The sequence below is a fragment of the Salvelinus sp. IW2-2015 genome, linkage group LG11 (genome assembly GCF_002910315.2).
Source record: "Salvelinus sp. IW2-2015 linkage group LG11, ASM291031v2, whole genome shotgun sequence".
Taxonomy (NCBI): Eukaryota; Metazoa; Chordata; class Actinopteri; order Salmoniformes; family Salmonidae; genus Salvelinus; species Salvelinus sp. IW2-2015.
In genome coordinates this window covers 6,658,014-6,717,312 of record NC_036851.1, presented here as the reverse complement: position 1 = coordinate 6,717,312, position 59,299 = coordinate 6,658,014, and the positions used below count along the sequence as shown (strand labels likewise).

Below are 59,299 nucleotides of genomic sequence, written 5' to 3'. Positions count from 1 at the left end.
TGGCTATTTCATTCACACTTGTTGCTAACAGGTGTATAACATTGAGCACACAGCCATGCAATCTCCATAGACAAACATTGGCAGTAGAATGGCCCATACTGAAGAGCTCTGACATTCAACGTGGATGCCACCTTTTCAACAAGTCAGTTTGTTACATTTCTGCCCTGTTAAAGCTGCCCCGGTCAACTGAAAAGGGCTGTTATTGTGAAGTGGACTTCTAGGAGCAACAACGGCTCAGCAGCGAAGTGGTAGGTCACACAAGCTCACAGAACGGGACAGCCAGGTGCTGAAGTGCGTCTGTCCTCTGTTGCAACACTCGCTACTGAGTTCCAAGCTGGCTCTGTGAGCTTCATGAAATGGATTTCTATGGCCGAACAGTCACACACAAGCCTAAGTTCACCATGTGCAATGGCAATCATTGGCTGGAGGGGTGTAAAGCTCGCCGCCATTGGACTCTGGAGCAGTGGAAACGCATTCTCTGGAGAGATTAATCATGCTTCACCATCTGGGAGTCCGACAGACAAATCTGGGTTTGGTGGATGCCAGGAGAACGCTACCTGCCCGAATGCATAGTTCCAATTGTAAAGTTTGGTGGAAGAGGAATAATGGTCTGGGGTTGTTTTTCATGGTTCGTTCTTAGTCCCTTAGTTCCAGTGAAGGGAAATCTTAACGCTACAGCATACATTGACATTCTAGATGATTCTGTGCTTCCAACWTTCCTGTTTCAGCATGACAATGCCTCTGTGCACAAAGCAAGGTCCATACAGAAATAGTTTGTTGAGATCGGTGTGGAAGAACTTGACTGACCTGCACAGAGCCCTGACCTCAAACCCATCGAAAACCTTTTGGAATGAATTGGAACGCCAACTGCGAGCAAGGCCTAATCGCCCAACATCAGTGCCCAACCTCACCAATGTTGTTGTGGCTGAATGGAAGCAAGTCTCCGCAGCAATGTTCCAACATCTAGTAGAAAGCCTTCCCAGAAGAGTGGAAGCTGTTATATACAGCAAAGGGGGGACCAACTCCATATTAATGCCCATGATTTGGGAATGAGATGTTCGATGAGCAGGTGTCCACATCATATTGGTCATGTAGTGTATGTCATTAACCTCCGACAGTAGGCTATTTAGGCCAATATCAAAGAATGTTCAAGAATGTTTAACAAGGTATTCTCTCTGCTCTGGCAGGGATGCATAGCCACCTAATATTTACTGGTAGAATCTCAATTGAATATCCTTGATTCCTCGCCTTCCTTCTCAAAACCCATTGGATGAGAAGGTCTGAGGTCCATCCCCTCTAAACTCTCGTCCGATGGGTTTTGAGAAGGAGGCAAGAGGATGTGAGGAATCAAATAATGCAAAATGAGATTATCCCACTGTCACTGCGGAGACTATCTTTTTTGTTGTCGGTACCACATGAGACCATGGCGTAGACATAACACTTCAATCATCTAGGTTTGTGTAACGTGGTCCTCCTCCTCTTTCATCTGAATCCGAAGAAGGAGGAGCAGGGATTGAACCAAATGCAGCGGATTGTGAAGAAATAAGGAATTTATTAAAGAAAGACGGGAAAAACACAAAAACGAACTAACTTCAAAAGTGATACAAAATAACAAAACGAAAGTAGACAGACCTGAACGACGAAGCATACATAAACACGAGAACGCACGAACAGGGAAAAATAGCCTACATGAAATGAACAAACCGTAACAGTCCGCGTATGGTGCGACAAACACTGACACAGGAGACAACACCCACAAACAAACACTGGGAACAGCCTACCTAAATATGACTCTCAATTAGAGGAACGCCAAACACCTGCCTCCAATTGAGAGCCATACCAGGCAACCCTAAACCAACATAGAAACAGACAACATAGAATGCCCACCCAAACTCACGTCCTGACCAACTAACACACAAAACTAAACAGAAAACAGGGTCAGAACGTGAAGTTTGTTTTTCATTAACTTTATTTTATGCATAATGAACTTGGCTATTATGATATTCAGTGGGCTAAATAGACTACTTGTTGGAGTTTAATGACATATTTGTTTTGGTCACCAAGCTGAAATAATTATTCACTCTGAATCAGTAATACTGCACAGCAGGTTGCGATAAAAACTAGACTGCGGATATTGATCCGTTTATTTGCATTTGGGAGCAGAAATGTAATGAATATTGTTGATTCTGTGGATAAATAGATTAACGCTATTTATCTGAAAATGTCCAAACTGGAGCTGGAAAGACTGCAAACTAGCTGCACTTCATTTCGTTCTACCTGTTTTCTATTTATTTTTATATATCCATAAAAATACGCTGATTCATGATTTCGACTGGCTGAGAAAAGCTGCCTGCCTGTTAAATGCGTTTCTCACTGAGCGATTAGAACAGCAGCGGCTGTTAGGATATTTGGGTCAGGAAGAAATCTCCCCTTCGTCTACAGAGGCTTCTGTATATCGTCGTTAGTCTCATCAGCTATACACAGTACTATCTGCGAGCTGTTGGCTATTATACAGTGCCTTCAGAAAATATTCACACACCTTGACTTTTTCCACATTTTTTTCACATTTTTGTTGTCATAGCCTGAATTTAAAATTGATTACATTGAGATTTTTGATCATTGGCCAACAAGTGCAATTATGTTTTTGAAATTTTTGCAAATTCATAAAAAATGAAAAGCTGAAATGTCTTGAGTCAATAAGTATTCAACCCCTTTGTTATAGCAAGCCAAAATAAGTTCAAAAGTAAATCATTTGAATGGATGACTACCTCATCTCTGTATTCCGCACATACAATTATCTGTAAGGTCCCTCAGTTGAGCAGTGAATTTCAAACACAGATTGACGTAACATTGAATATCCCTTTGAGCATGATGAAGTTATTAATTACACTTTGGATGGTGTATCAATGCACCCAGTCACTACAACGATACAGGTGTCCTTGCTAACTCAGTTGCCGGAGAGGAAGGAAACCCCTCAAGGATTTCACCATAAGGCCAATGGTGACATTAAAACAGTTAATGAGTTTAATGGCTGTGGTAGGAGAAAACTGAGGATGGATCAACAACATTATATTTACTCCACAATACTAACATATTTGACAGAGTGAAAAGAAGAAAGCCTGTACAGAATAAAAATATTCCAAAACATGCATTCTGTTTGCAACAAGGCACTAAAGTAATACTGCAAAAAATGTGTGAAAGCAATTAACTTTTTGTCCTGAATACAAAGTGTTATGTTTGGGGCCAATCCAACACATTACTGAGTACCACTCTCCATATTTTCAAGCAGAGTGGTGGCTGCATCATGTTATGTGTATGCTTGGAATCGTTAAGGACTGGGGAGTTTTTCAGGATAAAAAAAATAAACATAATGGAGCTAAGCACAGGCAAAATCCTAGAGGAAAACCTGGTTCAGTGCGCATTCCACAAGAACCTGGGAGATGAATTGATCTTTCAGCAGGACAATAACCTTAAACAAAAGGACACATCTAGACTGCTTACCAAGTGTTGCTTACCAAGTGACCAGTGAATGTCCCTGAGTGGCCGAGTTACACTTTTGACTTAAATCTACTTGAAAATCTATGGCAAGACCTGAAAATGGTTGTTTAGCAATGATCAACAACTGATTTGACAGAGCTTGAAGAATTTTGAAATTAATAATGGGCAAATGTTGCACATTCCAGGTGTGGAAAGCACTTACACACTTACCAGAAACTAACAGCTGTAATCGCTGCCAAAGGTGCTTCTACAAAGTATTTACTCGGTGGTGTGAATACGTATGTAAATTAGATATTTGTGTATTTCATTTTCAATAAATTTGGGAAAATGTATAAAAACATTTTTTCACTTTGTCATTATAAAGTGTTGTGTATAGATGGGTGGGAAAAAATATATATTTAATCCATTTTGAATTTGGGCTGTAACACAAAATGTGGAATAAATCAAGGGGTATGAATACTTTCTGAAGGCATTGTATTTTGAATGCCTACATTCTACATTATACAGTTCTACATCGTTTTACGTCAGCCAAGCAACAACATTCTGTCTCGGCGACGTCTTGCCAATGTGCAAACGCTCTCCAAACAAAATATTCCCTATGCATTTTGATACGTCGGCCAGTATACCGGGTCAGTTTTCATTTGAATCATTCACTTGTTTGTAACAATTGCAAAGACATTGACAACTTTGTATTTAGTCAACTTCATTCTGAAGTTATCGGCGGTTACAGACAGATGAACATCTTGAGGCAAAAAAATCATCTAATGATGCACTTAGCTGTTCTATGACTGGGCTAAGGCAGTCGGTAAGAGAGTAAACGTAATTTATAATAGTTACATGGAGAAAATTTGACCTCTCTGAAATGAAAATAGATGTCCCTCCATTTAGCAAAACATGTTTTACCTAATACATGTTGAAAACAAAACAAGTGACCTTACCCTACACCCCGTGGGCAAAACCTGTTTGGTATGTATTTTTACTGACCAGAATATTATGTATTTTTCTGACCACCATATAACCAGTTGGTCATAATTCTGAGCACTGTATTATGTGTTATATTAGGTAGCCTACTGGTCATACTTAAGACCTCATCATAACCTAGTAATGACCATCTGGCTACAGCTTATTTCCTAATGTATAGCAGAGGAAAACGTTGGATATCGAAAACAATGTTCATTACATTTCTATTTGTTTCCATAGCCACCAATTGAAGTTTAAATCTGCAACAGATTTTTATTTAAAATAGATTATGCAATGGCAAAAACAAATCTACATCACAATTTTCTGCACATCTGCATACAGTAGTAATTGTTTCATAATTCACCCATGTCAATTACATGCAGAGAAAGACTGGGACACAGCTTAAATAAAGGCAGATTGTTTTATTTGATTAATTATTAATAAAAGTGATGTGATGTTTCAGATCTGCAGTGAAGAGAATCAGCGCATTACAACTTTGGCGATTTGAGATTTGAAAAGAACTAGAAAAGGACATTCCTAAAGAAACTTTGTGGACATTTCCATAGGACTAGTTGAAGAAGTTGGTGGCCGTTATATCTTAAATGTTTAAAAAAAGAGCAACTTGCTCATATATTGTACATACTTTGCGTCCTCCTCCACCACGGCTGTCGGCGGCATATTTTAGGATTTTCCAGAGGGCCCGTTGCGAGCAACCTAATGAGTTTTCTGGCGTTTCKTGACACTTACTGTAAGCAGAAAAAGTGAAGAAAATAAATGAACGATTGCCATAACGTGGATATGCAGGAGACGACAGAACTGTAACGCATAGTAAAATACCTTTAACAGTCTATGTCAAATGTCTCAACCGCTCACATTTACTTACATTACCAACTAAAATGGAGCACACACGAGTTGTAGCAAAGGCCTTCTTGCTCCTGTAGCAAAGGCATTCTGGCTCCTTGCTCCCTTCATATTGAAGTGGGACTTGAATTCATTGGTCATCAATCTGAAACATTTTAAGAGGATATCAAAATTAGACAGTAGTTGGATAATGACAATGTTTAAGTCTCTAATTAGTAAAGTTTTGCTTAATCCTAATACATGTTGTAATATTCAAACAACTTTTTGTAAACACACCGCTCCCTAATCCTGAGGACATTGTCCCGGACAGAAGTTCCTCCAAAAAAGGTAAATAAAAAAATTGAAGTACTGTATATGTAAAGAGGCATTAACCCTTTGATGCGTACCAACACCCAGGTGTGATCATTCTACAGTGGTCCCTGCAGCATATGCTCAAACCAGTGTGATTAGAATACTTAGTTAGAACGTCCAGTTTCGATTGACACAACAGTTAGCGTTTGAGCTGGCAACACTGTTATTTTCACAGAAACATTTTTCACAAACACAGTCCTTACAATGTTATGTCCTGAATGTGACCAGTTTATTTTTAGATGCAATGTTCAGACATTCACAGAAGTTCAGACATAACACAATCATCCAAACCGGAAAATGTAGGCTACATTAGTAGCGGTCATATTTAGCTAACTTTCGGTTGACAGAAACCATAATATGAATTAGCTAATAGAAATTACTATTTACAATTCTTCATATCACGGGTGAGCTCACCATTGATCAAAGTAATTGAGTAAAACACTTTCTAAAAATCTAAATTAATCTGATGATGTGTAGTTTGTGCGCGCCGCCATGTTTGTTTTTTCGGGTCACCCAAAGATATGAAGAGGAGACAAGATGAGTTCTGTCTGTTTGCGGTATGCATGTTGAAGGGGATGTGTCGTCTACCATCATTCAATTCTAGAAGTTTACTCGAAAGATGAGTGAACCATCCCTCACCTCATTTGTTATAATATCTTTGGTCTGACAGACATTTACGGACACCCAGAATACATTGTATAATGTCAACAAACATGGCGCCACACATAGCTGGCAAATAGCTTAGCATTAGCTCATCATAATCAGTACAACCTTCAAAAAAGTATTTTACACATATCATATGTGTCCATTACAATCTATGCAAGAATCAGAATGCATGATTTATCAGCAGCACTTGAAAACATGTGAACAAAACAGTAAATACATTATGCTCATACATACTTACAGTATGCTAAAGTAGAAACGAGAAAATGATATGCAGAAAATAAGGCACTTACTTTTATTGGAACACAAACACGCCCAACGTTATTATTTGTAAGGAAGACAACAATGAAGGCAATGCGAGTGCCAGCCAGAAAATGTGCTAGTGGGGAAAATCTTGTGCTAGACTGCGCAAATGACTGCATACTTGAGGAGAAAGACTGGGAAGGTGCTTGGGCTCTCATGGAAGAGAGAAGTTTTTCCGGTTCAGTAAAGCTTCAAACATAAATTGTCCACAATAGTAAAATGGGCTACTTCTATGTGAATTAATGAGGAGGCGGAACACAACTCAATTCAAAGTGTGGTTAGAAAATAACATTTCTTAGAAAATCATTTCAAATTGACAAGTTGAAATATAGCCTATAAATAATAAGCAGGCAACGTGTGTCTTAGTTTGAGGGCAGCGCAGGTTAACTGTCCTGTCCTATTGGTGTATTGCCACCACCTACTGTACAGGGTATTGAAATAAAACCAAAATAATATATTCCATTGCGGGGCGGGAGGGCCCAAGATAACACAAAATACACAAATAAATCAAACAACCATTCCACTCCTTCAGTCCCATTCACATCTCTACACAGGCTCAGGTCCCTGTGAGGACAGAGCATTCATCGACAGGATTCCTTGTAATGCCTCTGCAGAAAAGTTCCTGAGTCCCAAAAAATGCTCAGCCGCACTCACAACAATGCCTACTTTCTCAGATTTCCTCTCCGTTTGCGCTGTGCAGTTGTTAACCAAAGTAATAAATGCTACGAAGTCCACCTTCTTAACATGAAACATGTCAGGATCCCTCTGTTGACAAGGAACATCATCTTGTGCCTCWAKTCCTACTACCATTACTTCTTCAACTTCAAGCCTTTCTTCCATTCTTCTCAATGCCTCCAGATAGGAGACATTCTGGACATCCCTTATTCTTGCCACCTCCGTCTCTTTCACCCCGGACACATAACCAAATCATTTATATGTATCACACTGCATGGGTTTTGGGCATGATGGCTCTCACAGAGAATCTTCAATAAAAAACGATAGAATGGATGGAGTGGGCTTCCGCAATCTACCATGCGGGTCAGTTGTGCACCAACCACTTGATCCAATTCTTTGCGTATATCCTTTGCATTTACTTCTAGCACCACCCCAGAGATAACACCCTTGATAGGCGCCCTGCTTCGAAGATCTACACAAGACACATTCCAATCCGACATCTTCTTGAGACGCAAAGCATGCTCCTTCTGTTCCATAGAAACAAAAAAAAAGCWAAATCAGCCAATGTATTGTTTTTTTCATCGACGCCACCTCATCCAACGCATCTACAGGTAACAGGTAACAACATCAATCCAAAACCCTTATTCCTACCGTATTCCTACAAGATTCCACTACCACTTTACTTCTCTTATTTCCTTTCGCATTCGCCACTGTAATCCAGTTCTTCTCACTCTCATCTTCACTCGACAAGTCATCTGATTCAAACAGAACATTCGCTTCCGCTATTTTCCCCGAGACTAACTGTCCTGTTGCGTAACAATCACATTTTTTGGAATAGTGTGGGCATTCTGACATCACTCGCATAACAAAACAAAAAAACAAACATGATTTTACTCGCGCTGGGGTGACCMTTAGAGATATTTGGAACTCACAGGTGAAAAGGTTAGAGACAAAAAAATCATATAATAATATAAAAATATTATATTTTTCAAAGGTGATGCCTGTCATATCATTCCTGCAACGAACATTGTCAGAAATGGGTGTAATTGGCAAGTACTCTTCTCTGAATCTGCACGTGTGAGTTTGAGTGAGCGACAGGAAGAATGAGATTGAGAGAAATGGGAGAAACTTTACATAAGTCACAAGGTGTCTGTTGAATCAGGACACAAGGGTTTGGCACCAAATAAAAACTTGAGTTAAAATAGGATTTTATTTGCTTTACAAACATATTATTAGAAGCAGTGCTATTTCAATTGGATCTACTCGCACTACACTCTTAGAAGAAAGGGTTCCAAAATGCTTCTTAGGCTGTCCCCATAGYAGAACCCTTTTTGGTTCTGTAGAACCCTTTTGTGTTCCATGTAGAACCCTCTGTAGAAAGTGCTTTACATGGAACCCCAGATAGTTCTACCTGGAACCAAAAAAACGGCCTTTCAAAGGGTTCTTCTATGGGGACACCCGATTAACCTTTCTAGGTTCGAGATAGCACTTTATTTTTCTAAGATCAGGCAATCATGGGCAGTCTCACTGAGACCTGATGCAGAGAAAAAACTATTACGAGCATAGCTAGTACAAACCTAACTCTTACAAAGTGGGCTAGTAGGAATCAATACACATTGAAGATCAGAGTATTGTTAGGTTCTGACAATCGGAGTTAAAAACTCAAACGAACGTCTAGAAAAAGCTCAAACCAAGTGAATCCACCCACTGGCTCAAACAGCTGAAAAGACAAAGACATGTTTCCTCAAGTACATATATTTATACCCTCTACTGGGTGGAGTCAACTCCTTGCACATCTAGACAGCCAATACATCTCTGTTGCTAGGCAGGAACTTAAGTGGTTCCTCTCGTTGTTGTAGTCATGGCCCTGCCTCCCATATGTGTATGTCATAGGACTGTTCCTCCTCACTTCATCTGACCTGACCTCGGCCCACATACCTCACTCCTCCCTAACACACGGCTGTCCTTCCTTATCAGTGACTGAAACCAGACCATTGCCCTTCTCCGCCCTTCTCCTCTCCATAGGATACATGAGATTTAACCATAACATGTTCTGACAGAATGTAAACTTTCTGCACTCCACACCCAGTTCTAATATGTTAACATGAATAAGGATACTTCAAGTTATTTCAATTTAGAACCCAATAGTATCAAACAGAAAAAAATACAATGTTGCACACAAAACTTGACTATGGATTTAAGGAGTGGTGGTGCTGCTCTCTCCTTTCCCTGGGATGTGGCAGAATAGGTCACTGCTAACTGAGTGGGTGACCAAGCATTGCTATACAGGCCATGCATCAGGACATTTACATGTTTCAGGAACTGTGAAGACCAAGACTAATCATGATTAACCATTACCTAAGGTATTCACTAAGTTAGACTTAGTCTAGCAAGTACATTGACTATGTTARCCCTCAGCAATGTGGCAGTCAGGCGGACAGACGGAGAGAGATAGCGAGATGGACAGCAAAACATAGACTGTTTACATTTCTTAGTCAGRAGGCTGGATAACTAATCTCCTCCTTCCCTGTGTTCCCTCTTCCATCCTTCCTTCCAAGCTAGAAGATTACTGCAAAAAAAGAGAATCAAAAAAGAGAATCAAGAATAGAAATAGGCAGTTGAGAGTTGTATTGTTAGAATGAGTGTTGAGGGGGAGCAGGGATAGGCAAAATGTACTGTCAAATACAAAATACACAAAAATACCAGATGAATCAAGAAAAACTTCACTTGGGGGGTACATGTTTCAATAATTAGGCTAGCTTAAAATGTATTTCTCTCTCTCTCTTTCTCTCTCACACACACACACAATCAATGTTTCCCTTACAGTATGTGTATTCATCAACTCTCTCTCTCTCTCTCTCTCTCTCTCTCTCTCTCTCACACATACACACACACATGGCTAACATGACACAATGTTGACATGATGCCAATCTTTTCTATAAGTTATTGTGATCATCATCATCTCTCTCCCCCTCTCTCTCTCTCACACACAGAACACACTCATACACACACAGTTAATATGACAACGTTGACATGACAATGTTTTCTAAAGATGTTGTGATCATCAGCTCTCTGCCTCTCACACACACACATATATGCACGTGCGCACACACACACGCACGCACGCATTCAAAATACTTCACCAGAGAGCATGACTTAGCATCAGAGCATCATTAGCTTCTTTTATTGTTTCAAATCACAAGTGTAGGCCTATGCCTGTTTGGCAATATATCTGTATGTCACGTGGAAATATGTATATAGCTGATTGAGTTGCGGCTGTCAGTGAAAAGCATCTAAAATATGTGTGAAGATAATGTGTTTTGAGTATAATTCAAAATGTTGCAACAAGAAGAAGGGGAGAGGTGTGTGGCGAAGATATGGAGTGTCTCAGAATGCATGCACTCAGCTCTCCAGAATGTGCTCAGCTGTCTCTCGCCAATTCATTGTTTCATTCTGTGAATTGTTTGCCCTTTGATTGTTTATTTTGATCAATTCCCCATTACATATGTAACCAGCAGGCCTAGTAAATGTACCGTAAATCCCCCGTCATTTGGTTACATTAATTGCTCTTAATCCATGTATTATTATTTTTTTAATATTAAGGGGTAGATCATCTTTAATATTGCAGATAGAATGTGGCTTCCATCAACTGCCCCTGAACAAGGCAGTTAACTCACTGTTCCTAGGCCGTCATTGAAAATAAGAATTTGTTCTTAACTGGACTTTAAAAAAAGGTTTAAAAATAAAAATAAAAATATAATGTAATTGTCTGCATCATTCCAATCCCCCATATATATTTTTGTGGTAAATATACTGTATCTATATATATATATTATATATATATAACAGTTGAAGTCGGAAGTTACATACACTTAGGTTGGAGTCATTAAAACAGTAATTTTTCCAACAATTGTTTACAGACAGATTGTTCACTTATAATTCACTGTATCACAATCCCAGTGGGTCAGAAGTTAACATTCACTAAGATGACTGTGCCTTTAAACAGCTTGGGAAATTCCAGAAAATGTCATGCTTTAGAAGCTTCTGATAAATTATGTCAATTAGCCTGAGTCAATTGGAGGTGTACCTGTGGATGTATTTCGAGGCCTACCTTCAAACTCAGTGCCTCTTTGCTCAAAAGAAATCAGCCAAGACCTCAGGAAAGAAATTGTAGACCTCCACAAATCTGGTTCATCCTTGGGAGCAATTTCCAAATGCCTGAAGGTACCACGTTCATCTGTACAAACAATAGTACGCATGTATAAACACCATGGACCACGCAGACGTCATACCGCTCAGGAAGGAGACGCGTTCTGTCTCCAGAGATGACGTACTTTGTGTGAAAAGTGCAAATCAATCCCAGAACAACAGCAAAGGACCTTGTGAAGATGCTGGAGAAAACAGGTACAAAAGTATCGATATCCACAGTAAATCGAGTCCTATATTGACACAACCTGAAAGGCCGCTCCGCAAGGAAGAAGCCACTTCTCCAAAACCAGCATAAAAAAAGCCAGACTATGGTTTGCAACTGCACATGGGGAAAAATATCATACTTTTTGGAGAAATGTCCTCTGGTCTGACGAAACAAAATAGAACTGTTTGGCCATAATGACCATCGTTATGTTTGGAGGAAAAAGGGGGAGGCTTGCAAGCCGYAGAACACCATCTCAACCGTGAAGCACGGGGGTGGCAGCATCATGTTGTGGGGGTGCTTTGTTGCAGGAGGGACTGGTGCACTGAACAAAATAGATGGCATCACGAGGAAGGAAAATTATGTGGATATATTGAAGCAACATCTCAAGACATCAGTCAGGAAGTTAAAGCTTGATCGCAAATGGTTCTTCCAAATGGACAATGACCCCAAGCATACTTCCAATGTTGTGGCAAAATGGGTTAAGGACAACAAAGTCAAGGTATTTGAGTGGCCATCATCACAAAGCCCTGACCTCAATCCTATTTGTGGGCAGAACTGAAAAAGCGTGTGCGAGCAAGGAGGCCTACAATCCTGACTCAGTTACACCAGCTCTGTCAGTAGGAATTGGCCAAACTTCACCCAACTTATTGTGGGAAGCTTGTGGAAYGCTACCCGAAACATTTGACCCAAGTTAAACAATTTAAAGGCAATGCTACCAAATACTAATTGAGTGTATGTAAACTTCTGACCCACTGGGAATGTGATGAAAGAAATTAAAGCTGAAATAAATAATTGTCTCTACTATTATTCTGACATTTCACATTCTTAAAATAAAGTGGTGATCCTAACTGACCTAAGACAGGGWATTTTTATTAGGATTAAATGTCAGGACTTTATTTGGCCTAGGTGTATGTAAACTTCCGACTTCAACTATATATTTGTATATATTTGTATATATTTTCCTTCATTATTTTGCCCMAACCCTACCACCCCTCCCCTAATTGGTGTCAACTAATGGACAATAACACTTAGGCTTCTACTTCCAGTTTATACCTACTATATACATMTTACGGACACAGGYTATTATAAAATWGTTAACTTTTGTTTGTTTTTAGTCCCATCATTCAGCTCCCCTCAACCRCTCCCATTTATCTCTGAAGACAGCTAGTTTTCAWTTTTTCTCTCGCCACTCAGACCACTCCTAGATAGAATTAACAAAATTCTTGCTTGAGAAATAGTTAGCCAAAAAGGTATTTTTGCAAATATTTCTAGAAGTCTGTTACAGGTACCTGATTTTTACCCAGAAATTATTTGATATTGATAAAAAATGGCTGCATTGGACCTTTAAACTTTCACACTAATCTTCCATTTTGATAGATTGCAATGGACACCTTTGAGCCAACTTYGGTTTATTTTGTCCAAACACATAGCCTACAGATAAATGAAACGTACATAACAATAGGTTCTTAGAAAATGTTTACAATTTTGCTCATCAGAGTAGGGTACTGTTGTATGCAAATGTATTTTCTAGCCACAGGCATGATGCATATCACAGTAAATTGTTGATGTGGTTCTGGCAATTGATTTAATGAACTGCTTTTTAAATAGTTCAATGACTATATAATGTTTTAACTGGAAAACTATTGAAGACCCACCTTGTAAGAAGAATATACATTTGAGAAATTAAAAACACTAAATAAAATTTACAAAACCAGAATTCACATACAGTATTATTTTCACAAAAGCTCGCAATAAGACAAGTTCTTGAAAACACATCCTCTGCAGGTCTGAAACATCAGAATGTCACCAATTGCGTATCCAACAAAGATGAATTAATTACATAATAATATATACTGCATACCCTTTACAGTATGTACCGTTTAGGGTATGGATATTAAAATTAAACTTCTTTATCCAATATACCAGCATTTATAGTACTGACAAGGAACTAAATAAATAGTTTTTTGTGCTTTTATCAGTTTGAATTTCATTCAAGAGTACATCATTATTAGTTTATTTTTCACTTGCAATGCCAGATAAGTGGTTAATGTCCCAGGATTAGTGTCCTCCGAAGTTGTTTCCAAATCCACCAGATGATGCTGAGCCGCAAAGTATTGGATCTACCGGGCTTGGACAACCACTGCCTGAGCCCAGCAATGCCAGAGTGGACAACCATATCAAGTCCAGGCAACATGACCATGTCCTTCAGTATGGGAGGTTGCTTTATATCTAGAGTTGAGTCAGTCAATCAGTCAGTCTGCCAGCCACCAGGGGTCTCAGTCAGAGCCCCTGCACAGTCACTCTCTGACAACTACAGAAACGGTCTATACTCCTAGTGGTGGAGACTGAGGTGGATCCTGGGAAACAGAGTCCTACAGGCTGTTTTTCTCAGTGGCGGTGGAGCCGGTGGCATCSGTGCATTCTGCAGTCTCTGAGCTGCGAGGGAAGTAGACAGTAGTCTTGTGCTCTTCGTAGGTGTCGATGTGTTTGAGGTGCACCACCATGTGCAGAGCGTAGGCCAGGACCAGGAGGAGGATGAGAGAGGTGATCAGACCCATAAGGATTGCCGGAGTGAAGAACGTAGCGCAGTCGCTGGCTGAGGCAAACTTGTTGGACAGCACGTTGAACGATTGTAACTGTCGGGCAAAGAGAAATATATAGGTGAGATCTTCAAGTAAAGTAAACATGGCAAAGATTACATACATAACACATAAAGGTTATTACATAAAAACTATTCTTGTGGATTTCTATATCATGTAACTCTTTAAAAAAATAAACATGAATATGTCTGGGTTCATACACAAGCACAATAAAATACAATACGTTAACAATGTAGTGTAACGGTATAACAATAGTTCCACCTGGTGGTATGARTAGAAACTGTCCTGTATTATGGAGAGTTTAATAAAGCCACACACAAGTTGGAGTCCTGTTTACCGATCATTCATTATTATTTCACAGCAATTTGAACAAATCATGYTTTTAACAAACAGCACAAGTCATCCATTACATTTCAACAGGAGTAGCTACAGAGGTTCCAACATAACCATTAGAACGTGCTCCTCTATCAGAACATCCCTCCCCTCCTGCCATAAAATGTTGCCTTCCCGCGAAAAACAATGCATGCCAACCTGGAAGTCTGTGAAGGTGATGTGCCAGTTTGCAGAGTTGTCTGTGATGGAGCTTGGTACAAGCAGCGTGTCGTACTTCTGCAGACTGCTGACGTGTTGACAGTGGTAGGAGTAGGTACTAGGAGCGTACACGTCGCTGGCATTGAACGTAGCCTCGTGGGTCCAGTTGTAGTGGATGTGTACGCTGTCCAGAGTGAACCAGTTCTGCCCTGCCGACTCATAGAATGTGTTGGACATCTGTAGCCTGTCGGAAACAGTTCATACATTGATTATACATTTACATTTTTAGTCATTTAGCAGATGCTCCTGTCAAGAAAGACACAGTTAGTGTACAGTACACAGAATATATAAATATCAAGTATCACAACCAAACTGTAACACACACGATATACTTCAGACCAACATGTGACCTGCCAGGAAAACCCTGGGCCGATCTATAATTTTTATAATGGTCTTTCAAGCCTAAATTTGGCTGTAAAAATTAATGAAGAAGCAAACCTTATGGCAAGTCCTCTCAAGTCCTCCACATCTCCAAAACGTAGTACTAGCCTGGTGGGAAAACACATTCAATAGCACTGTCATTACTTCACCCTTCAAAATATCAGGAGAGCGAGGAAGAGTCATGTGTCTTGAACTGCGGCAGGAATATCTACAGCCGCTGAGCAGACTTACGTAGCTTTATCTTTGCTGCACATGGAGCCTTTGGTGTCAACCGGTGCATCGGGGCCGAAGGCCTTCTCTGTGAGATCCACTAAAGTGCTGTTCCTGAACCTTATAGCAATCTTCCTGGCCCTAAACAGGATACATGTTTTTCCATTGTAAACCACGCTCAGAGGAGAGTAAGGAAGAGTGCTCGATGTCTGCAGTAGCCTCCTTTTGGTTCTGTGTGGGGAGTCCAGCTGCCTCCCATAAAGCTGATGGCGGGAAAGAGAGGATGAAACAGGATGGGTTGAAAGAGGGAGAGAGGGAAAAGAAGAGAAGGAGAAGGGGAGAGAGAAATAGATKAAATGGTGGCTCATTGATTGACAACTAACAGTATTCTGAAGTACTATTACAGATTGCTTTTCATCTCATTGTGGGGGCTGCAGGGGGCGTTCATTGACCAATAAGACATTGTGTAAGGGTGCTGTTGTTAGGAATAATCTAATCTGTTTATTCATTTCCTTGATGACAATATATCTAATGGTTTACCTCACTGAGATTATGCCTTCTGTCTGGGATTAATATCAAATGGCTGGGAATAAAACCTATTCCCAATGTACAAGGTCCTATTGGATAACTAAAAACTTCTGTCTGGTGTAGTCACGCACACAGTAGTCTACACTMASTATACCAAACATTCGGAACACCTTCCAAATATTGAGTAGCAAATCTTTTGTCTTGCCCATTCACAATCTGAATGGTACATATACACAATCCATGTCTCAATTGTCTTAATGCTGAAAAAATGATTCTCCTTCCCTACATCTACACTGATTGAAGTGGATTTAACAAGTGACAATAASGGATCATAGCTTCCACCTGGATTCACTTGGTCAGTCTATGTCATGGAAAGAGCAGGTGTACATAATGTTTTGTACACTCAGTGCATTTCTCCTTTCTGCTGAAGTGTGCACTCGTTCACTAWACTTTCCGTAAATATAAAAGCATTGGATTGATGGAGGCATGGGCTAGTGGGAGGTTCCACCAAATGTCTTCTACCAGTCATTTCCTTTCAAGTCAGTGAAGTGAAGTGAACAAGTGCACACTTTGAGAGTAAGGAAAGATAATCGGGACGTAGTACCTGCAGCACTCTTCTGAGAGGGTGCTCCACCGCAGGCAAAGAGCTGTCCCCATCGGAAACAGCACTGTGGCTCTGGGAAGCCAATCCATCTGTTTACAAGGAGAGAAAGAGAAATATAATTCAAATAAAAAGATGACTGCGTATTAACAATGMCAATACAGCGTTGTTACGGGAGTTATTACAGTGTTACTACTACACAGGTATACGAGCAACGTGAAGTGTTATCAGTGAATTTAGTGTATTTTTTTATACACATCTCAAAATATAATTAAAAAGTTCACATAATCAATTGACAATAAGGGAAATAACTCACTGTTTTGAACCCTGATATCTTGGGATGTGGGTCCCCCTAAACTGTAAATATAAGACAATAAATTATTATTTCAGATGGTAGGCTGTAAGGTACTGGCTAAAGGACATCAATGTAAATCTCTCTTATATGATTACTAGGACAGGAGATATAGGGATAATGGTAGGATGAATATCAGGCATATACTATATACAATCAAAACCATTTCAAGCATCGGGTTTGATACAGTTTATTACATACAGTGTCAAGYAAAAGTATGTGAACCCTTTGGAATTACCTGGTTTTCTGTTTAAATTGGTCATCAAATTCGATCTGATCTTCATCTAAGTCAATAACAATAGACAAACATAGTGTGCTTAAACTGATAACACACAAATTATTGTATTTTTCTTGTGTATATTGAATACATAATTTAAACATTCACAGTGTCGGTTGGGGAAAGTATGTGAACCCCTAGGCTAATGACTTCTCCAAAAGCTAATTGGAGTCAGGAGTCAGCTAACCTGGAGTCCAATCAATGAGACGAGATTGGAGATGTTGGTTAGAGCTGCCTTGCCCTATAAAAACACTCACAAAGTTTGAGTTTGCTATTCACAAGAAGCATTGCCTCATGTGAACCATGCCTCGAACAAAAGAGATCTCAGAAGACCTAAGATTAAGAATTGTTGACTTGCATAAAGCTGGAAAGGGTTACATAAGTATTTCTAAAAGCCTTGATGTTCATCAGTCCACGGTAAGACGAATTGTCTATAAATGGAGAAAGTTCAGCACTGTTGCTACTCTCCATAGGAGTGGCTGTCCTGCAAAGATGACTGCAAGAGCACAGCGCAGAATYCTCAATGAGGTTAAGAAGAATCCTAGAGTGTCAGCCAAATACTCACAGAAATCTCTGAAACATGCTAACATCTTTGTTGACGAGTCTACAATACGTAAAACACTCAACAAGAATGGTGTCCAATTTGTAAGTCGCTCTGGATAAGAGCGTCTGCTAAATGACTTAAATGTAAATGTAAATGTGTTCATGGGAGGACACCACGGAAGAAGCCACTGCTGTCCAAGAATAACAATGCTGCATCTCTCAAGTTTGCAAAAGTGCACCTGGATTTTCCACAGCGCTACTGGCAAAATATTCTGTGGACAGATTAAACTACAGTTGAGTTGTTCGGAAGGAACACACATCATTATGTGTGGAGAAAAAAAGGCACAGCACYCCAACATCAAAACCTCATCCCAACTGTAAAGTATGGTGGAGGGAGCATCATGGTTTGGGGCTGCTTTGCTGCCTCAGCGCCTGGACAGCTTGCTATCATCGACGGAAAAATGAATTCCCAAGTTTATCAAGACATTTTGCAGGAGAATGTTAGGCTATCTGTCTGCCAATTGAAGATCAACAGAAGTTGGGTGATTCAACAGGACAACGACCCAAAAGACATACTTTTTCCACCCTGGACTGTGAATGTTTACACGGTGTGTTCAATAAAGACATGAAAATGTGTAATTGTTTGTGTGATATTAGTTTAAGCAGACTGTGTTTGTCTATTGTTGTGACCTAGATGAAGATCAGATCAAATGGTATGACCAATTGATGTGATTCAGWAATCCAGATATTTCCAAAGGGTTCACATACTTTTCTTGCCACTGTGTATATATACAGTACCAGTCAAATGTTTGGACACGCCTACTCATTCAAGGGCTTTTCTTTATTTTACTATTTTTTTTACATTGTATAATAATAGTGAAGACATCAAAACTATGAATTAAGACATATGAAATCCTGTCTCTTATACACATCTAGATGTGTATAAGAGACAGGTCTAAAGTTTGCACACACCTACTAATTCCAGTGTTTATCTTTATTAGTCTTTTTTTTTTTACATTGTATAATAATAGTGAAGACAAACTATGAAATAACAAATATGGAAGCATGTTATACCTGTCTCTTATACACATCTAGATGTGTATAAGAGACAGGTATATATACAGTACCAGTCAAATGTTTGGACACGCCTACTCATTCAAGGGCTTTTCTTTATTTTACTATTTTTTTTACATTGTATAATAATAGTGAAGACATCAAAACTATGAAATAACACATATGGATCATGTAGTAACCAAAAAAGTGTTAAAGAAATCAAAATATATTTTAGATTCTTCAAAGTAGCCACCCTTTGCCTTGATGACAGCTTTGCACACTCTTGACATTCTCTCAACCAGCTTCACCTGGAATGCTTTTCTAACAATCTTGAAGGAGTTCCCACATATGATGAGCACTTGTTGGCTGCTTTTCCTTCACTCTGTTGTCCAACTCATCCCAACCATCATAATGCTGTGGTAGCTATACTGGTTAAGTGTGCCTTGAATTCTAAATAAATCACTGACAATGTCACCAGCAACGCACCCCCACACCATCACACCTCCTCCTCCATGCTTCACGTGGGAAACACACTTGTGGAGATCATCCGTTCACCTACTCTGCGTCTCATGAAGACACAGCAGTTGGAACCAAAAATATCAAATTTGGACTCATCAGACCAAGGGACAGGTTTCTTGGCCCAAGCAAGTCTCTTATTCTTATTGGTGTCCTTTAGTAATGGTTTCTTTGCAGCAATTCGACCATGAAGTACTGATTCACGCAGTCTCCTCTGAACAGTTAATGTTGAGATGTTTCTGTTACTTGAACTCTGTGAAGCATTTATTTGGGCTGCAATTTATGAGACTAGTAATTCTAATGAACTTATCCTCTGCAGCAGAGGCAACTCTGGGTCTTCTTTTCCTGTGGCGGTCCTCATGAGAGCCAGTTTCATCTTAGCACTTGAGGGTTTTTGCGACTGCACTTGAAGAAACTTTCAAAGTTCTTGAAATGTTCCGTATTGACTGACCTTCATGTCTTAAAGTAATGATGTACTGTCGTTTCTCTTTGCTTATTTGAGCTGTTCTTGCCATAATATGGACTTGATCTTTTACCAAATAGGGCTATCTTCTGTGTACCACCCCTACCTTGTCACAACACAACTGATTGGCTCAAACACATTAAGAAGGAAGGAAATTCCACAAGTTAACTTTTAACAAGGCACGCCTGTTAATTGAAATGCATTCCAGGTGACTACCTCATGAAGCTGGTTGAGAGAATGCCAAGAGTGTGCAAAGCTGTCATCAAGGCAAAGGGTGACTACATTGAAGAATCTAAAATCTAAAATATATATTTTGATTTGTTTTTCGGGTTACCACATGATTCCATATGTGTTATATCGTAGTTTTGATGTCTTCACCATTATTCTACAATGTAGAAAATATTAAAAAATAAAGAAAAACCCTTGAATGAGTAGGTGTGTCCAAACTTTTGAGTGGTACTGTATTTAAAAAAACAACACTGGAACCATAGTTTGGCCAAGCGGACATTGTGAGATGGTACCTTCTACATGGAAAACAAAATGTATAATAGTGTTTTAGAAATGTGGACGTGACTAAAAAAGAGACTTTCCCTAATAATGTATTTGGCCTAGTTTGCTCTTGTTGTGTTTTCCTCAACAGTGCAAGAGATTATCCTGTGACTAACTGTTTAAGCATCTAATCACTGCCATAATGCCAGATTAAATGAGCTTTGGGGAAACGCTAAAACCTGATTAAGGTTCTGCTCGATTAATCCTCCCAGACCATGGTGTCCTTACTGGGACTTAGGGGGGGCCAGCAGCCAGACCATGGTATCCTTATTAGGGCTCAGGGGGTTTAGTGTAGCTAGCAGACTACCCACCAGATCTGAGGCGGCTACCGAGGACTGGCAGGCAGCAGGGTTGTGGTCCTCAGGCAGTAAACTGAAATTCCAATTCCATTCTTCTTCATTGCTTTTCAATTAGGTACATTGGAATTTCAGTTAGGTTCCTGAATTGAAATGGAAATGACCCTAACCATGAATGGCAGACATTTGATGTGTGTGCGCACTTTAATATCAATGCAGATGTCTGAGCAGTGGGTGGCGAGCATCTGTAGTCATACACTGTGCTTGTATTCTTCATGGATCATAATCCCTTATCTGATATGTTTATTATTAAAAGCACGAGGGCAACATTTGACTTGACCCTGTAATAAGGCACTATGCTACCGCGTTGTTTGTGGTGATTTGTTTAATACTGTTACAGGCAGTCATATACTACTGTTAAAAACTATATTATTATCTATAACAGGAATAGATCATATTCGGTGTACCTCGGTGTAAAAGTGTAATTCTCTGACATTTGTGATTGAAATCCCAGCTGTGGGTGTATCTGTGTTGGGCTGGCTCAGTGATGTAACAAGACATTTGGGAGTTGACGAGGAGTGAGTGCTCTGTGTTCTTGTTCGCCAGCAGATGCCATTCTTACATAATAAAAAGTGACAAAACAACGAGTAATAATTTATCTGAACACAAGTGTCAAACTGAATTCGCTACACAGACCCACACGTCCTCACCAAAATCACTAACACAAGCAAAAAAAATGGAGCTTTAATTCAAACGACTGAACCAATTGTGATGATCTAGAGTGGATAGCAAAATCCTCCTCCCTTCTCCTCCCTCTATCCCAACCCCACCCTACCAGCAGCTTACAAATCCACTCGGTACTCTGCCCTGCTGCCATCACTGACTGGCTGCACCTGAGCATGTTATGGACCAGCCATTATGTAATCAATATGATCCGTTGATCATCTCTCTCTTTCACTTCACAATGCCTAGCATGTCATGTATACTGTGAGGGTAAGAAGGAATATTGCGGTGGACGCGCTGCTTTTAGACTGCCCCCTGTGCTCAGCTCAGCACGCTCATGCCCAGCTAAATCAAATCTGCTCTAAGACTAAAGCCCGTAATGCCCTACATGTTGCCACAAAGCCCCATCTGTGCAGGCGCGAATGCAGACAGGCTAAATAGCCTAATGCCCTTGAGGCAATATGTTGCCAATTACACATTCGTTTAAAAAAAAAAATGAAGTCAGATATTCACTAACAGATGAGCACAAAGCACATATGTTTTACAGGTGCTGGGACACAGGGCGGCGAATAATTACTTTGGTAAACAAGGAGGGGAACGAATCTTTGTCTTTTTTTAGTTAAAGATACAAAATGTTAAGTAGTATTGTCCACGTTTCGTTTTTGCCTAAATGCACAAAAGACACCTTGACAAGTGAAATGAGCCTGAAAATGTTTCATTGATTATGTTTCTTCAGTTTTGCAATTGAAAAACCAGGTGACTTGGTTTACTGTATTCTGTGTATTCATCACCGGATTTAATCCCAATATCACACTGCTCTCCTACAGAAAGCATCAGAAGCCCCTGCTGTCTATTAAGGACAGGTTCACAGGAGGTTGTAGCCTAGCATGTCAGTCCAAATATGGTGGCTCCAGGCTCCCTACGGTATTCATTAAAGTTATATAAAACAACAATTCATGGGATATTGTATCCATGCTACTGAAATAACATAAACTGCAATAACATTGTCGATCAAAATAACCAAATTCAATTCAATTGATGTCCAATGAAACTCTACAAACAAATAAATGACGTAACTGAAGTAACAAATCTGTAGTTTAACATCATAGTTAACATATTTTATTTAATATATTATATATATATTCAGTAAAACTCATGAAAAGAGCTGTTACAGAAATGACAAAATTACTGTTTTTATATTATTTATTTTTACATTTTGATTACTAGATTGACAGCAGTGCAAGAGCTCAATAGAATAGAAATACTCAATCTAGCATATATGGATCTGTACTCAAATAGTGTAATTCTCAGAGGAAGGATGGCTCTGCGATATATAGCATGTGAGCATACAGAATATGACTCCATCTCATCCCTGATGTAACAGCTTTCATTCCTGCCTATTTTTGTAGTGCATATATGGATTTGCCCTGTAAACTGATGCCTTCAGAGCAACACCAATGGATTTTCTCTTGTGTTTCACTGACAAATTCCTAGGACATTATAATTGCAGATGTGCACACTACAGTATAGTACAGTACAGTGCAGCACACAAGGTAAGAGGGAAATCACTACCACAATTGTTACAGATAAATAGAGACAATGCTTTTACAGATTCACATGCATTTTAAAACAGTCTGTTTCTCCTCATTCCCACGATCTCAATCACACTATGAAAGAACCTCATTCTCCCCCCACCCCCCTGCACATCCATCCATCCCCCTGCCTGACTCCAGCCTAGAGTTGAAATACCTCCTTTCATGCCTACCTTTTCTCCACAACAGCAGGCACTTGATCAAAAGACAAAGAAAGCTGCAGAAAAACGACAGAAAATAAATACAAATACATAAAGAGGTCTTGTTTTGCCATGGAGCCGGCCAGATGAGACTACGACTGATGATGACTGCTTCCTAATCTGCTTCGAAAACAGCCGAAGCCTAAGCCTACTGCTTGACAAGGGCAGCAGCCAATAGAAATCTAGATGGACTGGTAATTATGTGTCACGGTCACACCCACTCTCAGAACACACACACTCACACACAAAGACCAGCAGCTGTCCTCAAGAAAACTGACTCATAAATACACTGTTAATTATTTTGAATGTTCAAGGTCAGCATGCTTGCCAGTTTTTTCCCACAGTGAACGTGCCCCCTTGATTAAATGACCTAGATACCAGGCTGTCTCTATTGGAATTAATTAAAAGTATAAACCAGGGTTATCTGAAGAATAAGAAAAGCTCTGCATGAGAATAAGATCATGGGTTAATGAAGCAGTATGAAAATGAAATATGACGAAAGACACGTTAATTCAATGGAATTACATCCTCGTCACTGGCATACAGTTGACACTGGATGGATCTGTTCTCTTTCCAGACTGGCCTACCCTTCTGTCTGTACATCAGTGTCATGTCTTTGGCATCATTAAAACTGAGGACTAATCTTTWTAAAAAATTCACTGTAATTATTATTACGTGATTAAACTACTTAACTGTAATTAACTAGGAAATCGGGGAAAATATTCAGATTACAAAGTTATAATTTTCCTAATATAACTTTCAGATATTTTAATATCTGATCACTTAGTCTTCTGATTAATGAATAATTTTTTACTTCACGTTAGTCTCATTCCAAACGTCGTAAATTGTTGGTTATCTGCACGAACCCAGTCTTCACTATGAGTCATCCATCCATCAATTGTCTTAAAATCATTTATTTACTAACTAAGTACTCACAGAAATGCATAACAAACAAACAAGATATGGTTACAAAGAAATGATCGGGGGATGTACCCTAGTGGGCTAAACCGGTATGGCGGCTTGTTAGACAGAGTGATAATTATAACAATTGAAATGCTAATCCTTTGCACATGAACGCTCACTCATTCGGGAACAATTGCAATCAATATATATATTTACGCTCAGTGTGTCATCTGTTGAAAAGTTTGTTTCTGTTGGAGAGTTTGTCCACTCTCTCTCTGTCGTGGTTAGAATGAATAGTTCAGAGTGACATTCATTCATGTTGTTTAGAATAGATGTTTCGGGCGGTTTGTCGGTCTTCGCGTTCAATGATACCGAATTCCTAGCTGCAGACTAGTAATTAATATCAAAGACTTGTTCTTGTTCTTCGTATCGATAGTCTAATAGTTTAACCACGTGGTATAGTTAAAAGATTCAGCCATCTACTCAAACCTTAGCTTATACTCAGGTTTATGGTCTCTACTCAAACCTGGCCTCTCGTTATCGAGGTAAGCTGGTCTGGTGATAGAAAACCCAGGTGGGGTTTATTGGGACATAGAAAAAGGCTGTCCATGATGCCAGGTCTTGTCTGTGCCCTGGGGCGCTACCAATGACTTAGTGAAACTTTTTAGGGAATTGGAGTTTCCTTAAACCTCTTGACGCTAGGGTCAGATATATATATATATTTTTTAAATAACGTTCCAAGGTAAATGGACTATTTCTCAGTCCAGATCGTAGAATATGCATATAATTTACAGATTAGGATAGAAAACACTCCAATGTTTCCAAAACTGTCAAAATATTGTCTGTGAGTATAACAAAACTGATTCTGCAGGCGAAAACCTGGGAAATCTAACCCGGAAGTGATTTTTTTTATTTTTTATCTGTGTTTCCTTGCCCGTCTTTCTTCCATTTAAAGGGGTATCAACCAGATTCCTTTTCAATGGCTTCCTCAGGCTGTGACCAGGCTTTAGACATAGTTTCAGGCCTATATTTTGAAAAATGAGCAAGATTTTTCAAAACTAGTCAGGTGTCCTTTGATTAGTTCCTGCGCGCGAGAGGGGTAGCTCTCCATTTTCTTTCTCTCTTTTATTGAATAGGTTACGGTCCAGTTGAAATATTATTGATTATGTTTGTTAAAAACAACCTGAGGATTGATTATATAAAAACATTTGACATGTTTCTACGAACATTACGGATACTTTTTGGAATTTTCGTCGAACGGAACGAGGCTTTGGTTTCTGAACATAACGCGCAACCCAAATGGCGTTTTTTTGTTATAAAAGTAATATTATCGAACAAAAATAACATTTATTGTGTAACTGTCTCATGAGTGCAATAACATCCGAAGATTATCAAAGGTAAGCGATTCATTTTATTGCTTTTCTGACTTTCGTGACCATGCTAATTTGGGGCTAGCTGTTCTAGCATTGATTGATACACTCACAAAAGCTTGGATTGCTTTCGCTACAAAGCATATTTTCAAAATCTGACACGATAGGTGGATTAACAACAAGCTAAGCTGTGTTTTGGTATATTTCACTTGTGATTGCATGATTATAAATATTTTTTGTAATATTTTTGAATCTGATACGTTTGGGAATTTTCTTCTGCCTTTCAGGACCGGAACGAGGCTGTAGTTTTCTGAACATAACGCACAACCCAAATGACGTTTTTTTGTTATAAAAGTTATATTTATCGAACAAAAAGAACATTTATTGTGTAACTGGGAGTCTCGTGAGTGCAAACATCCGAAGATTATCAAAGGTAAGCGATTCATTTTATTGCTTTTCTGACTTTCGTGACCATGCTAATTTGGGGCTAACTGTTCTAGCATTGATTGATACACTCACAAAAGCTTGGATTGCTTTCGCTGCAAAGCATATTTTCAAAATCTGACACGATAGGTGGATTAACAACAAGCTAAACTGTGTTTTGGTATATTTCACTTGTGATTGCATGATTATAAATATTTTTAGTAATATTTTGCGCCCTGCAATTCAGCGGTTGTTTAGGAAAATGATCCCGCTAAAGGGATCCGTAGCGCGGAGAAGTTAAACAGTCCAAAATCACATGACACAATTTCACAAACAGTATCATCCTCACTCATTCATCTTATACAACAATTAGATGTAAGCCTCATATCTGAGGCTATTGTATAAACAGCGTTATGGTAATGTGGCCGTATTGTCACAAAATTGTACCAAACGGACCAGTTCGTAGCTGGATTCTTCACCGGTCTTTTATAACTTCTCCAGAACATAAATGTCGTTCGGTTCTCCAGTTCTGTGAGGTGGAAGAAATTCCTTTGTTCTCTATGAAACTTACTATCTCTATACTGTGGCCATGAGGAGATAATCTCCTCCAGGAATTTACGACCTCTCTTTCCACAGCAGCCTGAGTGTAACAGACAGAGAGAGGGGGATGGTGCTCGCTGTACCCAAAGAGGGCAACGTCATGACATCAGTAACCTATGAATGATGAGATTGTACTATTTAAAAGTGGGGTAAAAAAACAAACATAGGGTAGGCCTACATCAATGGAATTGTTTAATATTATAATAATCTAAAGAGTAATATAAGAATAAAATAGCGCAAAAGCATCATAACATACTTTATACTGAACAAAAATATAAACATAACATGTGAAGGGTTGGTCCCATGTTTCATAAGCTGAAATAAAAGATCCCAGAAATGTTCCATAAGCACAAAAGGCGTATTTCTCTCAAATTTTGTTCACAAATTTGTTTACATCCCTGCTAGTAAGCATTTCTCCAAGATAATCCATCCACCTGGCAGGTGTGGCATATCAAGAAGCTGATTAAACAGAATGATCATTACACCGGTGCACCTTGTGCTGGGGACAATAAAAGGCCACTTTAAAATATAACATTTTGTCACATAACACAATGCCACAAATTTCTCAAGTTTTGAGGGAGACTGCAATTGGCATGCTGACTGCAGGAATGTCCACCAGAGCAGTTGCTAGAGAATTGTATGGTAATTTCTCTACCATAAGCCACCTCCAATGTGGTTTTAGTAAATTTGACAGTACGTCCAACAACCGCAGACCACGTGAGACCAGCCATCTGTCTGAGATCAGCCACCCGGACAGCTGATGAAACTGATGAGTATTTCTGTCTGTAATAAAAATGTATTCTGATTGGCTGGGCCTGGCTTTCCTGTGGGTGGGCCCCAGCCCAGTCATGTGAAATCCATGAATTAGGGCCTAATACATTTATTTAAATTGACTGTTTTCCTTATATGAACTGTAACTCAGCAAAATCGTTCAAATTGTTGCATGTTGTGTTTATATTTTTGTTCAATATAATAGCAAATGCTCATGATATGTTTCATTTGAAAAACATTAAAAGGTGGTGGCACCTGTCAGTTGTCACAACAGTTGTCACGATAAAATAAGTTAAGAGGTTGAATTAAAGTGCCTGCTGCTGCTTACCTCAAATAATGTACCTCCCATTGGGTTTACTGAAGCCTATGACCCCTTGAATTATGTAGCTCTGTAGTTGTTTAAATTAGACCACTAATAAAGCAAGATGGCTTTTAGAGCTTGTCTTATCAAAGTAGTCTAGTGATGGGCGGTCCAGTAGACTGGGACAGGCATGAGCCACTGCCATCTAGGCTACTGCTAAAAAAAAACATTTTAAAAGCATCTCATTTACTTCACCAGTGGTGAAGAACATGTTACTAGTTGCAGTAGAGGCTAAAAATATGACAATCTGTGGTAGAGGTTTGGGATTTCACCCTTTCACACAATCATCTTGTATCAAACACAATCAAAGATTGTTTGGACTTTTCCTCTCTGTTACAATCAGTAACATCTGCATTGACCATTTCTTGCACTAACTAACCACAATACTACACTCACTCACATATACTACACTGACACTCTCACACAAAATCGCCACACACATATACACAACACACACGCATACCGACGCCAGAGACACACATACTCACTCATCATATGCTGCTGCTAATCTGTTCTTTATTTTACTCTTATTATTATCTATACTGATGTATAGTCATTTTACCCCTGCCTTTATGTACATATGTACCTCAAATACCTCGTACCCCTACAAAGTGATATGGTACTGGTACTTCTTGTGATTCTACAGAAGTGGTGCAAATTGCWGTCCCACCCCCAAAAAAACTATTTAAAAAAGCAATCAAGCCTCCGAAAATGTTTTTACATCATGATATGTTTTATTTCTGTCACACCCTGATCTGTTTCACCTGTCTTTGTGCTTGTCTCCACCCCCCTCCAGGTGTCGCCCATCTTCCATTATCCCCTGTGTATTTATACCTGTGTTCTCTGTTTATCTGTTGCCAGTTTGTTTTGTTCGTGAAACCTACCAGCGTTTGTTCCCCCGCTCCTTTCTGTTTCTTGCTCCTGTTTCCTAGTCCTTCTCCGGTTTTGACCCTTCTGCCTGCCCTGAGCCTGCTTGCTGTTCTATACCTTTCCCCACCTCACTGGATTATTGACCTCTGCCTGCCCTGACCCTGAGACTGCCTGCCGTTCTGGACCCTTTGCACCTTCTCTGGATTACTGACCCCTGCCTGCCTTTGACCTGTCTTTTGCCTGACCCTGTATTAGAAATAAACATTTGTTTCTTCGACACTGTCTGCATCTGGGTCATACCTGAAATGTGATAATTTCAATACAAGYCAATAACAAACATATTGTTATATTAATATATTACAAAATAATAGTTTATACACCTATTTATATTGAGAGGTGGCTGTCCCAAACCCTGACTCCTAGAATTAATGTTTGAAAATAAAGCAATTCATTATTTATTTCAATAGAATATCTTGAGGCGTTCTATTATTACATTTAAAGATAAGTCTATAATGTGCTATTCTGTAGTGTACGAGTTCACTCTACTTGAGTTTCTTACAATTGAAATAAGGGTCAATGGACTCTTCATCTAGTGGTCTTGGTCTTGAGACCACTCAAGACCACATAAAGTCAGTCTTTAACTTGTCATGGTCTAAACTCACTGGATCTGGGTCTGGATCTAGGGACAAATGTCCTGGTGTAAATCTTGGTCTTGGCTCTGATCATTGGCTGATCACTCCCGACCCATAGGAATCCACAATCAGTTGAATATTTTAAACGGTGGAAGCCCTCAATGACAATGTCTAGAGTCCTCCATTTATCTGATTGACACATGACACTGAAACCCCTGTTATTCTGCCAAAATAAAGATAGGTAAAGTGATKATTTTAACTTTTAACAACATAATTAATTAGATGCATAAGTAATTAAATCAATTACGTTTCAGATTCATACAATTAACATTGAACATTTTACAGAGAACAATAGAGATTATACAGTGCCTTAAAAGTATTCATCCCACTTGGTGTTTTTTCCTATTTTGTTGCATTACAACCTGTAATTTAAATGGATTTTTATTTGGTTTTCATATAATGAACATACACAAAATAGTCCAAATGTATTTATTTTTTTAAACAGAAAAGTGGTGCATATGTATTCATCCTTTTGCTATGAAGCCCCTAAATAAGATCTGGTTCAACCAATTTCCTTCAGAAGTCACATAATTAGTTAAATAAAGTCCACCTGCGTGCAATCTAAGTGTCACATGATCTGTCGCATGATCTCAGTATATATACACCTGTTCTGAAAGGCCTCAGAGTCTGAAACACCACTAAGCAAGGGGCACCACCAAGAAAGCGGCACCATGAAGACCAAGGAGCTCTCCAAACAGGTCAGTGGCAAAGTTGTGGAGAAGTACTGATCAGGGTTGGGTTATAAAAAAAATATCTGAAACTTTGATCATCCCACTGAGCACCATTAAATCCATTATTAAAAAATGGAAAGAATATGGCACCACAACAAACCTGCCAAGAGAGGGCCCCCCACCAAAACTCACGGACCAGGKAAGGATGGCATTAATCAGAGGCAACAAAGAGACCAAAGAAAACCCTGAAGGAGCTGCAAAGCTCCACAGCGGAGATTGGAGTATCTGTCCATAGGACCACTTTAAGCCGTACACTCCACAGAGTTGGGCTTTGCGGAAGAGTGGCAAGAAAAAAAGCCATTGCTTTAAGAAAGAAATAAGCAAACACTTTGGGTGTTTGCCAAAAGGCATGTGGAAGACTCCCCAAACATATGGAAGAAGGTACTCTGGTCAGACACTAAAATTGAGCTTTTTGGCCATCAAGGAAAYAACTGTCTGGCGTAAACCCAACACCTCTCATCACCGCGAGAACATAATSCCCACAGTGAAGCATGGTGGTGGCAGCATCATGCTGTGGGGATGTTTTTCATTGGCAGGGACTGGGAAACTGGTCAGAATTGAAGGAATGATGGATGGCGCTACATACAGGGAAATTCTTGAGGGAAACCTGTTTCAGCCTTCCAGAGATTTGAGACTGGGACGGAGGTTCACCTTCCAGCAGGACAATGACCGTAAGCATACTGCTAAAGCAACACTCAAGTGGTTTAAGGGGAAACATTTAAATGTCTTGGAATGGCCTAGTCAAAGCCCAGACCACAATCCAATTGAGAATCTGTGGTATGACTAAACTTCTTGACGCACGGATCCCGTTACCGGGATAATTTAACAACCGCTAAACTGCAGAGCGCCAAATTGAAAAAAAAAAAACGAAATATTTATAATCATGAATTCACAAGTGAAATATACCAAAACACAGCTTAGCTTGTTGTTAATCCACCTATCATGTCAGATTTTGAAAATATGCTTTACAGCGAAAGCAATCCAAGCGTTTGAGTTTATCAATCACTAGACAAAACACTAAGAACAGCTAGCCGCAAATTAGCTTGGTCACGAAAGTCAGAAAAGTAATAAAATTAATCGCTTAACTTTGATAATCTTCGGATGTTTGTACTCACGAGACTCCCAGTTACACAAATTTTATTTTTGTTCGATAAAGATTCGTTTTATAACCAAAAACCGCCATTTGGTTTGCGCGTTATGTTCAGAAAACCACAGGCTCGTTCCGGTCCTGAAGGGCAGACGAAAATTCCAAAAAGTATCCGTAATGTTCGTAGAAACATGTCAAAGGTTTTTTATAATCAACCCTCAGGTTGTTTTTAACATTCATAATCGATAATATTTCAACCGGACGGTAACCTATTCAATACTACAGAGAAAGAAAATGTCGAGCTACATCTGTCGCACGCAGGAACTAATCAAAGGACACCTGACATGTTTTGAAAAATCTCGCTCATTTTTCAAAATAAAAGCTTGCAACTGTCTAAAGCCTGGTCACGTTGAAGAATGGGCAATAATCTCAGTGGCAAGATGTGCCAAGCTTATAGACATACCCCAAGAGACTTGCAGCTGTAAGTGCTGCAAAAAGGTGACTCTACAAAGTATTGACTTTGGGGGAGTGAATAGTTATGCACGCTCAAGCTTTCAGTTTTTTGTCTTATTTCTTGATGGTTTCACAATAAAAAATATTTTATCTTCAAAGTGGTAGGCATGTTGTGTAAATCAAATGATACAACCTCCCCCCCCGCCCCCAAAAAAAAAACATTTTAATTCCAGGTTGTAAGGCAACAAAATAGGAAAAATGCCAAGGGGGGTGAATACTTTCGCAAGCCACTGTATTTCTCCAAATAAAATGTTACGGTTTTGAAAATCAGGTTAAGTGTCATGTCTTTACTGTTTTGTTAATTTGGTATGCAAATAATTTTTCTAAAATGTATCTGTAATAGAAGGTTTATCAAAATGATCATTTCGGTAATTTATACCTTTTATTGCAACTTTTTCAATAGTGACAAATTTAGTGGTATGGTAAGGAATTCAGGTAAATAATTTTTCAAATATGCAATACAAAGTGTGTGAGTAGTATGTCTACCTGACATATGTTGGGAGACATGTGCTGAAATTTTGGGAAAAATAAGATTTTTCAACCCCCAATTTGCACAAAACATTATTTTGGGGATTTTAAGAATGTCTCTTCAGATGATTTGTGCTATCTGGGATCCTTAGGATATTCCTACCCTAAAACCCTAACCTTATTCCCCCCCCCCCCCCCCCTAGCTAGCGGAACCATTGGGGAGAAGCTAGCTACAATTTGCTAATATACTTTCTACTGAGCACTACATTACATGATGTAAATACAAACATGAATTGTGTTATCAGCTAGTAATATTTCCCTCATAGAACTTAGACAGTGGCTAGAGGTCCGTGTGTGGAGGCTCTGAGTACCTGCTGTTTTTCTTATTGCACCCACCTGGTGTCCCATCTCTGCCAGTCCCTGATTGGGAAGAATGGACATCTTTTTATCTATCTTTTCATATACTAACTGGCCACCAGACTACAGAAACTAAAGCAATGGAACTGAAGTAATGGAATAGCAATAACTATAATGTTAGCAATGAGAATATGGTATGAGAGATATAAAAAAAAGTTAAGTATTTGGCTGCTTAGATTTCATTTATATGTTTTTAAGGGAAAAAAATAACAACATGAGTGGAACCATTGCTCACCTAATATAAAGTCAAAGTCTCTCCACCCCATCCTCTCCCCTTTTTCTCTTCTGTCTCTAGTGTCTCCCCTCCCCTCCTCGCTTCCTTTCCACTTCCCTCAATTTTTTATCTCCTTTCTCTTCTCCTGAAAAAGTAAAAAATTGTGACTGTAGATGGATAAGTTAGACCTACCCCTTATGCACTTGTAGATATGTTTGGATAGGTGTAAGTATTATGATAATGGCTGATACAAACCTAACCCTTGTTTGATTGGTTAGTCTGTAGTCCTAGATTTGTTTTATCTGCTTTGTTGTTTTTCCCCCAACATTATTTAGTGTGCTGTTTTGTATGTTAGGATGTGTTATGTATTTTTAGATGTGTGTGTGTGTGATAACTCCCACTGATCTTGTTTCCAGCATCTGGGTTCTTGTGTTTCTCTTAAGCCTTCTGTTCTGTGAGAGACAAACCACACCACAATGAGAACATTTTCTTTGTCAGAGGCCATATTGTAGAATGGAAATAAATGTTAAATGTCCCGTAGATAATCATATATTAAGAGTTACCCGTCTAACAGAACACAGAGGGTATTCTTTAATGGAAGCCTCCAACATAATCCAGGTAGAATCAGGAATTCCTCAGGGCAGCTGTCTAGGCCCCTTTTTCAAACTTTACTAACGACATGCCACTGGCTTTGTGTAAAGCCAGTATGTCTATGTATGCGGATAACTAAACACGTCAGCTACTACAGCGACTGAAATGACTGCAACATGTTAGTTTTTTTTAAACATAACTATTATTTAACTAGGCAAGTCAGTTAAGAACAAAATCTTATTTACAATGATGGCCTACACCGGCCAAACACGGACGACGCTGGGCCAATTGTGCGCCACCCTATGGGACTCCCATCACGGCCGGTTGTGATACAGCTTGGATTCGAACCAGGCTGTAGTGATGCCTCAAGCACTGAGATGCGGTGCCTTAGGCATATTAGATTTTGCGTTGTAGATATGTGGTGGTGGAGTAGTGGCCTGAGTGCACACACTTAATGCGTTGTGAAATATGTTGAGAATTTAATGTAATGTTTTTTAAATTTTAAATTTTCTGMACCCCAGGAAGAGTAGCTGCTGCCAAGGGGATCCATTACAAATACAAAATAGAAATAGAAAACAATCTTTATTTMGATAGTATTCTTGAATAATCTCATTGTCTACAGTATGGGCTGGTTTCCCAGACTCAGATTACACCTAGTCCTGGACAAAAAGCATGCTCAATATAAAAGTATTGATTTGTCCAGGACTAGGCTTAAGACAGGAGAGGGACAGAGGAGGAGAGGAAGAGGGTGAAATGGAATATACAGTATGGGCCAGGCACGTCATAGAAAAGAAGGGGGTTAGTGGGAGCATGCAGATAAAACCCAGTACACCAGATGAGACAAGCTGACCATGGGTCCATGGCAAATAAACACTACTGTAGTATAAACACTGGAGACTGGGACAGGGGGATCGAGAGACAATGTGGCTCCGTCCAACCCCACCCCTGAGTGCAACAAGCCATGCACTTAGCACCTGTAATCGAGTCAGCGGTATGAAATTCCAGTTGAGAGTGGGGAGCCGACCAAGCAGAGACAGAAAGGATGGTTTATCAATCCAGTACTTTTGGACCTGATGCCTCTCTGCTTGGCTTTCAGCATTGATGAATTAGGGAACTAAAGCCCTGTCCATTTTCAGACTTGTTTGACTGCACTTTAAATCAGGCATTTAAAACACCCCCTCGTTATTACACTTACTTAATCAAACATAGCTATTCATATAGTATACATGTGATATTTCCTTAAATTGTGTATTTTAAAACGGGTTGCTTAAAATTGAGCTATATTTAAATTGCATTTTGAAAAAAGAGCTCAAACAGGCACTTTATTAGCCACCTCTGGGGTCCTGAGAAGAGACATTGCCGCGGAGGAGTCTGGGATTCTTCCTTTCTAGCCGTGGCTCGTAATCTGCAAACATGGGTACGATCATTTTCCCTTTTTTTAACGGAACGATTACAAGATATAGTCATATTCCTTACATTGATATGGAATAAGGATGTCCTCTTACCAACTTTCAGTATAATCGTGGAAAAACGGGCTGTATTTGTACGCATATTTTCTAAATTTTACGGACAAATAGCGCGAGTTTCGCAACGTGGAGAGGGCCAGTAGCATGGCATGGGGTTCGGCAAGCGCTTCCCCCCACTGCCTTACGTTTCAGTCACCAAGCATTTACGAAGCCTGCTGGCTAGTTACTGAATTTTGGTTACAAAGTGATAGAAAAACAGCAGCGAACTGCATTAATCTGGCTAACTGGCGAATATATCTAGCAATGAACTAGGTAAATTGTTAGCTGCTGGATTGTCCGCACTTAACGTTAGTCATATGCGTTAAGCTACTGTAGCTCGATGTCTATTTTAGCTAACGTTAGCCAGGTTCTCTAGACTCCATTTGTAGGTATGTGTTGACCTATGTTTTGCTAGTCGACTTAGTTCACGGCATGATTTTAACTTAACCMTTCTATTTCCCCAGGAAAGTGTCGCGGTCTGCGTACAGCCAGGAAGCTGCGTAACCATCGTCGTGAACAGAGATGGCATGATAAACAGTACAAGAAGGCCCATCTCGGCACTGCACTGAAGGCTAACCCCTTCGGAGGCGCTTCCCACGCCAAGGGAATCGTACTTGAGAAAGTGTAAGTAGTTCGCTAACGTTACATCACAACASTCCTAATGAGTGTTCACTAATAACCATGCAAACTTTAATCCAGTGAAAGCTATGTGAATGCTGTATGATCAACTATGTACAGTGCACTAAATGCCATCTTTCATATACTGTCAGTCTGAAGTGTCGACTCCTCTCCCCAATTCTTCTTACAGAGGTGTTGAAGCTAAGCAGCCCAACTCTGCCATTAGGAAGTGTGTCAGGGTCCAACTGATCAAGAATGGCAAGAAGATCACTGCCTTTGTCCCAAATGATGGTTGCTTGAATTTCATTGAGGTAAGAGTCAAACCCAACATTGCATCCATCTTACCAAAGAACAGTGTACCGGTAACTATTTGTAGGATGTTGTGGATTGCCTCATATTRGGAATAAGCAGAGATTGATAAATTCCTAGAACATTAGCTAACTTGCCGGATATTTTAGGATCTGACGGACATAGTTGGGTAGCCATATAAACCAATGTTTTATACTCTGCCTGATATCCACTACAATGACAAATGGGACTCCCCATAAGTAATCTAAGAATATGCAGGTGGTGTGTTCAGGGACAATAATTTTGATATTCAAAGTTGACTGATGCATATTGTCTGGTGTTGTCCTGTGTATTTAGTTTGTTTCCTTTGGTCTTTCAGGAAAACGACGAGGTTCTGGTGGCAGGATTCGGTCGTAAGGGACATGCCGTCGGTGATATCCCCGGTGTCCGTTTCAAGGTGGTCAAAGTGGCTAACGTCTCCCTGCTGGCCCTTTACAAAGGCAAGAAGGAGAGACCCAGATCTTAAACAGTTCTTACTGTGAAATCAATAAATTATGTTTTCACAATTTGTCGGTTTGTTGTGCTTTTTGTTTRCCCCCATATATATATTTTAGTTGCAGGGATGGGTAACTGATCCTAGGGGCGGTATGTATGGTGTTTTCTGTATAATAATAAAAATCCCAGATCAGCATCTTTAGACCTGGGATACATACCGCTTGTGCACTTGAAAGAACTGGCTGTGAGACTGTCCCCAGAGGACTTAAGTTGCCCATCCTTGTACCAGTCTCGTTTGAGCGGCTTCTCTGATTCACTTGTTACATGTCCAAGTTGATGGACTACTTTTTTCATTTGAAGAACAAGTTCATGGATTTAGGTTGTGAGAAACCATTTCTCTTGGCTCTTTTGTGTAGCGTTGGATCATGCCAGATTGCTTTGTGTGGGTTCAGGCATTTGCTGCTACACTCATGCTCCATTGGAAGTTTTATTTATAGCTTGTCAGGAGGGATTGTAATGGTTTGACAWCGTTCGGTGTCTTGATTTGTTCATAGAACAGATGCATTTTATATTCTGTCAAGTTGTCATGTACCCCCTCAGGTAATTTGATGTGCCGTCTCATTTTGATTCATGCTGTGCAGTCAGCTGGAATTCAGGCATGACTGCCACAGACGGCTGCCAATTTACCTATTGTGTGTTTCTGTGTACGATGAGCCAGATGCCTTTTTTGATTTTGTTCAACCGTGACTTATCCCCCTTTCCGCACAAACTTGCCAGTTCCTAATTTAGCCACKCCTGTCTACATTTTATCATTTCTGCCATTTTTAGCTAGGGTAAAAACCTCCCATCAACTGATTGTGATCTTAATTTTGTGGCGAAGTGCTATAGCAAATATGATTTTAAAGTTGGGAGCATATTGCATTGGGTGGAACCTTTCACTTTGAGGTTTGTTGAGCTCATAGGACCAGACCATTGAATATGGTAAAGGGGATCTTAGGACATTTTACACAATCATTCAAATCCCATCTGTTCCCGCATGTAACCTCTCCTTTCATCCAAAATATTCATAAGATTACATTTTGATGCGTGATGCAATGACTTGTCTAGACATTATACATTAAGGAGACATGCAGTGTTATCTTGAATGACAAATTCATTGGTATTGGGGTGGAAGAGGATTTGCTGCAGATTAGGGAAGTGACATGGTTGGGAAAATAGGGTATGGACAGTTTGAATCAAATGGATCACCCAGACAAGTGGTCTGCTGCTAGAATGACAAGTGAAGAAATGCTGTCAGTTATTTTAGTACTTGGCCACAGACAACGACCATTGCTGTTGGCCACAGACAACGACCATTGCTGTTGGCCACAGACAACTGACGTGCTGTCAGATGGTTTTGATCTGTCATGACAATTGGTACTACTTTTTAGACTGACTGTTTTGACATTGCCACCTAGTGGAGTTGCTGCCAGATATATGGATTCCCTTAACTCAAACCCTCGTTTCGGCACGAATCTCTGCTCTCAGTGGTCAAACCAAGTAACATTGAATTACGGACAAAAACTGATACACTAACACATTTCAATATGTGATTGTCATGTTTTGTGTAAATGATTCAAGTGCAACTTGGCTGCTGTACATCCACTTAGCCTATACTTCCTGTAAGGTTATCAGGATCAATGAGACAGGCCATGGTTGCTGCCAAGAGTGATCTTACGGTTCTCTCCTTCAGAGGAGGCAGCGAGGATGATATTGAATTGAATCACTTCAGAGGTGGTGTCTGGTGAGTGAGAGATGGGTGATAGTGACAGGAATCCAGCAGCCTGTGCAGGGGCAGCAACCCATCCATCCTCTCCACAGGCCACAGCATTGTGACCAGACAACTGGAATGTCATAGGGAAACAGTTGATGATAGTAACACTCCCAGGGTGATGCTGTGTTTGAGTAATGATGGACAGGCACTTCTCATTACACTGGACATGTTCCCATAAGTACGGGTGGTGATTCAATGGTCTTATTTACAACAATGCACACAGAATACACTGAAGGTATTGCATGTATTATTTCCACTTTKAAAACTGTTCAATTGTGACTAAAAGGAATGTTAATGCGTTTTCTTATTCACTTTCTCCGGTCTATGATCCTTTTAGCATGAATTCAGTCATAAYGGTACATCTGTTTGTCAACTGCAACATGGTAAAATGCAGGAGCAGGGAAAGTGTGTCAGTGAGTGTCGTTCAGTGTGCCAGAGGTAAAGAGTAGTAACCCTGGTCGCTGGTTTGTTTCATGATCAGGGCTCAGTTTCCCAAAAGTTCTTAAGGTGAGAACCTTCGTAAGAGCATCGTTAAATCTCAGAGCTGTTTCCTAAAATCGTCYTTTTTAACGTCACACTTGAAATCGTTCGTAATTAAACTCCTGTATGGAACGATTTTAGTGCCAACAATAATTGTATTTGCATTTTATGTTGAATTTGTATATTCGGATATTGCATTTAATGTTTTTGAATGTTTAATGCACAAATGTAATAATTGAATTAATAAATGGAACTTGTATTTTATGATTTGAAACTGAATTGAATGAATGTGGTTTCATTATGGTAGATATTGCATTCATTGTTTGTGTATCAAACCATAATTTCAAAGTTTCATATATTTAAACGCCTCAGATGCTTTCAGATTCAGTTTTCAAATTCAGTTCTCTAAATTCAGATTCAAAACCAACATCCGAGCACTTTTCCAGACTGGAAACGTAGAGGAGAACAGATAAAAACAACCGCTCTCTGTGGTAAACAGAAGCTTCTGGCAGTTTCTGAAGCCAATGTGGCATGTTTAATTTATTTTCTTCCTATGAATTTGGCTCTAGTGTTTTAACCACTTTTGCTATAAGCTATTGACCCCATTCCTGAAAGCTAATATACTCTGGAACATGGACATGCTTTCTGTTCTATGATTATCACAGGCTGCATTAGTAGAGAGTCTCACAAAATTTGACCCACAAGAATATATACTGAATTTAAAAAATATAAACACAACATCCAACAATTTAAAAGATTTTACTGAGTTACAGTTCATATAAGGAAATCAGTCAATTGAAATAAATWAATTAGAAATAAAGAAACCGGCAAAGTTTCTGTTTACCGCAGTGATTATGTTCTGCTACTTTCCTTGCTGGCAGGCAAAGGATGTTGACTGGTTTTGAATCTGAATTTAGAGAACTGAATATATCCAACATTGATAAACTTGAAATMATGGTTTATAAACTTGATACTCATACAATGAATGCAATATCTACCATATTGAAACTGAATATATAAATATTGAACTTGAATATTAAATTAAATAGATCATTTGATAAATTGATCATTTGTTTAGGATTACGTTTTTTAAATTCAAAAATATAACATTCAAATTCAATATCCTAAAACAATTGTAAAATCATGGAATTCAAATACTATTTCTGTTGGCACTGAGATCGCTCCTAATTAACGTCTGCCTCAGACCATGCTTTTTTTTGRCCTCTCGCGTCACTTTATACACAGAAGACCTCCGCTAAACATAAAATCACATGGTTTATCTGTCTTTATGTGGCCGCTGATAACGTCAGAACAAAGTTCTACAAATACAAAGTGGCCAATGTTTTTGCAATTGATACAGACAAGCGATGTATAAAAATATGCTATAAAATGAAACCAGAGATGACTGCATTACAATATAAACAGTAGTCGGCCCATTTCAATCATATTGGTACATTTCATGTTCAATTGAGTTCTATTTTGCTACTTGTAGGCTAACGTCTGTAATTTGTCTCAACATATTTCATGATATGTAGCCTAATGTGCACAATGATGTGCCAAATCGGTGATTCAGTGCATTTTTATTGGGTAAGCGTTATAATAAGCTGCCTCAATATTTGCAGCCATAGGTAGTAATATATCCAGCAGTTGTGAAATAATTAAAGGAAATATTGAATGGTATGGAAGTCCAGAGAGGACAAATTATATATATAAAAATAGATTGCTACACTAATATATGGTACCTTTCATGCTAGCATCGTGCTTGGAGCTCATTATCAGTTTATACGTTAGAAAGTTAGCCAGCTAAATACCTTGAGCTAAGAGCTGGTGGGACATTTAAGCCCTAAACAATGCCTGACAGGCAACTTCCACCCAGGCTGTATGCCACCCCCAAGACCACAGCCAATCGCATGCAAGCAACAACGCAGCTAACTTGGCTAGTCTTGTGAGCTAGCTAGCTAGCTGTCTGGTTGTTAGCTTGCATAACTGATATGTGTATAATTGTAAGGGACACTTCATGTTTTATGGATAATATTTACATTTACAGAGTGGGTGAGCTCCATTCCTGACAAGCTGATCAGATTAAACATTTTGCCTCAGAGCTTGATCATATTCAATAGCAGCCTAAGTGGTTGATAAATCAGGATGATGCCTTGTAGGCTGTTTTATAGGTAAAGCACCTTGCAGGCAGATTAGCAGTCAGTGCATTATGTATATGATCAAGAGTGGGTGTGCTCTATTCATGCCAGGCTGATCAGATTCAATAGCAGCTTCAGAGGCTGATAAGTCAGGGTGCTGTATTGTAGGCTGTCTGCAAGGAGCCTTACACATGAAAGAGCCTACAAGGCAGCTTCCTGACTTATCAGCTTCTGAGGCTGAAATTGAAACTGATCAGCCTGTCACTCATTGTAAATGTGAATATTATCGACAAAACATGAAGTGTCCCTTATAATTATACACATCAGTTATGCAAGCTGACAACCATCATAGATAACAATCTAGCTAACTAGCTTGCTCACAAGACTTGCCAACTTACTGTGTTGTTCCTTGCATGTGATTGGCTGTAGTCTTGGGTACGGCACGCAGCCTGGGAGACAGTGCATGTTCAGCACTTAAATGGCCCATGAGCGTATTGCGATTAACAAATGGCTCCTTGATGAGGTAGGTGGTTATTTTAGGGCTCCTTTGGTGGCGCAGCGGTATAAGGCACTGTATCTCAGTGCTAGAGGCGTCACTACAGACCCTCGTTTGATTCCAGGCTGTATCACAACTGGCTGTGATTGGGAGTCACATAGGGCGGAATACGTTGCCCGGGGTAGGCCATCATTGTAAATAATGAACTGCCTAGTTAAATAAAGGTTAAATAAAAAATGTCAAAAATTATTGTATAAATAAATGATGCCATGGTAATTTTGTTATTCTCGTGATCTCAATAAAACTTTTATGTTGTGATCGTGATCTCAAAGTAATGAGGGAATCGTTTTTTAAATTATTCATATGTCCTCTCTGGACTTCCCTAGTAAGGAGAAAGCTGATCGAAGAGCAGCACTCCCTTTCTTTAGATCCTATCAGTATCGACACATGCTCAAACAATGCACTTAGCGACCGTTAATTGTCTCTGCATGTTTTGGGAAAGGTATGTTACATCTTCGGAGGTTGAAGGAAAGAAGCATGTTAAAACACTGGTAAGCCTAAGTTCTATCACTATCGGGAAACCAGGCCCAGGTATTTATAGCAGGGGAGGTATAAATAGAAGTGGTGATGTGTTATTCATGACCGAAATCGACCGAACGGCCCGCCACAAGGAGTCGGTAGAGCACGATGAGACAAGGATAACCTGTTTTGAGGCCCACCTGATAAGCTTAAAAAATATAAATTCTGTTTTGCATGTTATTTTGGCATTAATACMTGTCACATATCAGTTTCCCAAACAATGTACACTTTTTACAACTCATTGAGTTCATAAAGCCGCATACAAACATGGTCTCTTTTTTGCTTTCTTGAGTAAGGCAGCTCCAAAATGCAGGTGTTTCAGCCAAGCTCAGTGCTTTCTGTGGTGGTGAGGCAGCCAGCGGAAAATACGGAGCGCAGGGGTTGGTAATATTCTCTAGTTGCGCTGTGATTGGCTCAGTGTTCTGTCACTCATGGGGACACTACGTCACCGCAAAATCTACGGGTAGAGCCAAAAAATTCAAGCCCCTTAGGTGCTGCCATAGACTTACATTAGAAGTGCCCATCCAAGAAGGCTCAAGGGGGCCAGAAAAGTTTGAATACATTGGCAATGCTGTCAATCCAGGATGACTTCTGCCGCATAAAAAAAAGGAAACTCGGATATGGGAAATTTCAGACTTRAGTGAGTTCAAGACAACTGGGAAATTGGAAGTGCCCATCCAGGAAGACTCAAGGTAGTTTGCCACAGATACAATGACATCAAATCACGTTATATCTACCTTAGCTMTGATTGAACTCATCATGCCACCATCAATCTTTCAAAATCTTAGCTAGCAAGCTAGACAAGTCATCATAACTGCATCAAGTCGACAATCTACTGGCAAATCCTTGTCATATGAAGAGAAATTATAGATAAAAGGTATCGGTGCTCATCGGCCATTGGACATAAACATTACACAACAAGTTTGAAATCGCAAATTCAACAATGAGTGCTGAGGCGCGACTGTAGCCTTGGGTTCGATCCAAGGCTGTGTCACAGCCGGCCGTGACCGGGAGACCCYWSGCRSYGCACAATTGGCCCAGCGTCGTCCGGGTTAGGGGAGGGTTTGGSCGGCCGGGATGTCCTTGTCTCATCGTGCTCAGCGACTCCTTGTGGCGGGCAGGTTGGTGGACTTCGGTCGTCAGTTCGACAGTGTTTCRTCCGACACATTGGTGCGGCTGGCTTCCGGGTTAAGCGAGCAGTGTATCAAGAAGCAGTGCGGCTTGACGCTCGACCTTCGCCGAGTCCGTAGGGAAATTGCAGGAATGAGACAAGATCGTAACTACCAATTGGATATCACGTGAAAGGAGGTAATGCCATGGGCCAGAAAAGTTTGAATACATTGGCAATGCTGTCAATCCAGGATGACTTCTGCCACGTTCAAAAAAACTGTAAACTCGGATATGGGAAATCTCAGACTTCAMTGAGTTCAAGACAACTGGGAACTTSGATAAAARTAGCTCCGACTGGGAAAATACGGAAAATAATTTTGAATAATAATTTAGATTTTAGGCCTCTTTCGCTACAAGCTTGGCATACCTGTATTTTGGGAGTTTCTCTCATTCTTCTCTGCAGATCCTCTCAAGCTCTGTCAGGTTAGATGGGGAGCATTGCTTCACYGCTATTTTCAAGTTTGTCCAGAGATGTTCGATCAGGTTCAAGTSCGGGCTCTGGCTGGGCCGCTCAAGGACATTCAGAGACTTGTCCTGAAGCCACTCCTGCGTCGTCTTGGCTGTGTGCTTAGGGTTGTTGTCCTGTTGGAAGGTGAACCTTCGCCCCAGTCTGAGGTCCTGAGCGCTCTGGAGTAGGTTTTCTTCAAGGATCTCCCTGTACTTTGRTCCGTTCAWCTTTGCCTTGATCCTGACTAGTCTCCCAGTCCCTGCCGCTGAAAAACATCCCCACAGCATGATTCTTCCACTACCATGCTTCACCATAGGGATGTTGCCAGGTTTCCTCCAGACGTGACGCTTGGCATTCAGGCCAAAGAGTTCAATCTTGGTTTCATCAGACCAGAGAATCTTGTTTCTCATGGTCTGAGAGTCTTTAGGTCCCTTTTGGCAAACTCCAAGCGGGCTGTCATGTGCRTTTTACTGAGGAGTGGCTTCCGGAAGAGMCTAGGAAGAGTCTTGGCGGTTCCAAACTTCTTCCATGTAAGGATGATGGAGGCCACTGTGTTCTTGGGGATCTTCAATGATGCAGACATTCTTTGGTACCCTTCCTCAGATCTGTGCCTCGACACAATCCTGTCTCGGAGCTCTACACACAATTCCTTCGACCTCATGGCTTGGTTTTTGCTCTGACATGTACTGTCAACTGTGGGACCATATATAGACAGGTGTGAGCCTTTCCAAATCATGTCCAAACAATTAAATGTACCACAGGTGGACTCCAATCAAGTTGTAGAAACATCTCAAGGATGAACAATGGAAACAGAATGCACCTGAGCTCAGTTTCYAGTCTCATAGCAAAGGATTTGAATACTTATGTAAATACGGTATTTCCGTTAGTTTTTTCCCCAAAAATGTATAAAAACCTGTTTTTGCTTTGTCATTATGGGGTATAGCTTGTATATTTCTGAGGATTTTCTTTCATTTATAACAAATTTTAGAATAAGACTGTAACGTAACAAAATTTGGAAAAAGTAAAGGGGTCTGAATACTTTCCGAAAGCAATGTATATTATTTGAATACTTTAGTATATTTGTAATATATTAAAATATACTTTTTTCCCTCGCTTGGGCAGATATATGGCTCATTACAATCTCGGAAATCTACGGACAGTTCCTTGGACTTCATGGTATAGTTTCTGCTCTGACATGCATTTCTTCGGTGGAGTTTAACCGTCGGTTGGCATCCAATATGTTGCATTAGCGCCCCCAACTGAACTATAGAATAAATCCATTACACTTTGTGATACAAAATGGGAAAAGGGAAAAACWAAATAAAAATATTTAATCACCCTACCAACTAACCCTACACTCATTAAAACCTACAAACCTTTTCCACTACTTTAATCCTATCTGAACCTACCCCAGGCCAATGACCTGAGAGGACGGGACACTACCCCTCAACACATCCTGTAACTCTTCTGAAGTCAAACCTCTTCCCCCAAGTACTTTTCTGAAGCTGCCACCACAACATCTATTTTCTGTGACTCACGTTCCATCTCTGCGGTACAGTTGATAACCATTGCTATGAAAGCTAAGAAGCCAACCTTACTGAWKCATATCACTCATTGGCCTAACCCTCTGTTCTGGCACAGATCTACTATTCAGAAGGATCCTCTCAGAATCCATCACCTTTGATCCAACCTCCTCTACTTTCTTCACTGCCTCAGCATACGACATCTTCTGCACTCCTCTAACCCTGGCCACCRCAACCTGCCCCTCTCACACCGGACACCTCCGATCCCCAGCAACATGGGCACCCCTACAGTTAACACACAACTTTTACTCCACCAAAACTACACATTCCTCTGTCCCATGTCCTCCTGCACACTTCCCACATCTTGAAATCTCCCTCCTACACACTGCTGCTACATGCCCATAAACGTGACACCTATAACACCGCAGTGTATTCGGCACAAAAGCTCTAACAGCATAACTCATATCCTAACATTACTTTGTCAGGTAAAGACTCTGAATCAAAGCTTGAAAGAATAAACTGCCCAAAGCAGCTATAGCCTTTAACATATTCTTACCTCTTTGTTGATTGATATCCATTGAATTTTAAAAGGGAGACAGTGTCAAACAACACAGCCATTTGCACAAATATGAAAAGGTAGATGGTATCATCCTAAAATTATCAATTTAGATAATACAATTTTTTTAAACAATCTCCTCAGTTTAACAACAACAGCAGGTGGTCTCAAATTCAAATTTTTCAGTTGGGCAATTAGGTTCCTGCACAATCTAAGGAGGTTCCTCAATGAATCTCACCTCATATTTTTTTATTTTACTAGGCAAGTCAGTTAAGAACAAATTCTTATTCTCAATGAAGGCCTAGGTTAACTGCCTCGTTCAGGAGCAGAACGACAGATTTTTACCTRGTCAGCTCAGGGATTCGATCTTGCAACCTTTCGGTTACTAGTCCAACACTATAACCACTAGGCTACCTGCCACCCATGGTTCTTGAAATAAACTTTTGGGGGCATTTTTCAGTGCCAAGAACCATAAGGTTCAATGTGGAACTTGGATGATCTTAGAAGAACCCTTGTAGAACCCCACATGTTTTTAGTGTACTGACAACAGATCAGCTCCTAGAGAGGTATTACCATTTATGGCTACTCTTCCTGGGAGCCAAACACATTAAGGCACTTACATTACATATAAAACAAAAGTATCACATTTTAGGGAAGACCCAGATGCAGACAGTGTTGAAGTAACAAAAGTTTATTACAAGAACAGGGGGCAGGCAAAACGACAGGTCAAGGGCAGGCAGAGGTCAGTAATCCAGATTAGAGTTCAAAAGGTACTGAACAACAGGCAGTCTCAGGGTCAGGGCTGCCATAATGGTCAAAACTGGAAAAACTAGAAAACAGGAACTATAGAAAAGACAGGAGCAAGGGGGAAAACACTGGTAGGCTTGATGAACAAAACGAACTGGAAACAGACAAACAGAGAACACAGGTATAAGTACACAGATGATAATGAGAGGAGATGGGAGACACCTGGTGGGGGTGGAGACAAGCACGAAGACAAGCACGAAGACAGGTGAAACAGATCAGGGTGTGACAAAAAGATAAAACAGTACATCATATAACATTATTACACCCCTACATATATACAATACAACATGTATTGTGTATATATAGGGTTTACTCAAAGCCAGTGGCTTGTCAATAGTAAAGATTGAAAAAAGTAAGGGGCCTAAACAGCTGCCATGGGGAATTCCTGATTCTACCTGGATTATGTTGAAGAGGCTTCCATTAACCATTTGACACGTAAATTCGAAATATTAATAATGGCCCTTACAGCATGAGTCCTTTTTGCACGCGGTACCAGAATTATATGCTGCTGTTCTAGAATTTGATTGCTGCATTTTGCTGCTATTCTCTACACCCCTCATTGTATCAATACCGCAATGTCTGCTTCATGAGGCTTCATAAAACATTCTTCCTATAGTAGTAGCAGTGAGTATCTACAGTAGTATTGATCATTTTATAATTATTATTATCATCTATATATTATCACCATCTGAAAGAGGCTTTGGTATTAACCTGTCTGGGAGGATGCACGTGTGAGATAGGGCGGTACAATAGTGGCATACAAAAAGTGAGAGCGGGCTATGAGCATATATTACATATACCGACCATGGCTAAGGCCAGGAAAGGCTGGCATCCAAAATACTTTTTCTTCATTTTGAAAAATATATTTCATTTATCACCACTGGACGTCACATCACCAAGCAAGGAAGATTTCTCATCAAATGCGGTGAGTATTATGGCTTGGATAGGTTTTAGCCTGGTCGAGGCGGAAGATAATGAGAACAGGGTGGTGGACAAAGTCCTGTAAGCAACAAAGTGAGGTAGTTTGTGCGTGCAGTCAGATTGAATGGTGTGTGCGTGTAATCAGCTATATTGTGTGCAGAGACTGTGGCATGAGTAAAGCAAGGTTGTAGATATAATTGGTTATCATAAACTATGGAGCAAGACAGGATTATCTAGGTTTATACTTTGGCGCCATCTACAGGCTGAATGTTACGTTGGCGGACCAGTTATCGCTCTCCTTCCAAAACGTGGTTACACATATAAACTTCAAGTATTACTAACTATACAGTAAATTCCTTGGAAAAGTCTATGTAAATTAACAAACCAAATCGTGCTCTTTGGTCTACAGTAGTCTACAGTAGTCTACAGATTAGGCTAAAGTTTGTTGAAATAATCAAATCATATTTTCCCTTGCCAACAACCATTTGTCCAAATGATAAAACATAATTGCTAGAATGCATTACAAATCAAGTAATAACAAAAGTTGATTACATACTTTTCTTTTTCATTTCAGAAATGTAACCCAGGAGTCCATTTCCAGGGGTATTATTTTTATTTTTATTTGACTTTGTTTATTTGCCTCTTATGTTGGTTTAAAACAACTGGGAACTCTGAAAAATACAAGGTAAATTCATGACATCAGTGATCTTCAGGTCGGAAAAGTTGGAGCTCTAGAAAGAGCCCAGAGTTGGAATTCCGAGTTGGATTACCGTTCAAATCTATGTTTCCCATAGATTTGCGCCGTAATTATTGGGACAGTGAAGCATTTTTTCTTCTGTCGGCTCTATACTCCCAAAGTTTGGATTTGAAATCAATGAAGTTAAAGTGCTGATGGTCAGCTTTCATTTGAGGATATCTTCATCCATATCGGGTGAACCATTTAGAAATGACAGCACTTTTTGTATGTAGTCCCCTTATTTTAGGGGACCAAAAATATTGGGACAAATTTACTAGTATGTATATTAAATTAGTAAAAAGTTAATTATTTGGTCCCACATTTATAGCACGCAATGACTACATCAAGCTTGTTACTCTACACATTTGTTGGCTGCATTTTCTGTTTGTTTTGGTTGTGTTTCAGATTAATTTCTATTGGGCACAAAATAATGTTAAATAATGTATTGTGCCATTTTGGAGTCACTTTTACTGTAAATAAGAATATAATGTTTCTAAACACTTCTACATTAATGTGGACGCTACCACGATTACAGATCATCCTGAATGAATAGTGAATGATGATGAGTGAGAAAGTTACAGATGCACAAATAAACTCAGCAAAAAAAGAAACATCTCCTTTTCAGGACCCTGTCTTTCAAAGATAATTCGTAAAAATCCAAATAACTTCACAGAGCTTCATTGTAAAGAGTTMAAACACTGTTTCCCATGTTCGATGAACAAGCATGGGGTGGCAGGTAGCTTAGTGGTTAGAGCATTGGACTAGAAACCGAAAGGTTGCAAGATCGAATCCCTGAGCTGACAAGGTAAAAATATGTTGTTCTGCCCCTGAACAAGGCATTTAACCCACTGTTCCGAGGCTGTCATTGAAAATAAGAATTTGTTCTTAACTGACTTAAATAAAGTTTATTTTTTATTTTTTATGAACCATAAACAATTAATGACCTGTGGAAATGTCATTAAGACACTAACAGCTTACAGACCGTAGGCAATTAAGGTCACAGTTATAAAAACTCAGACTTAGGCCTTCTACTGACTCTGAAAAACACCAAAAGAAAGATGCCCAGGGTCCCTGCTCGTCTGCGTGAACGTGCTTTAGGCATGATGCAAGGAGGCATGAGGACTGCAGATGTGGCCAGGGCAATAAACTGCAATGTCCGTACTGTGAGACGCCTAAGACAGCGCTACAGGGAGACAGGACGGACAGCTGATCGTCCTCGCAGTGGCAGACCATGTGTAACAACACCTGCCCAGAATCGGTACATCCGAACATCACACCTGCGGGACAGGTACAGGATGGCAACAACAACTGCCCGAGTTACACCAGGAACGCACAATCAGTGCTCAGACTGTCCGCAATAGGCTGAGAGAGGCTGGACTGAGGGCTTGTAAGCCTGTTGTAAGGCAGGTCCTCACCTGGCAACAACGTCGCCTATGGGCACAAACCCACTGTCGCTGGACCAGACAGGACTGCCAAAAAGTGCTCTTCACTGACGAGTCGTGCTTTTGTCTCACCGGGGGTGATGGTCGGATTCGCGTTTATCTTCGAAGGAATGAGCGTTACACCGAGGCCTGTACTCTGGAGCGGGATCGATTTGGAGGTGGAGGGTCCGTCATGGTCTGGGGCGGTGTGTCACAGCATCATCGGACTGAGCTTGTTGTCATTGCAGGCAATCTCAACGCTGTGCGTTACAGGGAAGACATCCTCCACCCTCATGCGGTACCCTTCCTGCAGGCTCATCCTGACATAACCCTCCAGCATGACAATCCCACCAGCCATACTGCTCATTTTGTGTGTGAGATTTCCTGCAAGACAGGAATGTCAGTGTTCTGCCATGGCCAGCGAAGAGCCCGGAGCTCAGTCCCATTGAGCACGTCTGGGACCGGAGGGTCAGGGCTAGGGCCATTCCCCCCAGAAATGTCCGGGAACTTGCAGGTGCCTTGGTGGAAGAGTGGGGCAACATCTCACTGCAAGAACTGGCAAATCTGGTGCAGTCCATGAGGAAGAGATGCACTGCAGTACTTAATGCAGCTGGTGGCCACACCAGATACTGACTGTAACTTTTGATTTTGACCCCCCTTTGTTCAAGGACACATTATTTCTGTTAGTCACATGTCTGTGGAACTTGTTCAGTTGTTGAATCTTGTTATGTTCATACAAATATTTAAACGTTAAGTTTGCTGAAAATAAACGCAGTTGACAGTGAGAGTGAGATTTCTTTTTTTGCTGAGTTTATCATACCAAGACGTGTGAACCTCTTAGCATTTTATAGACGCACAAATATCATACCCCCACCAAAAAAGCTAACCTCCATATCAGATTGTGTAGAAATGGCGAAAATGAGCTTTAGATGCCCAAATAATTCTGAGGTAGGTTATGTCTCCCCAGTTCTAAAACAAAGTTGCGCACCTGGATCTGAGGAACCATTTTAGCAGCTGCAGAGTAACTTGCTTGGCCCTAACCYCTGCTCCGTAATGGCTGTGTGTCAACCTGCCTCTCCTCATGGTGTGCCAGTTGGGGTTGCCTGTCGAATAGCCTCCTGCTGCTCCACCGACAGCGCCATGCCAGCTAGGTGCCCTTGTTTTTTTTAACAGACAGGGATGACAGGGAGGGTAGCGGTTGTTCTGGCTCAAGTTCAAGGAGCCATGACATTCCACTGAAAATGCCCTTGTAGAGTGTTGACAGCTGTGTAGAACACATTGTATTGCTAAGATGCTCAAACTTCACTTAATAGCTACACTCACTGACACAGGAGAAACTTTATCCCTCATGCTTGCTCTGACCAAACCGGTTAGTTGCCTCTCACTATAGCTGCATTTTCCACATGGCCAGAGTTATAGAGGTCTTCTCCCCTTTTAATGCTCTTATGCTCATCCTTAAAAAAATGCCATAAGTTCTGAAATAGACACCAAAGTCAACATAGTGTACAAACAATTACAGTATCTAGTCTAAGTAATACAAAATCATTTTTTGATCTACTGCTCTGCTAACTAGCTAGCTAAAGTGTAATCAGTGGCTAGATAAGATAGAGAAAGGGGTCGGGAAGAAGTTTCACACTTCAATACATTTCAATACATCACATGGATTCTTCATGGATTGGGCACAGGTCTCTGATCGCGCTGGTGAACGGTAGCTGACAGTGTCGACTAGAGACGACGTGCAGGAGCTTCCTACAGGAATTCATAGTCTTGATGAGGTCTTCTCTGTCGCTAAAAGTGGAGGCTCCTCAGAGGAGGAAGGGGAGGACCATCCTCCTCAGTGAATTTCATAAAAATAAACATAGTGAAACAACAATAAAGTAATCCTTTTTAGATAAAACTATACTAAATATATTTGCATGTCACTAAATAATTTATTAAAACACACTGTTCTACAATGAAGGTCTACATTAGCCTCACCAGCCCTCTGTAGGGTAGCACCATGGTGTAGCCGGAGGACAGCTAGTTTTCGTCCTCTTCAGGGTACATAGGCAATACAAAACCTAGGAGGCTCGTGCTTGTCACCCCCTTCCATAGACTTACACAGTAATAAGAACAATTTATAGAGGACGTCCTCCAACCTATCAGAGCTCTTGCAGCATGAACTGACATGTTGTCCAACCAATAGAATGAATCAGAGAATTAATCTAGTACTGAAAGCATACGTTATAGCTAGTTAGCACTGCAGTGCATAAAATGTGGTGAGTAGTTGACTCAAAGACAGAGAAAGACAAGAGTTGAACAATTTTTAAAAAATGCATTCCTAAAAAAATGAAGAAGCAAGAGAGAGAGAACTATAGCTATATTTAGGTGTATTTTTTCCCCATTTACTTAGCTAGCGAATTCAGCTAGCTAGTTAACCTACTCAAACACCCGGCTCAAACAGAGAGGGATGCTATGTTAGCTAGCTGGCTATCTAACACTGGAACTCTTCCAAGTCAATGTAAGTTTTATAAATTTATTGCCACCGCGGCCCGCTGGCTTGACTGTTAAACTACTTGCTGCTGACTGTATACTGTACTGCATGATTGTAGCAGGTTCACTAATGTGTTAGTTGTAGTAGCTATACTGAACAAAAATATAAATGCAACATAGAACAATTTCAACAATTTTCCTGAGTTACAGTTCATATAACGAAATCAGTCAATTGAAATAAATTCTTTAGGTCCTAATCTATGGATTTCACATGACTGGGCAGGGGACCAACCCAGCCAATCAGAATTAGTTTTCCCCCACAAAAGGGCTTTAATACAGACAGATATACTCCTCAGTTTCATCAGCTGTCCGGGTGGCTGGTCTCAGAGATCCCGCAGGTGAAGACGACGGATGTGGAGGTCCTGGGCTGGCGTGGTTACACGTGGTCTACAGTTGTGAGGCCGGTTGAACATACTGCCAAAGTCTCTAAAATTACGTTGGAGGCGGCTTATGGTAGAGAAATGAACATTCAATTCTCTGGCAACAGCTCTGGTGGACATTCCTGCATTCAGCAAGCCAATTGCATGCTCCCTCAAACCTTGAGACATCTGTGGCATCTGTGTGACAAAACTGCACATTTTAGAGGGGCCTTTGTGTAATGATCATGTTTAATCAGCCATGTTTAATCAGCCACACCTGTCAGGTGGATGGATTAACATGGCAAAGGAGAAATGCTCACTAACAGGGATATAAACAAATTTGAAAGAAAAGCTTTTTGTGCGCATGGAACATTTCTGGGATCATTTATTTCAGGTCATTAAAAATGGGACCATCACTTTACATGTTGCGTTTATTTTTGTTCAGTATATGTTGACTGAAGTCCACAAGGAAAGGGAAAAGGTGAGAGGAGGAGAGCACATGAAGGAATTATCCAACAATCAAAAAGATCATGCTGTTTGTATGTGGCTGCTATGAAAGTCATCTGGGGCACCACGGGAAAATGTATTTACTGAGTTACCGTTTCCAGAATGAACTCAAAAATATCAGAATATCTCAATATACTATCCGTCATCCATCAATCATTTGCTCCTATTTCCGTCTCATTCTGAACGTCGTAATAACCTATAAATCTGCACAAACCCTAGTCTCCATGATGAATCAGCGATACACAAATTGGCTTAATTATTTTTTTGCTAACTAAATAATCACACAGAATTAGATAAACACACACAGGATAGATTATGTGTTGATTACTAACAATGCAATGAAAAGTCCCTAGTGGACTAACCCGATATGACGGCTTGGTACACAATTCAACGGGATGGGGAAAGAAAGAGCGGGAGAAGGAGAGACAAAGGAATTCAACTATTACACATACAGTTGAATAATACGCTCATCGTAAATATGGATATTTAGCACCCTAACAACCGCTCATTCGTATTTAGAAATGAAATGTACATATTTATGCTTGTATGTCTTTGTTGTCTCTCTCTGGTGAAATCGCCTGATCAGTCTGTGACGAATAGTTTGACAGAAAGTCTCTGGTTGTCCACCAGAGGTCACCATGTCTAGTCATTTCTAGTCATAGCTTCTTGGTCTTGGAGTGTCTGTTAGAACAGGTCTTCCAGAAGTGTACCACGCGGTGTTCAGCGGGCCTTGTCCTTCACTCTGTTTGATTAGAACAGATACCTATAGTGGTGAGAGGAAATTGTTCTTTGTCTCTCATCTTCAGGCCGAGTTTCCTAGGCTAAAAGTGCATAAACAGCTGCAGACTGAATGTCCCTGTGTAGTCTTCTTCGAGAGAGTTTCAAAGGGTTTAACCATTTTCTGGTATGTTCATCTTTAAACCATTTTGTAACACATTCAGCTCGTACTGCACGCATACTTATCTTTATTTTAAACCATTTCTCAGCGCTGTCTGGTCTGTAGAAATTCCAACCATGTCAACGTGTGGATGATCCTCACGCTCTCAGGTCTAAATGGTTGACTATTCAGGGTACAGCTAAGACCACTGTACACACCGGCAACAACCCGGCATGTTTTGGTCTCATACACTGGTTCTCAATCCTGGTCCTTGGGACCCAAAGGGGTGCACATTTTTGTTTTTGCCCTAGTACTACACAGCTGATTCAAATGATCAACTTATCAAAAGGCTTTGATTATTTGAATCAGGTGGGTAGTACTAGGGCAAAAACAAAAATGTGCACCCCTTTGGGTCCCCAGGACCAGGATTGAGAACCACTGGTCTAATATGTTAATTCTTTAGGAGTCCTTTATAAGCTATCTGGCAAAAGGGGCGTTCCCTCCTTTTTGCATAATGTCTGTGCTCGCGTGGGCTTGGTTACTGACTTGGTTACTGACATGAAAAACTATTCTCATCTAGGCTAAAGGCTAAAATCACATTTCATCTTCTCACAAATAGTTCAATATTTAATCATATAAATTCCACAACATTTAGATGTAAATCTAATAACTGGGATATATACATTTGTAGAATTACAGTTATTTGGTTACACCGTCCTTAATGACTTATTTGACATGATAATTGTTTAGAGCCCCACCAACCATTTCCCACATTATTTACATTATAAATATTGTTTCAATGTCCAAACTTTTGATGTTAAAGTTTTGGCCAAGTATCTRTCTGTTGTAACACTCAGACATTCCATTTTCAATACTGCAGAGCCCAATGGCAGGTATTTATGATCCGGTTGTTAAGTCATAAAWCCGGGCCAACTTCCTCCCTCTCCCCATCTGCAGGAGGAGCTGACCCACTGTAACCTGATCCTTCGAATCCTCACAAGAGAGTCATGACAGTCCCCCTCTGGTGGATTCAACTTGGAAGGATCCTGCAAGTTGCAACCCACCATAAGAATGACCATCGGATGTCCTGGTTTGTGGATCAGCATAGCAGTGGCAAGTCGGTTAGGACATCTACTTTGTGAATGACACAAGTCATTTTTCCAACAATTGTTTACAGACAGATTATTTCACTTATAATTCACTGTATCACAATTCCAGTGGGTCAGAAGTTTACATACATGAAGTTGACTGTGCCTTTAAACAGCTTGGAAAATTCCAGGAAATTATGTCATGGCTTTAGAAGCTTCTGATAGGCTAATTGACATCATTTGAGTCAATTGGAGGTGTACCTGTGGATGTATTTCAAGGCCTACCTTCAAACTCAGTGCCTCTTTGCTTGACATCATGGGAAAATCTAAATAAATCAGCCAAGACCTCAGGAAAAAAAATTGTCTGGTCCATCCTTGGGAGCAATTTCCAAACGRCCAAAGGTACCACGTTCATCTGTACAAACAATAGTACGCAAGTATAAACACCATGGGACCACGCAGACGTCATACCGCTCAGGAAGGAGACGCGTTCTGTCTCCTAGAGATGAATGCACTTTGGTGCGAAAAGTGCAACTTAATCCCAGAACAACAGCCTTGTGAAGATGCTGGAGGAAACAGGTACAAAAGTATCTATATCCACAGTAAAACGAGTCCTATATCAGCATAACCTGAAAGGCCTCTCAGCAAGGAAGAAGCCACTGCTCCAAAACCGCCATAAAAAAGTCAGACTACGGTTTGCAACTGCACATGGAGACAAAGATCGTACTTTTTGGAGAAATGTCCTCTGGTCTGATGAAACAAAAATAGAACTGTTTGGCCATAATGACCATTGTTATGTTTGGAGGAAAAAGGGGGATGCTTGCAAGCCGAAGAACACCATCCAAACCGTGAAGCACGGGGGTGGCAGCATCATGTTGTGGGGGTGCTTTGCTGCAGGAGGGACTGGGGCACTTCACAAAATAGATGGCATCATGAGGAAAGAAAATTATGTGGATATATTGAAGCAACATCTCAAGACATCAGTCAGGAAGTTGAAGCTTGGTCGCAAATGGGTCTTCCAAATGGATAATGACCCCAAGCATACTTCCAAAATTGTGGCAAAATGGCTTAAGGACAACAAAGTCAAGGTATTGGAGTGGCCATCAAAGCCCTGACCTCAATCCCATAGAAAATTTGTGGGCACAACTGAAAAAGCGTGTGTGAGCAAGGAGGTCTACTAACCTGACTCAGTTGCACCACCTCTGTCAGGAGGAATGGGCCAAAATTCACCCAACTTATTGTGGGAAGCTTGTGGAAGGCTACCTGAAACGTTTGACCCAAGTTAAACAATTTAAAGGCAATGCTACCAAATGCTAATTGAAAGTATGTAAACTTCTGGGAATGGGAATGTGATGAATGAAATAAAAGCTGAAATAAATCATTTTCTCTACTATTATTCTGACATTTCACATTCTTAAAATAAAGTGGTGATCCTAACAGACCTAAGACAGGGAATTTTTACTAGGATTAAATGTCAGGAATTGTGAAAAACTGAGTTTAAATGTATTTGGCTAAGGTGTATGTAAACTTCCGACGTCAACTGTACATAGGGGCAATACCAGAATAAAGTATCTATTGATTCTGTCTCTTCGCAACAAAATCTACAGAGATGAGATATATAAGCACTCTGTTGGTGGCAAAAAATMTATGTAATTTTAATTGAAAAACTCTAAGTGATGAGAGTGTAGTTTTTGTACCAGATAATAAACCATGTGCCATGGAATTGGTACATCGAAAATCTCCTCCCATTTATTTTGCAACCTGTATGGTGCAGCTGTCAACATTTTTGTCCTCAGATGAAACTGGTATACTTTTATATTTATGCCAGTTCCTTTCAGCCAATTTGTATTTTTAATATATGGCAGGCAAACAAGTTCCCTACCTTCTCCTTTTTCCACTTGCCTCCTCCATTTTTGTGGTAGTGCTGCAATCAGTAATTCCCATATATTTTCGATAACTGCATATGTGACATAACTCATCCATTTCTATTTAGTATCATTAATAAATATATATATATTTTTAAATTATTCCATAAAGAATGTTTTTTTTAAATTAATCAATATATTTGAGTTTAACCATAACATTTGCTGTAATATTTGTTTTATCTTTTCTGGAGGACAAAACTGAAAATGTAAACAACTTGTTTAAGAAAGGGCGATACTTTAAACAAAATTTCATTTTCAATTAGTCGGAAATGAAAAGTTGTAATCTGTATGAAGGCAAACAGGCAATTTTTGAACAAAGGATGAGCCTTTCTTAATAATCTACTGGAAAACCATTTTGGGTTTAAGTATAACTTATGTATGAGTGAAACTTTTTGTGAGAGGTTTAAAGCTTTAGAATTTAATAATTTTAGCCCCCCAAACTCATATTCATTATATAAATAGACACGTTTAATTTTGTCTGGCTTAGCATTCCAAATAAAATGAAATATTTTTTGCTCATATGATTTAAAAAATAAGTCATCCGGAGTAGGCATTGCCATTAGTAAGTAAGTAAACTGTGATAGGACCAAAGAGTTCATCAATCTGATTTTTCCATAAATAGACAAGTATTTACCTCTCCATGGTTGCAGAATCTTATCTATTTTTGCTAACTCTCTATTGAAATTAATGATGGTAAGTTGATTTATATTTTTGAAGATGTGAATACCAAGTATGTCTACTTCACCATCCGCCCATTTTATAGGTAAACTACAAGGTAGTGTAAACACTGTATTTTTTTACGATCCAATACATAATATGGTACACTTGTCATAATTAGGTTTTAACCCAGAGAGGCTAGAAAAGTGATCAAGATCTTCAATGAGACTGTGCAGGGATCCAGATTGTGGATTTAAGAAAAAAAATAGAYTCATTGGCATACATTGACACTTGTTTTTATCCCCCTGGATTTATTGATGGATCCAATTTTAATAGCTAGCATTGCAATGGCCATAATAAATAGACATGGAGATAATGGACAGCCTTGTTTTACTCCTCTTAAAAGCTCAATACTTTCTGATAYGTAACCATTATTTACTATTTTACATCTGGGGTTGCTGTAGATAACTTTAACCCACTGTATAATAGATTCACCAAAATTAAAGTAATCCAGGCATTTATATATAAATTCTAGTCCTCCTTTKTCAAATGCCTTTTCAAAATCTGCTAGGACGACCAGACCTGGTAAACTTCTGACCCACTGGGAATGTGATAAAATAAATAAAAGATTAAATAAATCATTCTCTCTACTATTATTCTAACATTTCACATTCTTAAAATAAAGCGGTGATCCTAACTGACCTAAGACAGGGAATGTTTATAAGGATTAAATGTCAGGAATGGTAAAAAACTGAGTTTAAATGTATTTGGATAAGGTGTATGTAAACTTCTGACTTCAACTGTAAATTATCCTGTACAAGATTTTGTACCGAATATATTACGTTGTTACAGGTGTCAAGCTTATGGGCATGTGGCAGCAGTGTGTAGGATGGAGGTTCCTAGGTGTGAGAAGTGTGCAGAAGGGCATTTATTGGATGCCAACCTCCGTTAAACCTCATCGAAGAAGAATTCTAGCGTGTACACGCTCATTCACGCTCTTTACAAACCGCTTATCGTTTGACATGGGCTGCGTTTCAAACTCATAAAAGACACACCCTCGTCCACTTAACCTCGCTTATGGCGGAATCCCTGTCACCATCTTGGACGTCGGTTCAAACGATTAGCCAAACAAGGGAAGTTCGCAACGCAAGCCCCTCAGCCCTCGTTCTTGATTGAGTTTGCAAGTGTACAATTATGTTCCCTTCGGGGCCTGAAACGCCCCATAATTCCATTCGCGATGATTGTACATCCACTAAGAAAAGTCAGCCAAAACTTAAAACCTCAACGTCAATATGGAGAAGTCAAGTGTAAGTAAAAACGAATGTAAAAAGGTTCGAAATTGTGCTGCTAATGCACATGATGGCACAAACACATCTCATAAAAGTAATGTTTTTGTTTGGTTAGCTTTTGGAAATTGTAMAAATAAAACATTTTCCTTCTTCAGAAGTTCCACTTAGGCAGGCTAACGTTAGTTATTTAATTAATTCGCTAGCTATCATACAGTAGGTGTATATTAATAATTGTATTAATATAATGTAATATAATATAATGTAATATAAGTAGACATGCAATCATAATTGACTGTAGCGCATATAAAGCAACCACAAGCTACCAGTGGCTGAAAACACAATCATCCCGGGATGAATGAGTGACGAATTTCCAGACAAGGGCGGTCCATTCAAAAATAATTCCTTCTTCCCTTGCCCTGCAAGTGTATACTCGTCCGAAGTCATGATACGTCATCAGAAGTGTCCACTTAATTTGAGGGCTGAGGGGATAGGGTGTGTATTTTAAGTGTTTGGAATGCAGCCATGGACTTAATGGTCGTTTCTRGCCGAATTGTTAATGTGCAGGCCGTCAAATCAAGGGCACTCCTTCGATTTAAAGTTAGGTTTGACGAAAATCTAAAAGTGTCAGTTTGTCACTTTCACGAGGTTGGAGTAATATCATGTTCAACTACATAAGACATTGGCTCGAATGTAGGTTGTGCCTTTAGATTTCAAGAAAATGAACAACTACGGAATCTTTTTTCACTTCTCATATTGACTTCTCAAACCCCGGCATGGTCTGTTTCGCAAGCGTTCCCGGAAGTATCGCGATGTTGCGCCTCTGGGTATATAAACTCTGTGGTTCAGCCATAATTATGACT

General features: G+C 39.9%; 2 protein-coding genes across 2 annotated transcripts; one reads left to right on the top strand and one right to left on the bottom strand.

Moving 5' to 3' along the window:
* Window positions 1-13,751: 13,751 nt before the first annotated feature.
* LOC111969711 (V-type proton ATPase subunit S1-like protein) lies at window positions 13,752-23,340 on the bottom strand. Its single transcript, XM_023995912.2, has 7 exons — window positions 23,174-23,340; window positions 16,953-16,993; window positions 16,640-16,728; window positions 15,529-15,770; window positions 15,355-15,405; window positions 14,857-15,100; window positions 13,752-14,361 (listed from the first exon to the last, which is right to left on the bottom strand). Exons 1-7 carry the CDS (start codon window positions 23,272-23,274, stop codon window positions 14,098-14,100), a joined length of 1,032 nt encoding a protein of 343 aa, XP_023851680.1. The 5' UTR covers window positions 23,275-23,340; the 3' UTR covers window positions 13,752-14,097.
* Window positions 23,341-34,544: 11,204 nt separating this feature from the next.
* LOC111969710 (small ribosomal subunit protein uS12) lies at window positions 34,545-36,190 on the top strand. Its single transcript, XM_023995911.2, has 4 exons — window positions 34,545-34,628; window positions 35,181-35,340; window positions 35,525-35,645; window positions 36,002-36,190. Exons 1-4 carry the CDS (start codon window positions 34,625-34,627, stop codon window positions 36,146-36,148), a joined length of 432 nt encoding a protein of 143 aa, XP_023851679.1. The 5' UTR covers window positions 34,545-34,624; the 3' UTR covers window positions 36,149-36,190.
* The last annotated feature ends 23,109 nt before the right edge of the window (window positions 36,191-59,299 follow it).

Bases quoted from the DNA above. Each gene is read 5' to 3' on its own strand.
- LOC111969710 (XM_023995911.2), top strand. The intron at 35,341-35,524 runs GTAAGTAGTTCG...TTCTTCTTACAG, and splicing joins GGAATCGTACTTGAGAAAGT to AGGTGTTGAAGCTAAGCAGC. The intron at 35,646-36,001 runs GTAAGAGTCAAA...TTGGTCTTTCAG, and splicing joins GTTGCTTGAATTTCATTGAG to GAAAACGACGAGGTTCTGGT.